Source organism: Enhydra lutris, unplaced genomic scaffold, assembly GCF_002288905.1.
Source record: "Enhydra lutris kenyoni isolate GAN:26980312 unplaced genomic scaffold, ASM228890v2 scaffoldscaffold40, whole genome shotgun sequence".
Classification (NCBI taxonomy): Eukaryota; Metazoa; Chordata; class Mammalia; order Carnivora; family Mustelidae; genus Enhydra; species Enhydra lutris.
Window position 1 is genome coordinate 17,695,876 of NW_019154124.1, and position 72,089 is coordinate 17,767,964.

The following is a 72,089-nucleotide window of genomic DNA, read 5'->3' on the forward strand; positions in this document are numbered from 1 at the left end:
TTTGTGCTTATGTACTTGACAGAACATAAATAAAATCTAAAAAAAAAAAAAAAAAAAAAAAGATAAACCAGGGCATATTAAAAATTTTGAGAGCTCATTTGAACAAAAATGGATTAGAATGAGGTACCATCCAGTGAATGAAGGACCTAGAAAGGAGCTCTGAGACGCTGTATAAAATGAAAGATTTCTTTACAGGTATACAGGAGCAGGAACGAGAAAGTTATAGTAGGTGAAAAAGCAGGTGAGTTGGTTACTGTTAAGGTTATTTTCTTTTAGGGGGGGATGGCAGAGGTCTGTTGGGCAGATGACCTAACTAATGCTAATCAGGTGATTCCTGCTTGGTTGGTTGAAGATTCTGTTTCTGGGATAGCTCATACTAAAAATTAAATCTTAGTTTAATGATAATGGGGCATGAGCAGAAGGAACTCCATTTTGGGCCTGTGTGTTTTTTTGGTTTTTGTTTTAAAAACACAGGAGAATAGGAGTCAGTGGAGATACGGAGATAGAGCAGTAGTGCTTCTTAAACGTTGGCCCGCTTCATGATCACCTCGATGTCTTGCTCTTCCTTCTGTTTCCTTCCTTTGCAGGCAGCATGTGGCTGGGGGAGGAGCACGAAGGCTGAGGAGGACAGAGGCAAGATCCAGGGGCTGAGGAGGTGAGTGGCATACACAATAAGCTAAGTAAATAATACGTTAAGTTGAATGAGAACCAGGTTTCCTCATTGTTGCAGAAGGAATTTGGAAGTACTGAAGGGAGAGGCTGTGAAGAACTCTAAGGTGTTAAATTAGATTTGGGAATACTGTGGTGGACTCAAAAGTTTTTAACCTCTGTATATATGTGAGTCTACGGATACACATGGATACAGTGAGCTATGTATTTCTATGCACACACATACACATAGCTCAGTCAACAAAGATTAGAAGGCGACCTAATTGTAATGAACACCCCACACACCAGATCTTCACGCCTGAATACTAAAAGGAACACCTCCCTAAAAGGAACTGGAGTCTCTGGAGGAATGGCTGATACAGGAACTGGACACAAAAGATAAGCTTCATATACCAGTGGATGGTAGAAAGTATTGAAAACATTACCAGGTGTAAGGCTTTAGAAGCAGAAACTTTCTAGGGATCAAGTCATGTTGTCCTATGAAACCACAAGAGAAACCCAAATTAGCACAGAATGGCAAAACTCTCATGGAAGAGTAGCTTTGGTGCTGTGGTCTTAACTTTTCTGGTTTCTGCTTTTTCCTTGGGTTTTGGGCAGGTAGTTCGTTACTGTTAGTGGTTTGGGATTTTTAAGCAGCTAAAACTGGGCATTTTCTACTTTGAGTGGTGATGGTGGTTGTGGGAGGGAGGTTGGTACAAATAACCTAATCTACCACTATTGAAATGAAGTCCTTATGATTCTGTTTTTGCAAATACTTGGCTTTTATAGCCAAGGTAGCAACCAGTGGAGGTTTCCAGAAACTTGAGAACTTAAATCTTTCAGTTAGTCACAAGATTACAGAGGAAGGATACAGAAATTTCTTTCAAGCACTGGACAACATGCCACACTTGAAAGAGTTGACTATTTCCAGGCATTTCACTGACCGTATCAGAACTCAGGCCACAACCATTAAATCTTTGAGTCAATGTGTGTGGTGACTGCCAAGCTGCATCCGCTTCGCATATTAGGTTGCCTCCTGGATACAGAAGGGATCACACTGTTTACCGCCATGAAAGAAAGACCGTAATCTCAGCCCTTAAATATCTACTGAAATGGATGCTGCCATTCTCGCCAGTCACTCAGAAATATAACATTTAGCTACAGAAGAATTAGCTGAAAACCGTTAAATTTTTGTCAATTCTAAAAACCTGACCCAAAACACTTTATTAAACATTCCATTAAACACTAAAAGGGTACTAATAATAGGCATGTTAAAAAAACACACAAATGAACACTGCTTGTCCATCAGTGAGCTTAAGAAACAGATTAGTAGTACCTTTGCAGTTACCTGAATGATCTTCCCCAACTAAAAGATCAGTCCTTCAACCCGTTTTTTTTTTTTTTAATTTTTTTTAAGATTTTGTTTATTTATTTGACAGACAGAGATCACAAGTAGGCAGAGAGGCAGGCGGGGGGCGGGGGATGCAGGCTCCCCGCTGAGCAGAGAGCCCAATGCAGGGCTCCATCCCAGGACCCTGGGATCATGACCTGAGCCGAAGGCAGAGGCTTTAACCCACTGAGCCACCCAGGCGCTCCTTCAATCCGTTTTATACACCTAATCCTCCATTATCCAGATCAGCATCTGATTTTCAGGTTAAGTGTGGTAAGGCAGATCAAAAACAGCCATGGGAGTGCAGTGAGGTACACTGATCTGTCCTTTAAGCCACAGTAAGGAAGAAGTATTCAAGTTACAGGTAAAATGATGAATTTCAAGACTGAATCTATTTTCTAACTCAATGAAACAAGACTTTTAATTTAACACAGGATCCAGATGTATCTTTTGTGGGCCAAGAGATACTCCTGAATACTTGCAGCAACTGTTTGGTAGTAGAAGTAGGCTTTAAGGAAAAAAGCTCTTGGAGACTTTTGATTCAACACTTACTGTATCAGCACCAAGTACAAAACTGAATTTCTAAGATTCAGCACTCAGTGGAGAGGGCACAGCCCTGGACGTGGGTTGAAGCTGTGGAAATGTAGCCCAAGGTGTGAGCTTGCTGAGAACGTACCTTGGGGGTACCAGAGGGCGCCGTTCTTGTGGTGGTGCTGTGTGCTGCCAGTAGGCGGCGCTAGAAAAATCACCTGGGCAGGGAGCTGTTAGAAAGGGCACAGTGGAAGCTGGACTGGAAGTGCCTTGAGGGGAAAAGAAGTGTTCCACCACTACCCTCTAGTGACTGAGCTTTATACTCTTATCTGCTGAGAGCCCAGGTCTTTGTACAGAGTCTGGATCCATTACTGCAGAGAAGGCAGTGAAGGCTGGATTTGGACATGAGAAGCAACAACATGGTAACTGATACAACTATTACTTATTAAATTTAATAATTTAGACATAAAGCAAAAGAACCTAGTTAGGTTTTTTTTTTTTTTTCGAGTCACTGACAGGATACATGCACATGCATGGTTACAAAAACGTCTTACATGATATACAAGAAACAGGGTAGTAGTTGATTTTAAGGAGGGGACCAGGACAGCTAGGGGATGGGCGGGGTTTGCTTCTTTTCTCTTGCGTATCTTTTGTACTATGTGAACTCTCTACCATGTGCCTGTACTATTAAAAATGGTATTTCAGGGGCACCTGGGTGGCTCAGTTGGTTAAGTGTCTGCCTTCAGCTTGGGTCATGATCCTGGCATCCTGGGATCGAGCCCCACGTTGGGCTCCCGGCTCAGTGGGGAGCCCACTTCTCCTTCTCCAGCTTGCCCTGCTTGTGTTCCCTCACTCGCTGACAAATGATTTTTTTTTTAACAGATTTTTATTTATTTATTTGACAGAGGTCACAAGTAGGTAGAGAGAGAGAGAGAGGAGGAAGCAGGCTCCCCAATGAGCAGACAGCCCGATTTGGGGCTCGATCCCAGGACCCCGGGATCACGACCAGGGCCGAAGGCAGAGGCTTTAACCCACTGAGACAAATGATTTTTTTAAAAAAATTAAGATTTTGGGGGCACCTGGGTGGCTCAGTCAGTTAAGCATCTGCCTTCGGCTCAGGTCATGATCCCAGGGTCCTGGGATCGAGCCCCATATGGGCTTCCTGCTCAGCAGGGAGCCTTGCTTCTCCCTCTCCAGCTCCCCTGTGCTTGTGTTCCCTCTCTCGTTATCTCTGTGTCATAAATAAATAAAAATCTTTAAAAAAAAAAAAAAAGTAAGATTTTGGGGCACCTGGGTAGCTCAGTGGGTTAAAGCCTCTGCCTTCGGCTCAGGTCATGATCCCAGGGTCCTGGGATCGAGCCCCACATCGGGCTCTCTGCTAGGTGGGGAGCCTGCTTCCCTTCCTCTCTCTCTGCCTGCCTCTCTGCCTACTTGTGATCTCTGTCAAATAAATAAAATCTTAAAAAAATATATTCTTTAAAAAAAATTTAAGATTTTATTAAATTTTGGGGCACTGGGGTTGCTCAGTGGGTTAAGCCTCTGCCTTTGGCTCAGGTCGTCATCTCAGGGTCCTAGGATCGGGCCCTGCGTTGGGCTCTCTGCTCAGCTCTGCTTTTCCTTTTCCTACTTGTGATCTCTCTCTCTATGTCAAATAAATAAATAATTTTAAAAAAGATTTTATTAAATTTCAAAAATCTTTAATTTAAAAAATTTGAATTTTGAAAATTTTTGAAGATTTTGTCAGCGAAAGAGCACAAGTAGGGGGAGAGGCAAACATGGGGGGATGACCTGAGTCAAAGGCAGATGCTTAACCAGTGGAGCCACCCAGGTGTCCCTAAAAATGTTTTTGTTTTTGTTTTAAATCAAAGATTTAAAAAATTTCTTTGACAGAGAGAGACACAACAAGAGAGGGAAGACACTAGCGGGGAGAGTAGGCGAGGGAGAAGCAGGCTTCCTGACAAGCAGGGAGCCCAATGTGGGGCTCAAATACAGGACCCTGGGATCACGACCTGAGCTGAAGGCACACGCTCAACGACTGAGCCACCCAGGTACCCCTAAAAATGGTATTTTAAAAATGAAGAGAACTCCACGTAAATGATCTCTTCAAAGCCAGCAAGGCTGTCTAGTGTAAAGCAGGGGCCAGCAAAGTGTGGCCTGAAACTACATAGGCTTGGAACTAAGACTCTTTTTTACATTTTTAAAGGTTTAAAAAATATGTGACTAGCCTTCAAAGCTAAAATAATTCTCGCCCTTCACGAACAATGGAATACTTCCATGACAAAGTATTTTTAGAGTGTAAGATTACAGTCCTGTTTTATTCTAGTATACGTTGTCGCCACAGGCCGCCTAGGCCAACCCTCACCACCCTTTTGTTTCTAAACTCCTCCCTTTCTGATCACCTATTTAACCCTCTGCAACTCCCAAAATCCTTCCACTCTACCCACATGAGGAATATCCCCTACTATCCTCAACCTCTTATCCAACAATACCTACATCATCTTGTTCTAACTTCGCATTTTTCAGATTTTTACCAGGACTCACAGTAAGAAATTTCATGTAAACAACTGACACATTCAAAAACATGTACACAAATGAACTAAGATTTACCAAAAAACCCCTCAAAGTTATATACGATTTTACTGATATACAAATATAACAAATTCAGAAATGCAAAATTCCTTGGAAGAGTTGTTTATACGGTGCAATATTCAGTTCTTACATTCTCTCCCACAAGGCTTTTCTCTTCTCCATTCCACCAAAACAGCTTTTATGAAGGTCACCAGTGATCTCAACATTGCTCAATTCAATGAGCAATGTCTCAAACCTCATTCTACTTTACTTGTTAACATCATCTAACCCAGCAGTAACTCTGATGTGGCCCATCACTCCCTCCTCAAATGCTTCATTTGCCTTCCAGGGCACCCCTTCTGGGTTTATTCCTAACTCACTGAGTTCCCTCAGTCTCCTTTACTGCTTCTCATATCTGACGTCTAAACACTGGGGGTACTCTGGAGTTCTCGGACATCTCCATGTAAATGCACTTGCTTGGAGATCTGGTCCTGTCGAACAGCTTGAAATTCCAAGTCTATGTGAACTTCTACATTTTCATCTCTAGCCCAGATCTCTCCTCTGAACTCCTGACTCCTATCTAACTCCTCTTAATAAAAGCTATGAGTTTCATCTCAGATTTCACTTGTCTAAACCCAACTCCTATCCTTCCTTTCCCTCAAGTACTCTTCATGCCAACTTCTCCATGTCAGTAAGTTCCACCTTTGTTCTACTTGCTGAGGCCCAAGTCATCTTTGATTTCTCTTTCACACTCCACATGCAATCAATCTATAGGCAAAGGCTGAGCTCTACTTTAAAATTACACTCAGGTCCAACCACTACTAACCACTGGTCTTAACCAGTCAGCAGCCTACTGCCTCCCTTGAATCTTATTGTCTATTTTCAACACAAACACAACAGTCATAAGACAGTTTCAATAAATCAGATAATGCTGTATCTTTGGTTCAAAACCTTTCAATGGATCCCAAATGAAAATAATTGCAAAAGACCTTACAGTGGCCTACATGTGACCTGACCCCTGGCTACCTCTCTTACCTCCATCTCTTTAATCTCTCCTCCTCGTTCACTTCCATTCCAGCCACACTGGTTTCTTTGCCATTCCCTGAACCTGCCAAATTCACTCTTAGGGCCTTTGCATTTGTCATTTCCTTTGCCAGGGAGGTTCTCTCTCTACTTACATGAATGGCTCTCATTTCCTTCGCGTCTGTGCTCAGATGTCACCTCAGCTTCCCTGACCATTCTTTTTACTTTTATTTTTTTTAATTTTTATTTATTTTTTAAAGGTTTTATTTATTTGACAGGCGAGGGGTGGGGAGAGCAGGCTCCCTGCTGAGCGGATAGCCTGACGTGGGGCTCGATCATGACCTGAGCTGAAGGCAGAGGCTTAACCCACTGAGCCACTCAGGTGCACTTTTTAATAATCTCTACAACCAACGTGGGGCTTGAACTTACAACCCCAAGAGCAAGAGTCGCATGGTCTCCCAACCGAGCTAGCCAGGTGCCCCCTTGACCATTCTTTTTAAAAAAGCATCCACGCTCCAATCGCAACCCCTGCCCAATCCCTTCCTCTGCTTCATTTCTGTCTACAGCATTTATCACCATCTGGTGCCTGTACACACTCCACAAACATGTACTGGGCTGCTACAAATACGTTACATACCTTTAGTTTGTGCAGGCGAAACTTCTGAAAGAAATAGCTTTTTTTAAAATTTATTTGACAGAGATCACTAGTAGGCAGAGAGGCAGGCAGAGAGAGAGAGGAGGAAGCAGGCTCCCTGCCGAGCAGAGAGCCCGATGCGGGGCTCGATCCCAGAACCCTGGGATCATGACCTGAGCCGAAGGCAGAGGCTTTAACCCACTGAGCCACCCAGGTGCCCCCAAGAAATAGTTTTTTTTTGTTTAAGAAATAGCTTTTTATATTAACTCTTCTTCCACAGCTAAAAAGGTAGGGAGCATCCCAGGTGCATGGATACCAATCCTTAGACTCAAATGAAACAGAAGGATTCTCTACCTCTCCTGAGAATTTGAATGGACAGAGATACAGTCAGATGGATAGTAGGTGGTAATGCAAGGCAGTGATGAAAGCACAAAAGCACGGACAGCCACGTTAGGCAGTGTGCATGAGGAAAATCTGAAGGAGGCCAGAAGACAGGCAGGCAGATAAAGTATGGAGAGGAGAATGACAGTATGACTTCCAAGAAGTGGAACAGAGCCGTGGTCCCTGACTGGCTAGGTGCAGTGCCGTGACACTCAGATTCACATAAGCTTTGTTTCCTAAACTTGAATTATCAACAACATGGCTTTACAACTGCTGTGCGTTCACCCTGCTGCTTTCGAAGTCTGAGAAGTTCTCTTCCTACATTTTTATACAGATTTACCTCACCATATATATTTTAAAGAAAATTACTCCTATAGTCAAGGTTAAAAAAATTTAACATTTATTTTTAAAGGCATTAATAAAACCTTAACATACTTTATACTAAGAAAGATATAATATACAAATGGGCTGAGTTGAAATTTTCACAGATTGACTTTTCTTTACTACATGTAACTGAGTTTCTTTTAATTACATTTCCACTGCTGAGTTATTCAAACTGATTATTCCCTTGAAACACATGGCTGGTTGCTTAAGCATGAGTCACGTGCAACAAGGGGAAATGCAGGCGATTATGCCACCCAACCGTTCATGAAGATGAAATTTTGTTCATGTTGACCATGGCGCATCAAAATACCATTCTCCTCGGGAGATAGCTGTACCTGTTTTTTGGGGAAAAAAGATCAAGATATAAGTATGCAATTAAAAAGCCTATTTTCTTATAAAATCAAAAGAAATGGGGCGCCTGGGTAGCTCAGTTGGTTAAGTGTCTGCTTTTGGCTCGGGTCATGATCACAGAGTCCTGGGATGGAGCCCTGTGTCAGGCTCCCTGCTTAGCATGGAGTCTGCTTCTCCCTCTGCCTGCCACTCCCCTGCTTGTACTCTCTCTGTCAAATAAAATCCTAAAAACAACAACAACAACAACAAAAAACAAACACCAAAAAAAAAAAAAAAAAAAAAAAAGAAAATGGAAAGCAATACACTTATCAAGGGAAATAAAACTAGAATATGCTAATATACTTAATGCCATAATAAATTCAATCTTTATAAGATAAATTACACAAATTGTGAAATTCACGTGAGTAAATGTGCAAGACTATTTTAAAAATAGTATTTTTTTATAAAGATTTTTATTTATTTGACAGAGAGATCTCAAGTAGGCAGAGAGAGAGGGAAAGCATGATCCCTGCTGAGCATAGAGCCTGATGCGGGGTTCTATCCCAGGACCCTGAGATCATGACCTGAGCTGAAGGTAGAGCCTTAACCCACTGAGCCACCCAGATGCCCCTAAAAAAATTTTAATGAACACTGGTATTTGATCTGTTCTAACAGAATTAAAAACATTACAAAACAGTGATAAAATCATGTATTTTAAAAAAGCCCCCAAAACAAAAAACCGGAGTGCCTGGGCAGCTCAGTTGGTTAAGCAGGTGTCTTTGGTTCAAGTCAAGATCCTGGGGTCCTGGGATTAAGCCGTGTGTCAGGATACCTGTTCAGCAAGGAGAGTCTGCCTGTCCCTCTCCCTCTGCCCCTCAACCCCCACCCATCAGCTTGTACTCTTACTTTCCAGTAAAAATCTTAAAGAAAAAAAACCCCAACAGTGATTACAATACAAACAACATCACCCACCTGCAACAGGTAATTAAACCTAATTACCTAGAAATGAAAACATTATACATCTCTAGAGTTGAAAACAAAGTCTTAGAGTATCTAGAAAATGGTAAGAATTCTACATAATAGAATCTACAAAATACAACTAAAGCACTGTCCAGAGAAAAAGTCATTGTCCTAAGATATCCATTTTGATAAACAGTGGATTAGAAGGAGTTTGTGAAACTTGTAAGGAGAGCAAAAAGAGGAAATTAATTCCTACTGTATCATCTGGGTCCACTGGGTCCTATTCTATGTTTTGAGTTTCTTTTCTGAGCAGGTCTCATAGCTCTTTGTAAGGACTCATGACTCACTATTTCCTAGAGGTCTGCCAAAGAACAGAAAAAATTTACTTAGAATAATAAAGATAAAACTCCTGTCTTGCAATTATGCTCTAATGATATTGATTTTTTTTTATAGACGTAAAATACAGAATTTTAGTGATTTTATTATCCCTTAACTTTGAATATTTTGTTATTCTTCATCTCCGTATTCTACTGTAACTCATTGTGGTGACCAGCCTTCAGCACTGCCCCAGTGATAACTGCCTCCTGGTAGGCATGCCCTTGGTAGGCCCCTCCAGTTGACTGTTTATCCCACTCCTCTGATTTTAGTGGGTTGGACTTACTTCTAAAGAACAGAAAAGGGCAGGGCAGTGTTTCATTCAGAAACTAAGTTATTAAGGGACGCCTGGGTGGCTCAGTTGGTTAAGTGGCTGCCTTCGGCTCAGGTCATGATCCCAGCGTCCTGGGATCAAGTCCCACATCCAGCTCCTTGCTCGGCGGGGAGCCTGCTTCTCCCTCTGTCTCTGCCTGCCTCTCTGTCTGCCTGTGCTCCCTCACTCTCTCTCCCCCTGTCTCTGACAAATAAATAAAATCTTAAAAAAAAAAAAAAGTAAGTTATTAAAATGGGTATGGTCTTGCTCACTCTCTTTTGGATCACTCCCCCTGGGGAATCAAGCTGTCACATTGTGACTCTCAGGCTGTATACGGAGAGCCCCCAAAAGCAAGGTCCTCAGGTCTCCAACAAAAAGCAGTGAGCCTGGAAGCAGATCCTCCAGTCCCAGTGAAAACCCGAGAGGACTGTAATCTCAAGGGAACTACCCAGCTAATAAGCTGCTCCTGGATTCCTGACCAACAGAAACTATAGATAATAAATGTGCTGTTTTGAAGTGCTAAATTTTGGGGTGAACAATTGATAATACACTCACCGATTATCTGCAGCTATGCTTAAAAAAAAAAAAAAGACTGAAATAATAACATAGAATCACCTAAAATGATGATGAAATAAATCATCAACAATGAGATGATTACTATTACAGCATCCTTCAGTTTTCTTATTCTCTTGCCCAAAGTACTGGATTTTCTTTCAAAAAGTTACTATTTTTTAAGATTCTAGATTTTATTTATTTGACAGAGCACAAGCACGGAGAGTGGCAGGCAAAAGGAGAGGAAGGAGGAGAAGCAGGCCTCCCCGCTGAGCAGGGAGTCCAATGTGGGGCTCGATCCCAGAACCCTGGTATCATGACCTGAGCCAAAGGCAGTTGCCCAACCGAGCCATCCAGGTACCCCAGAAAAAAATTTTGTATTACTTCTTAGTCTTTTCATTTTCTTAGTTTTTAAGTAATGTCTACACCCATTGTAGGGCTCTAATTCACGACCCTGAGATTGAGTCACGTGCTCTTCCAATTGAGTCAGCTGTCCTTGAGAAAATATTTGTGATCCCTACTGTAGGCTAACAATGGTGGTGAACTTGTTCCTATAAGCCAAGTCTCAGATGATGAGTCTTCAAATGGCATATGCTACTTACGTGCATTTTCTCCAACTGAAGAACTGATATATTTCTGAGGACAAAAAGGAAATACAGCAGTGTCTTTCAAGTACTTCAGTAGGAAGGATTTCATCATAATATCTTGGGGCAAAAACGTGAACCATCCCACTTTGCTAAAAAACGATCTTTTTTTGGGACGCCTGGGTGGCTCACTGGGTTAAGCCACTGCCTTCGGCTCAGGTCATGATCCCAGCATCCTGGGATTGAGCCCTACATCGGGCTCCCTGCTCAGCAGGGAGCCTGCCTCTCTCTCCGCCTCTGCCCGCCTCTCTGCCTGTGTGCTTTCTCTCTCTCTCTTTCTGACAAATAAATAAATAAAATCTTAAAAAAAAAAAGCCAAAAAACAAAACAAAAAAATCTTTTTTCCCTGCCACCAGACAGTATTCAGCTTTTATGGCTTGTGCACCGAAATTCACTTGATAAAGTTTTCAGCAAAGACAAGACCTATAGCTCTTAAACACATGAAAGGATGCTGGACTTCACAATAATAAAATAAAAAATTATAATGAGATAACCATTTCCAACTATTAGACTGACAAGAATCCAAAGGTTTCATAAATTACTGAACAGACTGGGGGAAACAGGAACTCTCAATGTTGGTGAGAATATTAAGACAGTCTCTACAGAGAACATGGCAAGAAATTATTAAAATTATAGATGCATATTCTCTTCAACCTAGCAGCTCTAATTCTAGAATCCAAATCTAGATTAGAATTCTAGACTCTATTAAGGTAATCCTAAAAATGTATTCATAAATCTACAAAAAGAATTATGTAAAAGAGTACTGACTGTAGCATTAAATAGCAAACAATTAGGAAAGCCTAAAATTCCATCCATAAGAGCTTAATTAAGTATGAGACACATCTCTACATAAAAATATCATGCAACTTTCAAAAACAAGGCAGTTTTATTTTTTTAAAATATTTATTTATTTGATAGAGATTACAAGTTGTCAGAGAAGCAGGCTCCTCGCTGAGCAGAGAGCCTGATGCGGGGCTCGATCCCAGGACCCTGAGATCATGACCTGAGCTGAAGGCAGAGGCTTTAACCCACTGAGCCACCCAGGCGCCCCAAACAAGGCAGTTTTATATACTGGTATGGAGTATTCTCCAAAAAATGTTGAGGAAAAAGCACTTACCTATTAAGAGAACACTGTATGGATTACCTACAAAAATGAAAAAATTTTAAAGTTGAAAGGAATAATATGATAGAAACATCTTACCAGATTTATTTCAATTATATATTATCTTTACTATCAGTGAACATACCCAGCACACATATACACGAACACAGAACATCAAAAGGTGTGCTGTGAAGTCTCCCTCAAATGCCTACCTTCTAGTCTCTCTCCAGAGATGGCCTGAGTATCACCCTGAGGTGACCATCAACTTACAGACATGTCTGTAAGTGTGTATTTACATCAACGGCAGGTAGCACAATACATTTTTGCATCTTTTTTAATTAAATATATCTTCCTACCAGATTGTTCTACGTAACAAGTAACAATGCAGTTTTTTATTTTAGAGAGAGAGAGAGTGAGTGCCGGAACGGGAGGAAGAGCAGGAAGAGAGGGACAAGCAGATTCCATGCTTAGCACGGAGCTCGTCCCCACGACCTCGAGATCATGACCCAAGCCAAGATCAAGAGTTGGAGACCTAACTGACTGAGATACCCAGGCGCTCCAATGATGTAGTTGTTTAAATAAATAAAGAATTTATGGCTTTTTCCCATGATTCCTTAGTCTTTCAACGTTAAATTCTTTTATTTTTATTTTTCTATTTTTTAAAATTTTCCCTCTTGGGGCACCTCAGTGGGTTAAAGCCTCTGCCTTCGGCTCAGGTCATGATCCCAGGATCCTGGGATTGAGCCCCACATCGGGCTCTCTGCTCCACGGGGAGCCTGCTTCCTCCTGTCTGCCTGCCTCCCTGCCTACTTGTGATCTCTGTCTATCAAATAAATAAAATCTTAAAAAAATAAAGAATTAAAAGAATAAACTGAATACAAATATCCTCATGCTTTTCAGAAGTTTGTGTTAGGTCATTCTGCTTTGTACCAAAAACCTACACTAGCAGCACCTGTTTTTAATAACCAAAAGAACTCTGAAGAGGATTTACAGTTTTATGAAAATAAGGCAAAACCCAGAAATAACGTTCAGTGTGTGTTTTGCAAAGGCTGTTACAGAGGCACGGCTAGGCTCCTTCCTTGGCGTCTCAACATCCTGCTGCCATATTTCTGAACTGTGAGCATCTGTGTTTTATCTCGATTTATTTTGTGTATCTGCTAGCAAGTTGTGTACTAAGGTACCAGAAAATCCCAAGTGGTTACTTTTGTCATCTGGGATGTTCAGAAATTTTCCATATAAATTAAAGGTAAATGGTACTTCTTGGCTTTATGCTGTTTCAGATAATGAAAGGTTTCCTAGAAATGCTCTACTTCCAGGTATTGGGGGAAACCTATAATGTTAAAAAACAGATTCAAACTATTTTAAAACTTTTATAAATAACAATGGAAAAAAATAAATCTTGAACTGTAACACAGAGCTACTCAGCAATTAGATATGGGGGAAGAATAAAGGAATTAACTAGTTTATTCTTTGGGGGAAGCAGTATGACAACATACCATGATCTTTACAGAACTACTTAGAATCTAAAGCTCAATACCTAAAATTAATCATCAATACACAGAAATAATTCTATGGAACTATGTTAAACAAGAAAACCCAAAACAGATGTCTTATTACCATGTGGAAACATTTATCACTGGCCCCATGTGTGCCATATTACTTTTAGGTACTTGAGAGAAACAGATTATAATATCATTGTTTCATATATTTTTGTTTTAACCATCACAATAGTTATCTTTTAAAAACATGGAATAGGGGGTGCCTGGGTGGCTCAGTCGGTTAAAAACACGGAATAACTGAAAATTAATTGTTATAGAATGGGAAAGGTGCTGCAAAGAATTGTGTCACTGAGTCAAGTCTCCAAGAAAAATATGATCAAATGTTTGTTTAAAAATAGGAGGAACTGGGGCGCCTGGGTGGCTCAGTGGGTTTTAAAGCCTCTGCCTTCGGCTCAGGTCATGATCCCAGGGTCCTGGGATCGAGCCCCGCATCGGGCTCTCTGCTCAGTAGGGAGCCTGTTTCCCCCTCTCTTTCTGCCTGCCTCTCTGTCAAATAAATAAATAAAATCTTTTTTTTTTTTTAAAGATTTTATTTATTTATTTGACAGAGAGAGAGATCACAAGTAGATGGAGAGGCAGGCAGAGAGAGAGAGAGAGAGGGAAGCAGGCTCCCTGCCGAGCAGAGAGCCCGACGCGGGACTCGATCCCAGGACCCTGAGATCATGACCCGAGCCGAAGGCAGCGGCTTAACCCACTGAGCCACCCAGGCGCCCCTAAATAAAATCTTTTAAAAGAAAAAAAAATAGGGCGCCTGGGTGGCTCAGTGGGTTGAGCCTCTGCCTTCGGCTCAGGTCATGGTCTCAGGGTCCTGGGATCGAGCCCCACGTCGGGCTCTCTGCTCGGCATGGAGCCTGCTTCCTCCTCTCTCTCTGCCTGCCTCTCTGCCTACCTGTGATCTCTGTCTGTCAAATGAATAAAATCTTTAAAAAAAAAAAAAAAATAGGAGGAACTGGCGTGCCTGGCTGGCTTAGTCTGAAGACTGTGTGACTCTCGACCTCAGGGTCACTGAGTTTCAGCCCCACATTGGGTGTAGAGATAACTTAAAAAATAAAACTTAAAAATAACATGAGGTACGGTACTAGTATACCTGTCTTCCTTCCATAGATTATGAAAGTGGGCATTGGGCAACAAATAGCACAGGGCAGAGATCCATGAACAAAGCAAACACTTAAGGTGAGTTTTCCACTCACCCCATTTCGGGAGGACACAATTTCCAAGGCAGAGCTTGAACAGGTATTGTTCTTCGTATGTGGAAAAAGAGAGTTTGGGCCTTGGAATAAGGGACCTAGAATCTAAAGAGGTAGAGTCTAGAAAGCAGGAATTTGAAAATGAGGAGCTCCAGAAATCTATGTAAAAATTCTACTTAGGTACTTGCCCAAATCCTAAATTATGCAGATACCATGGAGCTTGGAAGCAGTGCAGGGGGGCTGAGAGCTGGAGGGAGAGTTCTGAGGTCATACGGAGTGCCATCACTTACTCTGTACCCAAGGAAAAGCCATTTCACCTCTATGAGTCTTTTTCTTGTCAGTAAAATGGGAATAGTAGTATCTAACTTGACGGTGCTATAAAGATCAAATGAAGTAAACTAAGCCTAGTACACCCAGTAGTCTTTCATGTGCAGTTTCTAGTTTCCTTTACAACAAAAACCCAAACTAATAAACCTAAGGAGTCTACCAAAAACAAATTCCATAAAGTAAGATTTTACTTACTCTTAGCAAGAAGTCTTTATCTAAACACAAAGACTACAATGCTTCACATCTGTCTTCTGCCTGGAAACCAAGATCTGGTTTTATTTAGTGAAATACGGCTCTCCCCCATCCTTCCGGGCTGCCACAGCGGTGCCTGTGAATGGCCTGGCTGATGCTCTCAAGAGCATTAACAGTGCTGAGTTCTTATTAGGCCATGCTCCAGAGTCCTCATTCAGTTTCTAACTGTGATGACGAAGCAGGGTTACATGGGTGATAGAAATGACTGATGATCACAGAGCTGGGAAAATTGCTGTAAACCTCATGGGAAGGTTAAACACGTATGATCAGCCCCAGATCTGATGTATAACTGAAAGATCTAGAAACATGGCAGAATAATGTTCCTGTCCCATCAGTTTGGTTTCATTGTCCTCACAAACTCAGCTGGCATCATGGACTATCAAGAAGCAAGATGAAAACACACAGGAGGGAAAATCCTGGGATTCTTTTTCTAGGGATATAATGTATACATCCAAATAAAATCCCTCAATGGACATGAATGAATGAATGAAGTGAAATGTAAATTCCAAATTATGTGCCATTTTAAAATATAAAAAAGACGAATTTATGTGTCATAATAACTAGTAATGAAATGATTAGAACTTGAAAGCTCATAAATTACTTTCCTTAACCATATTACTTGTTATCTCCAAAATATGTTACATACAGTATCTTAAAACAACGGCTGAACTCATGCATAATCATAACTAAAAACAGTCCTGTGTGAAAGAGTACATATTATAGGATTCCCTCATATAAAGTTCTAAAATAGGTAATCTTTGATCACAGAATTCAAAATGGTGACTTTTTATACTGAAGAAAATGTTCTATATCTTGATTAAGGTGTAGTTAACAATGATCTGCCTTCTCAAAACATCAAACTCTCATTTTAAAGATTTATTTCAGAGAGAATGAGGGAGAGAGCAAGACAGAGAGCAAGAGAGAGCAGGGGTAATGGCAGAGAGAGAGGGGGATAAGCAGACTCCTGCTGAATGGGGAATCTTACAAGGGGGGCTTGATCCAAGGACACCGAGATCACGACCTGAGCCAAAATCCAGAATCAGATGCTCAACTGAGCCACCTAGCCACCCCCAAACTCTCCATTTTAAATCTGTGCATTTTACTGTATATAAATTATACCTCAAACAAAGGTACTGTGAAAAAAAATGTGGGCTATGTACAAATGTTGTTGAGCCCTTCTGAAAGGCTATGATTCATACATAAAAATGACCAAAGCCAAGTACTTAGTGAGAGAACTATATAATGAATGTCTTCTACAAACTGCCGTATACAAAATACAGACTCTGTCTGCAGTGGCAGGAATTGCTCTTATTCAAGGTTCAGAATTTGATTTCTGAGTTGAATTGTTTTTACACTCATCAAGAGCTTCAAACAACAGGTGCCTTAGAAGTTTTTAACTGTTAAAAACCATTAACCCTGTAGTTTATTTACATTAATGGCAACCATGCAGAAAAGCTATGTTTACTAAACGTGACTGAGGTATAGTGATCTCTGGCCAATCCTTTTTTTTAAGATTTTATTTATTTATTTGACAGACAGAGATCACAAGTAGAGAGAGAGGCAGGCAGAGAGAGAGGAGGAAGCAGGCTCCCTGCTGAGCAGAGAGCCCAATGCGGGGCTCGATCCCAGGACCTTGAGATCATGACCCCAGCCGAAGGCAGAGGCTTTAACCCACTGAGCCACCCAGGCGCCCTATGGCCAGTCCTTTAATGAAGGCACTCTTCCAGTATGTCACCTCACCTGTCTCTCTTCCGCCACCCAGGCGCCCCTTAATAGTTTTCTATTAACTTTTTTATTTTTTAACATTTCATTAAAAAAAGTTTTTTTTTGAAAAAAGGTTTTATATATTAGAGAGAGAGAGAGAGAGAGCGTGCATGCATGCAAGCACAAGCAGGGGGAGCAGCTGAGGGAAAAGGAGAAGCAGGTTCCCCACTGAGCAGGGAGCCCAACATGGGCCTCGATCCCAGGACCGCAGGATCATGACCTGGAGCCCAAGGCAGATGGTTAACCAATTGAGCCACGGAGGCACCCCACCGTTTCAATTTTTTAAAACACATGTTGTGAAATTTATACAAAAGGTTCACTTTTATAATAATGGTACACTTACTCTTTAATTGAAATGTGAGCACCTTCCTTCTTTTTGGTTTTGTTTGAAACCCTGTAAGGAAACATAAAGGAATTTAAAAGAATAGCATACACATTTCCACTTTGTTCATATAACACATTTTACTAGTTCCACTTAAGAAAGTATCATCAGAAAATAAGTTCACAGCCTTTAAATATGCTTTAAAATTGATCCCAGAGTAAGCAACTATTAGGCTGTAATTAAGAAATTTTCTTTCACGAAGTCCAGTGATGTTCCTGAGCCAACTTATACCTTAATTCTGTTAAGTAAAATATACAATGTGTCACTCTCATTTATTAAAACAAAACCATTAGAGACTATGTACTAAAGAACATTTTAGAAGTTAAAAAAAAAGCAGGACCAGTACTCAAATATTTATGTTTTTCCTGGTCAGACCTAACCCAAGTGCCCTATTCCTCTCTTCTGGCTTCCACGTGACCTTCTTTCCCTACACATGTATCAACTTTCCACTTTACTACTAATCTAGACTTTAGAGAACACAAGATATATTAAAAGTGATTTACTCTTGGGTGCCTGGGTGGCTTGGTGGGTTAAGCCACTGCCTTCAGCTCAGGTCATGATCTCAGGGTCCTGGGATCGAGTCCCGCATCGGGTTCTCTGCTCGGCAGAGATCCTGCTTCCCTCTCTCTCTCTGCCTGCCTCTCCATCTACTTGTGATCTCTCTCTGTCAAATAAATAAATAAAATCTTAAAAAAAAAAAAAAAAAGTGATTTACTCTTAATAAGTACCAAAGAATAGCCTATTTCATGTTATTTCAAAAACACTACTCTTAAATCATCTGCATTATGCTTGGCTTTCTAGATTTCCAGAGGCTAAGAGACGGACCCAAATCCTGTCTGGCTGTCCTAATGCGAACAGGATGCTAATGGAAAAGTTGTCAGGCATGTTTCTGTGAAGCAATGGTTAAGAAATGCTAGCTGAAGGGTGCCTGGGTGGCTCATGTGGCTGAGTGTCTGACTCTTAATTTCAGCTCTGGTCATGTTCTCAGGGTTGCAAGAATGAGCTCTGCATAGGGCTCTGGGCTCAGAAGCCTGCTTAAGATTCTCCCCCTCCCTCTGCCCCTCCCCCCACTAATAAATAAATCTTAAAAAAAAAAAAAGGCTAGCTGAGAGTTGTGCCTCACAATCCCAGGGAAGCAGCTTTTTCTCCCCATGCCTTAATAGAACACCTTTTGTACCAAAGCAAAACAAAAAACAAAAAACAAAACCAAGTGAGCTGTAGGCGGTGGTGGTTAAAACATATTTAAGCTGTTAGAAAACTTAATAATGAGTAGTAGCTTCTTTTTAATGATAACAATTTCAAAGAGAAATAATGCAATATCTAGGAAACTGCGATTTCTTTACACTTCTGAATGTAAATGTTTTACATTTTAATGTATGCAGGTATACGAGTAACACCCCTTAAAGATCTTTTCTTAGGAACAAGTTAGTCATAGGTTGGTCATGAATTTGTGGCAAATATTCTGGACCAGGCTGCATTTCCAAGAACCGCTGCTTCAACTCAGGAAAGAAAAGCAAACATCTGCAATTTAATGGTCATTATCATAGTTGTAAGTCCAGTGAAAATCTGCTAGGTTTTAATAACAGTATGATCAAGTACTTCAAATAGGAGTACTTATAAATATAATTTTACCAAGTCTAAGTTTCATCCATGCCATCCTTCAAATTAAATATATTCAAAATGTTGGGGTGCCTGGGTAACTCAGTTGGTTAAGCATCTGATTCTTGATTTTGGCACAGGTCACAATCTCAGGGTGGTGACACTGAACCCTTCATCAGTTTTATTCCAATCATAAAAGTTAAAAAAAGGGCAAAACTAATCTATGATGTTAGAAGTCAAGAAAATGGTTACCCTTGGGAAATGGAATGGTAGTGATCAGAAGGAAACACAAGGATGCTTCAGGATTATGATAATGTTTTTTTTTTTTAAATACAGCTCCTTGTTTTCTTTTAAAAAGATTTTTATTTATTTGTCAGAGAGAGAGAGTGCGCGCGCAAGCCCGTGAGCGTGAGCACATGCACATAAGCAGGGGGAGCTGCAGGCAGAGAGAGAAGCAGGCTCCCTGCTGAGCAAGGAGCCCAGAGTGGGACTTGATCTGTGGGGTCATGACTTGAGCTGAAGGCAGATGCTTAATGGACTGAGCCACCCAGGCATCCCAATAATGTTTTTTTTAATCAAGCTGTTCACTTCTAATACATGCATTTTTCTGCACATGTATTTCAATAAAAAGTTTACAACAATGACCAAAAAAAACCATGAACCTATGCATAATATAAAGCTGAAAATAAAATATGGTGCATCTGGGTCAAAGAGCTCTCTCTTGTTCTAAAAAATTAAAAAATAATCACAAGTTACATCAATAGTTTATTTATATATTATACATATATTTTTTAGATTTATTTATTTCAGAGAGAAAGAGCATGCAAGTGTGTATGTAAAAGGGGAGGCGTGGAGAGAGAGGGGGAGAGAACCCCAAGCAGACTCTGTGGTGAGCCTGAGGCAGGGTTTGAGACCACGAACCTGAGACCATACCCGGAGCTGAAACCAAGAGTCTGACACCCAACCAACTGTGCCACCCAGTCGCCCTTACATTTTTCAAAATATTTCACAATAAAAAATATATGGAGAGCAATGTGAAGTGCAGAAAATGGAAGCTTAGCAAGTTAAATGATTGGTCTCAAAGTATAACCTGTTAATTTGTTACTTTCCATTATCTTGTTGGTTATTAAAAGGGGAATTTCATCATACAATATAAATACACCAAGGTTACAACAGCTCAACATTAGCTTTTAAATAATAGTATTAATGGGAGCATGTACAGGTAATACATTTAAAAAATTACACCTTCAAGTCAGTTGTTTTTCTTCTTCTATACATTAATTAACCAGAAATTCAAGTACCTACGATATCACATCGTAAACTCAGCATGGTGTAACATCTTCCTTTTAAAAAACTTAAAAAAAATTACAGTGACTTGAGACAGAGGTTATGCTTCCATCACAGCAAGGTTATTGCTGCTGTGGAGACAATGACGCCGGTAATATGTTCTGCCAGGCTCATGGAGCAGAGTGGAAGTTACAAGACTTTTCAATATTAGAGAAAATCAAGGAATAAAAATTTTTAGATCATTTGCCAAAATAGCAATCAGTGTATTTCCTACAGTTTGATTTCTAGGGTATAGCTCAGGGGTACAGCATTTGACTGCAGTTCGATTTCTAAGGTCCTAAGGTCAAGAAGTTGGATCCAAAAGGTTGCAGGTAGAGAATTTGTGAAGTATGTCCACATTTAAGGGAAGATCAAAGAAGCTCAACTGAAAGAACTGTGGACTGACACTGACAAGTGTGGGCTGAACAAAAGTTCTTTCTAAAAGTGCTATTTTGGGGTGCCTGGGTGGCTCAGTTGTTGGGCATCTGCCTTCGGCTCAGGTCATGATCCCAGGGTCCTGGGATCGAGCCCCGAATTGGGCTCCCTGCTTGATGGGAAGCCTTCTCCCTCTCCCACTCCCCCTGCTTCTGTTCCCTCTCTCACTGTCTCTCTCTGTGTCAAATAAATAAGAAAAAAAAAAAAGTAAAAAAAAAAAAAAAAAAAAAAAAGTTCTATTTTGAAGATGGTGATTCTGACTTTGGAGGAACTACAGTGATTGGCAGTGAAAGGAAATCACATGTAAAATTCCGTAAATAAAAATTTATTGATTTTTAAATTTAAAAAAATTAAAAATTTTTGGGACACCTGGGTGGCTCAGTGGGTTAAAGCCTCTGCCTTTGGCTCAGGTCATGATCTCAGGGTCCTGGGATTGAGCCCCACATCAGTCTCTCTGCTCAGCAGGGAGCCTGCTTCCTCCTCTCTCTCTGCCTGCCTCTCTGCCTACTTGTGATCTCTGTCAAAGAAATAAATAAAATCTTTTAAAAAAAATTTAAAAATTTCTTGATAAATCCCAATACTACATGCCTGCGACAGACTGATATATCACATGATAAGTATGGAGCTTCTGTCCCTAACGTCCAGCCTGGATTATCACCTCAAACCTTCCTCTATGCACAAAAAGAACTTAACACTTTTTGTCTTTCTTTTTTCAAGATATTATTCATTCTTTGTCCATCTCCTACAATGCATTTTTTAAAAAAGATTATTTATTTATTTGACAGAGATCACAAGTAGGCAGAGAGGCAGGCAGAAAGAGTAGAGGAAGCAGGCTCCCTGCTGAGCAGAGAGACTGATGCGGGGCTCAATCCCAGGACCCTGAGATCATGACCTGAGCCAAAGGCAAAGGCTTATTAACCCACTGAGCCACCCAGATGCCCCTCCTACAATGCATTTTTATTTCAGATTGAAAGAGAAAGATTAGGGGCACCTGGGTGGCTCAGTGTTAAGACTCTGCCTTCAGCTCAGGTCATGGTCTCAGGGTCCTGGGATTGAGCCCCACGTCAGGATCTCTGCTCGGTAGGGAGCCTGCCTCCCCCTCTCCCTCTGTCTGCCTCTCTGCCTACTTGTGATCTCTCTCCCTCTGTGAAATAAATAAATACAAAATCTTAAAAAAAAAAAAAAAGAGAAAGGCTAATAAGACTGGAAAATAATTTGGAAAGGGCATCATTAAATTAGAAAACATATTATCAACATTATCTAGTAACATGAAACAGTTACACTTAGCAGGGACAATACAAGAATACAAGAATACAAGAATAATGTAAGCTTTAAACAAATAATTGTGTGTTTTTTAACTTTAAGGTGATTTTCAATCCTTAGGATCTACCAAACATAACAAAACACTTTTTTAGTCACAAAACAAAGTCACATAACCACAAAATGGTTGTCAGGAAAGATGCTAAGTGATCACTTACCATATAGTAACCAGTATGATAGCCACTCATGTACCAAGAGATTAACATACTTCCCAAAGCATCAGCATCATCAAAAGAATCTGGACATATGGGAGGTGGTGGGGGAATTATCTGGAAATGGAGAAAGACGTACTTTAAAGTCATTAAACAAAAACTGAAGTCTGGACATCCATTTTACATAAAGAATGCTGGATATTTGTTCTATCTTCCTCTATATTTTATGCCATTTCCTATTTAAAACTTAAAAAAAAAATGACATCTTGAGAAAGCCAACGAGTAACAACAAAAGACCAACAAAATCAAAATAAGTAAGAATCAAAAGACGGGGCGCCTGGGTGGCTCAGTGGGTTAAGCCTCTGCCTTCGGCTCAGGTCATGATCTCAGGGTCCTGGGATCGAGCCCCGCATCGGGCTCTCTGCTTGGCAGGGAGACTGCTTCCTCCTCTCTCCTTGCCTGCCCTCTCTGCCTACTTGTGATCTCTCTCTGTCAAATAAATAAATAAAATCTTAAAAAAAAAAAAAAAAAGAATCAAAGGATGATACATCATGTAAAATGTCAGGTATTGTTTTGACTTTTGAACTATTATTACATTCCATTAATTATCTATGGGTAAAAGACCAAGTATATTATTCTTTTTTTTTTAAAGATTTTATTTCTTCAGAGAGAGAAAGCGCAAGCACGTGTGCTGGTGGGTAGGGGCAGAGGGAGAAAAACAATCTCAAGCAGATTCTATGCTGAACATGGAGCCTGATGTGGGGTTCAGTCCCATGACCCTGAGATCATAGACCTGAGCCAAAATCAAGAGTCAGATGCCCAACTGACTGAGCCACCCAGACATCGCATGTATACATACTTCTATGGTTTTACTCAAAAACCACCCAGACAGCATGTTAAGTAAAGGTCGTGGGTAGAACAACTGCGCTGCCCCCACTGGAACACATGCAATTTGCTAAAAAGCGTCTTGTATCTAGCCTACTGCTGCTATCCAGAAGTCTACCATTAGATACCCACACAGTCTATGCGAAGTTAACATCCAGGCATATCTGGAAGAGCAAAAGATTAATCCTTACTTACAGTGCAATTAAATCCTTTTAAGTAAGAGACACCTCCCATAGAATGACATATAATTTCTGACAGGAAGGAATATAAGGCTCAGAGTTGGGGCCAATAAGAGAACTGAGTCTGGGTAGCAGAAGGGCATTAAAAACAAAAACCTGGGGTTTGGTTCCAATTGTTACCCACTAGAATCTGACCATAGGACATTTTGCAATCACCCATGTGCTGCTAAATCCCTAAGTATGTATGAAAGCAACGTTTAATCTGAATTCTTTTGCACTTACTGGTGGTCCAGAAGGAAATGGAGGCAGCCAGCATGATAAGAAGTGTGGTGGTGGTGGAGGTGGTGGTGGGCCACTGAATTTTAGACCAGGCTGTAAAGAACATTCCAAAGGAAGATTAATGTACCCATTTACACATGAAAGGAGGAAAATGATTCAGTGCCGTAAGAGTCAAAATAATCACCAAGAATAATATATTATACATATCAAAAAAGATGAAATAGAATTTCATATACCAAATAGTGAAGACTCATAAATCTAGATATCCCTCATTTCCTTTCTATATAAACATTCAGAAAATCAAATCAAACTAAGAAAGACGCCTAATTACCTAATAAATCAGAGATAATATATTTACCAAGGTATGTAAATCACAAAAGACTATCTCCCCCACAGTTTTATTGTGTAATCTTTTTACGGATGTCCTTTGAGTTACATATTACTGTAGAGCATATATTGTACAAATTAGTAAACCTCACATGTAATAAGGAAAACCATGCTATGGCTGCAAACAGTAGCCTCATTGGTACTGTATGCAACCTGTTGATTGTATGGGTTGCCCTAAGGGACCTAAGTTTTATTGTGTAATCTTTTTACGGATGTCCTTTGAGTTACATATTACTGTAGAGCATATATTGTACAAATTAGTAAACCTCACATGTAATAAGGAAAACCATGCTATGGCTGCAAACAGTAGCCTCATTGGTACTGTATGCAACCTGTTGATTGTATGGGTTGCCCTAAGCTGCCGAGCAGAGAGCCCGACGCGGGACTCGATCCCAGGACCCTGAGATCATGACCCGAGCCGAAGGCAGCGGCTTAACCCACTGAGCCACCCAGGCGCCCCTAAATAAAATCTTTTAAAAGAAAAAAAAATAGGGCGCCTGGGTGGCTCAGTGGGTTGAGCCTCTGCCTTCGGCTCAGGTCATGGTCTCAGGGTCCTGGGATCGAGCCCCACGTCGGGCTCTCTGCTCGGCATGGAGCCTGCTTCCTCCTCTCTCTCTGCCTGCCTCTCTGCCTACCTGTGATCTCTGTCTGTCAAATGAATAAAATCTTTAAAAAAAAAAAAAAATAGGAGGAACTGGCGTGCCTGGCTGGCTTAGTCTGAAGACTGTGTGACTCTCGACCTCAGGGTCACTGAGTTTCAGCCCCACATTGGGTGTAGAGATAACTTAAAAAATAAAACTTAAAAATAACATGAGGTACGGTACTAGTATACCTGTCTTCCTTCCATAGATTATGAAAGTGGGCATTGGGCAACAAATAGCACAGGGCAGAGATCCATGAACAAAGCAAACACTTAAGGTGAGTTTTCCACTCACCCCATTTCGGGAGGACACAATTTCCAAGGCAGAGCTTGAACAGGTATTGTTCTTCGTATGTGGAAAAAGAGAGTTTGGGCCTTGGAATAAGGGACCTAGAATCTAAAGAGGTAGAGTCTAGAAAGCAGGAATTTGAAAATGAGGAGCTCCAGAAATCTATGTAAAAATTCTACTTAGGTACTTGCCCAAATCCTAAATTATGCAGATACCATGGAGCTTGGAAGCAGTGCAGGGGGGCTGAGAGCTGGAGGGAGAATTCTGAGGTCATACGGAGTGCCATCACTTACTCTGTACCCAAGGAAAAGCCATTTCACCTCTATGAGTCTTTTTCTTGTCAGTAAAATGGGAATAGTAGTATCTAACTTGACGGTGCTATAAAGATCAAATGAAGTAAACTAAGCCTAGTACACCCAGTAGTCTTTCATGTGCAGTTTCTAGTTTCCTTTACAACAAAAACCCAAACTAATAAACCTAAGGAGTCTACCAAAAACAAATTCCATAAAGTAAGATTTTACTTACTCTTAGCAAGAAGTCTTTATCTAAACACAAAGACTACAATGCTTCACATCTGTCTTCTGCCTGGAAACCAAGATCTGGTTTTATTTAGTGAAATACGGCTCTCCCCCATCCTTCCGGGCTGCCACAGCGGTGCCTGTGAATGGCCTGGCTGATGCTCTCAAGAGCATTAACAGTGCTGAGTTCTTATTAGGCCATGCTCCAGAGTCCTCATTCAGTTTCTAACTGTGATGACGAAGCAGGGTTACATGGGTGATAGAAATGACTGATGATCACAGAGCTGGGAAAATTGCTGTAAACCTCATGGGAAGGTTAAACACGTATGATCAGCCCCAGATCTGATGTATAACTGAAAGATCTAGAAACATGGCAGAATAATGTTCCTGTCCCATCAGTTTGGTTTCATTGTCCTCACAAACTCAGCTGGCATCATGGACTATCAAGAAGCAAGATGAAAACACACAGGAGGGAAAATCCTGGGATTCTTTTTCTAGGGATATAATGTATACATCCAAATAAAATCCCTCAATGGACATGAATGAATGAATGAAGTGAAATGTAAATTCCAAATTATGTGCCATTTTAAAATATAAAAAAGACGAATTTATGTGTCATAATAACTAGTAATGAAATGATTAGAACTTGAAAGCTCATAAATTACTTTCCTTAACCATATTACTTGTTATCTCCAAAATATGTTACATACAGTATCTTAAAACAACGGCTGAACTCATGCATAATCATAACTAAAAACAGTCCTGTGTGAAAGAGTACATATTATAGGATTCCCTCATATAAAGTTCTAAAATAGGTAATCTTTGATCACAGAATTCAAAATGGTGACTTTTTATACTGAAGAAAATGTTCTATATCTTGATTAAGGTGTAGTTAACAATGATCTGCCTTCTCAAAACATCAAACTCTCATTTTAAAGATTTATTTCAGAGAGAATGAGGGAGAGAGCAAGACAGAGAGCAAGAGAGAGCAGGGGTAATGGCAGAGAGAGAGGGGGATAAGCAGACTCCTGCTGAATGGGGAATCTTACAAGGGGGGCTTGATCCAAGGACACCGAGATCACGACCTGAGCCAAAATCCAGAATCAGATGCTCAACTGAGCCACCTAGCCACCCCCAAACTCTCCATTTTAAATCTGTGCATTTTACTGTATATAAATTATACCTCAAACAAAGGTACTGTGAAAAAAAATGTGGGCTATGTACAAATGTTGTTGAGCCCTTCTGAAAGGCTATGATTCATACATAAAAATGACCAAAGCCAAGTACTTAGTGAGAGAACTATATAATGAATGTCTTCTACAAACTGCCGTATACAAAATACAGACTCTGTCTGCAGTGGCAGGAATTGCTCTTATTCAAGGTTCAGAATTTGATTTCTGAGTTGAATTGTTTTTACACTCATCAAGAGCTTCAAACAACAGGTGCCTTAGAAGTTTTTAACTGTTAAAAACCATTAACCCTGTAGTTTATTTACATTAATGGCAACCATGCAGAAAAGCTATGTTTACTAAACGTGACTGAGGTATAGTGATCTCTGGCCAATCCTTTTTTTTAAGATTTTATTTATTTATTTGACAGACAGAGATCACAAGTAGAGAGAGAGGCAGGCAGAGAGAGAGGAGGAAGCAGGCTCCCTGCTGAGCAGAGAGCCCAATGCGGGGCTCGATCCCAGGACCTTGAGATCATGACCCCAGCCGAAGGCAGAGGCTTTAACCCACTGAGCCACCCAGGCGCCCTATGGCCAGTCCTTTAATGAAGGCACTCTTCCAGTATGTCACCTCACCTGTCTCTCTTCCGCCACCCAGGCGCCCCTTAATAGTTTTCTATTAACTTTTTTATTTTTTAACATTTCATTAAAAAAAGTTTTTTTTTGAAAAAAGGTTTTATATATTAGAGAGAGAGAGAGAGAGAGCGTGCATGCATGCAAGCACAAGCAGGGGGAGCAGCTGAGGGAAAAGGAGAAGCAGGTTCCCCACTGAGCAGGGAGCCCAACATGGGCCTCGATCCCAGGACCGCAGGATCATGACCTGGAGCCCAAGGCAGATGGTTAACCAATTGAGCCACGGAGGCACCCCACCGTTTCAATTTTTTAAAACACATGTTGTGAAATTTATACAAAAGGTTCACTTTTATAATAATGGTACACTTACTCTTTAATTGAAATGTGAGCACCTTCCTTCTTTTTGGTTTTGTTTGAAACCCTGTAAGGAAACATAAAGGAATTTAAAAGAATAGCATACACATTTCCACTTTGTTCATATAACACATTTTACTAGTTCCACTTAAGAAAGTATCATCAGAAAATAAGTTCACAGCCTTTAAATATGCTTTAAAATTGATCCCAGAGTAAGCAACTATTAGGCTGTAATTAAGAAATTTTCTTTCACGAAGTCCAGTGATGTTCCTGAGCCAACTTATACCTTAATTCTGTTAAGTAAAATATACAATGTGTCACTCTCATTTATTAAAACAAAACCATTAGAGACTATGTACTAAAGAACATTTTAGAAGTTAAAAAAAAAGCAGGACCAGTACTCAAATATTTATGTTTTTCCTGGTCAGACCTAACCCAAGTGCCCTATTCCTCTCTTCTGGCTTCCACGTGACCTTCTTTCCCTACACATGTATCAACTTTCCACTTTACTACTAATCTAGACTTTAGAGAACACAAGATATATTAAAAGTGATTTACTCTTGGGTGCCTGGGTGGCTTGGTGGGTTAAGCCACTGCCTTCAGCTCAGGTCATGATCTCAGGGTCCTGGGATCGAGTCCCGCATCGGGTTCTCTGCTCGGCAGAGATCCTGCTTCCCTCTCTCTCTCTGCCTGCCTCTCCATCTACTTGTGATCTCTCTCTGTCAAATAAATAAATAAAATCTTAAAAAAAAAAAAAAAAGTGATTTACTCTTAATAAGTACCAAAGAATAGCCTATTTCATGTTATTTCAAAAACACTACTCTTAAATCATCTGCATTATGCTTGGCTTTCTAGATTTCCAGAGGCTAAGAGACGGACCCAAATCCTGTCTGGCTGTCCTAATGCGAACAGGATGCTAATGGAAAAGTTGTCAGGCATGTTTCTGTGAAGCAATGGTTAAGAAATGCTAGCTGAAGGGTGCCTGGGTGGCTCATGTGGCTGAGTGTCTGACTCTTAATTTCAGCTCTGGTCATGTTCTCAGGGTTGCAAGAATGAGCTCTGCATAGGGCTCTGGGCTCAGAAGCCTGCTTAAGATTCTCCCCCTCCCTCTGCCCCTCCCCCCACTAATAAATAAATCTTAAAAAAAAAAAAAGGCTAGCTGAGAGTTGTGCCTCACAATCCCAGGGAAGCAGCTTTTTCTCCCCATGCCTTAATAGAACACCTTTTGTACCAAAGCAAAACAAAAAACAAAAAACAAAACCAAGTGAGCTGTAGGCGGTGGTGGTTAAAACATATTTAAGCTGTTAGAAAACTTAATAATGAGTAGTAGCTTCTTTTTAATGATAACAATTTCAAAGAGAAATAATGCAATATCTAGGAAACTGCGATTTCTTTACACTTCTGAATGTAAATGTTTTACATTTTAATGTATGCAGGTATACGAGTAACACCCCTTAAAGATCTTTTCTTAGGAACAAGTTAGTCATAGGTTGGTCATGAATTTGTGGCAAATATTCTGGACCAGGCTGCATTTCCAAGAACCGCTGCTTCAACTCAGGAAAGAAAAGCAAACATCTGCAATTTAATGGTCATTATCATAGTTGTAAGTCCAGTGAAAATCTGCTAGGTTTTAATAACAGTATGATCAAGTACTTCAAATAGGAGTACTTATAAATATAATTTTACCAAGTCTAAGTTTCATCCATGCCATCCTTCAAATTAAATATATTCAAAATGTTGGGGTGCCTGGGTAACTCAGTTGGTTAAGCATCTGATTCTTGATTTTGGCACAGGTCACAATCTCAGGGTGGTGACACTGAACCCTTCATCAGTTTTATTCCAATCATAAAAGTTAAAAAAAGGGCAAAACTAATCTATGATGTTAGAAGTCAAGAAAATGGTTACCCTTGGGAAATGGAATGGTAGTGATCAGAAGGAAACACAAGGATGCTTCAGGATTATGATAATGTTTTTTTTTTTTAAATACAGCTCCTTGTTTTCTTTTAAAAAGATTTTTATTTATTTGTCAGAGAGAGAGAGTGCGCGCGCAAGCCCGTGAGCGTGAGCACATGCACATAAGCAGGGGGAGCTGCAGGCAGAGAGAGAAGCAGGCTCCCTGCTGAGCAAGGAGCCCAGAGTGGGACTTGATCTGTGGGGTCATGACTTGAGCTGAAGGCAGATGCTTAATGGACTGAGCCACCCAGGCATCCCAATAATGTTTTTTTTAATCAAGCTGTTCACTTCTAATACATGCATTTTTCTGCACATGTATTTCAATAAAAAGTTTACAACAATGACCAAAAAAAACCATGAACCTATGCATAATATAAAGCTGAAAATAAAATATGGTGCATCTGGGTCAAAGAGCTCTCTCTTGTTCTAAAAAATTAAAAAATAATCACAAGTTACATCAATAGTTTATTTATATATTATACATATATTTTTTAGATTTATTTATTTCAGAGAGAAAGAGCATGCAAGTGTGTATGTAAAAGGGGAGGCGTGGAGAGAGAGGGGGAGAGAACCCCAAGCAGACTCTGTGGTGAGCCTGAGGCAGGGTTTGAGACCACGAACCTGAGACCATACCCGGAGCTGAAACCAAGAGTCTGACACCCAACCAACTGTGCCACCCAGTCGCCCTTACATTTTTCAAAATATTTCACAATAAAAAATATATGGAGAGCAATGTGAAGTGCAGAAAATGGAAGCTTAGCAAGTTAAATGATTGGTCTCAAAGTATAACCTGTTAATTTGTTACTTTCCATTATCTTGTTGGTTATTAAAAGGGGAATTTCATCATACAATATAAATACACCAAGGTTACAACAGCTCAACATTAGCTTTTAAATAATAGTATTAATGGGAGCATGTACAGGTAATACATTTAAAAAATTACACCTTCAAGTCAGTTGTTTTTCTTCTTCTATACATTAATTAACCAGAAATTCAAGTACCTACGATATCACATCGTAAACTCAGCATGGTGTAACATCTTCCTTTTAAAAAACTTAAAAAAAATTACAGTGACTTGAGACAGAGGTTATGCTTCCATCACAGCAAGGTTATTGCTGCTGTGGAGACAATGACGCCGGTAATATGTTCTGCCAGGCTCATGGAGCAGAGTGGAAGTTACAAGACTTTTCAATATTAGAGAAAATCAAGGAATAAAAATTTTTAGATCATTTGCCAAAATAGCAATCAGTGTATTTCCTACAGTTTGATTTCTAGGGTATAGCTCAGGGGTACAGCATTTGACTGCAGTTCGATTTCTAAGGTCCTAAGGTCAAGAAGTTGGATCCAAAAGGTTGCAGGTAGAGAATTTGTGAAGTATGTCCACATTTAAGGGAAGATCAAAGAAGCTCAACTGAAAGAACTGTGGACTGACACTGACAAGTGTGGGCTGAACAAAAGTTCTTTCTAAAAGTGCTATTTTGGGGTGCCTGGGTGGCTCAGTTGTTGGGCATCTGCCTTCGGCTCAGGTCATGATCCCAGGGTCCTGGGATCGAGCCCCGAATTGGGCTCCCTGCTTGATGGGAAGCCTTCTCCCTCTCCCACTCCCCCTGCTTCTGTTCCCTCTCTCACTGTCTCTCTCTGTGTCAAATAAATAAGAAAAAAAAAAAAGTAAAAAAAAAAAAAAAAAAAAAAAAAAGTTCTATTTTGAAGATGGTGATTCTGACTTTGGAGGAACTACAGTGATTGGCAGTGAAAGGAAATCACATGTAAAATTCCGTAAATAAAAATTTATTGATTTTTAAATTTAAAAAAATTAAAAATTTTTGGGACACCTGGGTGGCTCAGTGGGTTAAAGCCTCTGCCTTTGGCTCAGGTCATGATCTCAGGGTCCTGGGATTGAGCCCCACATCAGTCTCTCTGCTCAGCAGGGAGCCTGCTTCCTCCTCTCTCTCTGCCTGCCTCTCTGCCTACTTGTGATCTCTGTCAAAGAAATAAATAAAATCTTTTAAAAAAAATTTAAAAATTTCTTGATAAATCCCAATACTACATGCCTGCGACAGACTGATATATCACATGATAAGTATGGAGCTTCTGTCCCTAACGTCCAGCCTGGATTATCACCTCAAACCTTCCTCTATGCACAAAAAGAACTTAACACTTTTTGTCTTTCTTTTTTCAAGATATTATTCATTCTTTGTCCATCTCCTACAATGCATTTTTTAAAAAAGATTATTTATTTATTTGACAGAGATCACAAGTAGGCAGAGAGGCAGGCAGAAAGAGTAGAGGAAGCAGGCTCCCTGCTGAGCAGAGAGACTGATGCGGGGCTCAATCCCAGGACCCTGAGATCATGACCTGAGCCAAAGGCAAAGGCTTATTAACCCACTGAGCCACCCAGATGCCCCTCCTACAATGCATTTTTATTTCAGATTGAAAGAGAAAGATTAGGGGCACCTGGGTGGCTCAGTGTTAAGACTCTGCCTTCAGCTCAGGTCATGGTCTCAGGGTCCTGGGATTGAGCCCCACGTCAGGATCTCTGCTCGGTAGGGAGCCTGCCTCCCCCTCTCCCTCTGTCTGCCTCTCTGCCTACTTGTGATCTCTCTCCCTCTGTGAAATAAATAAATACAAAATCTTAAAAAAAAAAAAAAAGAGAAAGGCTAATAAGACTGGAAAATAATTTGGAAAGGGCATCATTAAATTAGAAAACATATTATCAACATTATCTAGTAACATGAAACAGTTACACTTAGCAGGGACAATACAAGAATACAAGAATACAAGAATAATGTAAGCTTTAAACAAATAATTGTGTGTTTTTTAACTTTAAGGTGATTTTCAATCCTTAGGATCTACCAAACATAACAAAACACTTTTTTAGTCACAAAACAAAGTCACATAACCACAAAATGGTTGTCAGGAAAGATGCTAAGTGATCACTTACCATATAGTAACCAGTATGATAGCCACTCATGTACCAAGAGATTAACATACTTCCCAAAGCATCAGCATCATCAAAAGAATCTGGACATATGGGAGGTGGTGGGGGAATTATCTGGAAATGGAGAAAGACGTACTTTAAAGTCATTAAACAAAAACTGAAGTCTGGACATCCATTTTACATAAAGAATGCTGGATATTTGTTCTATCTTCCTCTATATTTTATGCCATTTCCTATTTAAAACTTAAAAAAAAAATGACATCTTGAGAAAGCCAACGAGTAACAACAAAAGACCAACAAAATCAAAATAAGTAAGAATCAAAAGACGGGGCGCCTGGGTGGCTCAGTGGGTTAAGCCTCTGCCTTCGGCTCAGGTCATGATCTCAGGGTCCTGGGATCGAGCCCCGCATCGGGCTCTCTGCTTGGCAGGGAGACTGCTTCCTCCTCTCTCCTTGCCTGCCCTCTCTGCCTACTTGTGATCTCTCTCTGTCAAATAAATAAATAAAATCTTAAAAAAAAAAAAAAAAAGAATCAAAGGATGATACATCATGTAAAATGTCAGGTATTGTTTTGACTTTTGAACTATTATTACATTCCATTAATTATCTATGGGTAAAAGACCAAGTATATTATTCTTTTTTTTTTAAAGATTTTATTTCTTCAGAGAGAGAAAGCGCAAGCACGTGTGCTGGTGGGTAGGGGCAGAGGGAGAAAAACAATCTCAAGCAGATTCTATGCTGAACATGGAGCCTGATGTGGGGTTCAGTCCCATGACCCTGAGATCATAGACCTGAGCCAAAATCAAGAGTCAGATGCCCAACTGACTGAGCCACCCAGACATCGCATGTATACATACTTCTATGGTTTTACTCAAAAACCACCCAGACAGCATGTTAAGTAAAGGTCGTGGGTAGAACAACTGCGCTGCCCCCACTGGAACACATGCAATTTGCTAAAAAGCGTCTTGTATCTAGCCTACTGCTGCTATCCAGAAGTCTACCATTAGATACCCACACAGTCTATGCGAAGTTAACATCCAGGCATATCTGGAAGAGCAAAAGATTAATCCTTACTTACAGTGCAATTAAATCCTTTTAAGTAAGAGACACCTCCCATAGAATGACATATAATTTCTGACAGGAAGGAATATAAGGCTCAGAGTTGGGGCCAATAAGAGAACTGAGTCTGGGTAGCAGAAGGGCATTAAAAACAAAAACCTGGGGTTTGGTTCCAATTGTTACCCACTAGAATCTGACCATAGGACATTTTGCAATCACCCATGTGCTGCTAAATCCCTAAGTATGTATGAAAGCAACGTTTAATCTGAATTCTTTTGCACTTACTGGTGGTCCAGAAGGAAATGGAGGCAGCCAGCATGATAAGAAGTGTGGTGGTGGTGGAGGTGGTGGTGGGCCACTGAATTTTAGACCAGGCTGTAAAGAACATTCCAAAGGAAGATTAATGTACCCATTTACACATGAAAGGAGGAAAATGATTCAGTGCCGTAAGAGTCAAAATAATCACCAAGAATAATATATTATACATATCAAAAAAGATGAAATAGAATTTCATATACCAAATAGTGAAGACTCATAAATCTAGATATCCCTCATTTCCTTTCTATATAAACATTCAGAAAATCAAATCAAACTAAGAAAGACGCCTAATTACCTAATAAATCAGAGATAATATATTTACCAAGGTATGTAAATCACAAAAGACTATCTCCCCCACAGTTTTATTGTGTAATCTTTTTACGGATGTCCTTTGAGTTACATATTACTGTAGAGCATATATTGTACAAATTAGTAAACCTCACATGTAATAAGGAAAACCATGCTATGGCTGCAAACAGTAGCCTCATTGGTACTGTATGCAACCTGTTGATTGTATGGGTTGCCCTAAGGGACCTAAGTTTTATTGTGTAATCTTTTTACGGATGTCCTTTGAGTTACATATTACTGTAGAGCATATATTGTACAAATTAGTAAACCTCACATGTAATAAGGAAAACCATGCTATGGCTGCAAACAGTAGCCTCATTGGTACTGTATGCAACCTGTTGATTGTATGGGTTGCCCTAAGAAGATAGCCCTTTCCAGTAGATGTTGAGGTCTGACCTCATGGCTATCTCCAATTTAGGCTGCAGACAGGTATGTGGGGTGCCTTTGCAAAGCCCCAGGTCACAGCAGTCAGGGTCCACATTGGCCAAGTCATCATGTCCATCCCTACCAAGATGCAGAAAAAGGAGCATGTGATCGGGGCTCTACGCAGGGCCAAGTTCAAGTTCGCTGGACGCCAGAAGATCCACATCTCCAAGAAGTGGGGCTTTACTAAGTTCAATGCAGATGAATTTGAAGACATGGCAGCTGAAAAGTGGCTTATCTTAGAAGGCTGTAGGGTCAAATACATCTCTAACCATAGCCCTTCAGACAAATGGAGGGCTCTGCACTCACGAGAACCTTGGCACTACCCCCTCCTGTTGTATTCATGCCCACTAATGCCCACCAATAAATCCAACTTCCTGTCCAAAAGAAAAAAAAAAAAAGAAAAACCAGCCCTGAGACCAATAAAGTATGATATATAAATTAAGAGGTCTGATCATTCTAGAAATTATAATATAAACCTAGTAAGAAATCTCTCACAGAAAATCTTCAGAAAAAGCTTTAGTAAGTCATGATTTTTAATTTATTATTATTGCTGCCTGAATACTAGAACCTCCAGTGAAGAAATCACTGCTTTATACAAAACAACTGGGTAGGGACACACGCACATGACACAACTTAAAATAAAAATCTTTTTTTTTCTCCAAAGATTGAACTAATTAATTTATATGAGAGACAGAATGAGCGGGAGATGGGGGAAGTGGGACAGAGGGAGAGGCAGACTCCCCCCTGGGCAGGGAACCTGACACGGGGCTCGATCCCAGGACCCTGAGATCATGACCTGGGCTGAAAGCAGACACTTAATCGACTGAGCCACCCAGGTGCCCCAGTAAAAATCTTTTCTAAGTTCATTACTTACAGCCGAAAGAACCATATAGGAAAATATTATTTGCATTTTATTCTACAGAACAATCTGGGAGCACCCTAGGATTTAATCTGTATTAGATGTAAATGCTGTGTTTTCCTCCAGTTTTAACACACTTACCCAAGTGATGTGGGGAACTAGAGCTAACACCCGGCTGACTGTAAAACACTGTAATACCTTCTAACTTAAGTTCACTAAATCATCAGACTAACATGCAATCCTCCATAAATAGTTGGGAAAGTCTTTCAGTATAAAATACTCTGCATTACATTACTACCTTATTTCCTTTACAAAAAATTTTCAAGGGGTGCCTGGGTGGCTCAGTGGGTTAAAGCCTCTGCCTTTGGCTCAGGTCATGATCTCAGGGTCCTGGGATCGAGTCCCGCATTGGGCTCGCTGCTCAGCAGGGAGTCTGCTTCCTCTTCTCTCTCTCTGCCTGCCTCTCTGCCTACTTGTGATCTCTGTCTGTTAAATAAATAAATAAATAATATTAAAAATTTTTTTTTTCAAGTGTAGATACGTAATATCTACAGAAAATTACAGTCTCACAGAAAAGCTAAAACTCACTTAATGGAGGAGTGGAAAGTTCTTAACTATTTCCTCGGAAAACTTTTCTGAGTAGAAATGTACCTTTCCTGGTCCCAGTCCCGATCCTGGCATGGGGGGTGGTGGAGGGAGAAAAGAGTTCCATGGAGCAGCTTTTGACTTGATGTTATTGGGTTTATTTCCAGGAGACCTGGAGGAGGAGTTCTCACTTTCATCTGTTGAAATTTGACTCTCGTTTTCATTCTTTAGAAAGAAAAAACAGATGTGTTTTTGTTATAAAGGTATCTTTTTTTTTTTTTTAAAGATTTTATTTGTCAGAGAGAAAGTGTGACAGAGAGCACAAGCAGGGGGTGCAGCAGACAGAGGGAGAAGCAGGCTCTTGCTGAGCAGGGAGCCCGATGCGAGGCTCAATCCCTGGACCCTGGGATCACGAGCTGAGCTGAAGGCAAACGCTTAACCCACTGAGCCACCCAGGCGTCCCTAAAGGTATCATTAAAAAAGAATTAGTGCTTCAGGGTGCCTGGGTGGCTCAGTGGGTTAAGCCTCTGTCTTTGGCTCAGGTCGTGATCCCTGAGTCCTGGGATCAAGTCCCGCATCGGGCTCTCTGCTCAGCGGGGAGCCTGCTTCCCCACTTCTCCCTGCCTGCCTCTCTGCCTACTTGTGATTTTTCTCTCTGTCAAATAAATAAAATCTTAAAAAAACAAACAAACAAAAAAAAGAATTCGTGCTTCAGTAGATCAAACTAACAACTAGTTATAGTATTTAGTTTCTCATCCCCTCTTGGCTTCCAAGAATTCTTTTTTCTCCCCCTCTGTATCCTTACCTCCTGAGCATTCTGTTCTATATTATTAGCTACTTCAGAGGCTGGGGAAAGTAGATCAGACATATTTTGCTCCTCCCTATTTCCATATCCGGTATAAACCACAACGCAGGTTTCTCTCTTAAAATCAATTGAAGCAATGGTAGCTGGGTAAACGCAGCCGTCTTCTGACCAAATGGCAGAACATTTGTCACCAACTTTCCACTATAAAAGAAACCAAAGATACATAGACTCACATACTTCTTTTAAAGAGGATGAACTGCAATCTTGTTTAGGTAGGATATGGTAGGTTGTGAAGGGGACAGTCTCCAGTTAACTCATCCGGAATGCAGAATCATATAAAAAGGTTTGGGGCCAAAAACACGTAAATATGAATTTCCAATATAATTCTGTTTATATCATCAAGCCACAGATGTGCCATATAAATTCTGCCATTTATATAATCACGGACAAGTTTCTTAATCTCTTTAAGTCTCATTTTCCTCATCTGTTAAGTAATTACAACAAAATCTACCTCATGTATTTGCTGTAAAGAACAGAAAGGGGGAGATCGTGTAAAGTGTCCTGTGCTATGACCCAGGACACAGGGAGAGCTTATCAAATGTTAGCTCTCTTCCCCCTTGGTAATGATAAAACTAAAGGAACTGATGAGACACTAAAATATTTAGCTTTCGGGTCTACTATTTTAAATAGGAGATCTGATTCCACGCAGAATATTTGGTTCCTGGGTATTAGTTCAAGGGACCATAGAATGTGTGGTCCAAAGTGGGGGGATAAGAAAGCAGAGCCATCTCTCAGCTTAAGTAGAACACTGCCAATTCAGATTAGGGTTCTGTAGTACTCCTCTCAAATAGCACTGGGTTCCTCTATCACACCCCTCACATAAAGTAAACACAATCTTCAATGGATCATTCCCAACCAATTCAGTATACTTTTATTAACACTCATGTTCCTAAACTATAGAAAGTTTAATAGCTATTTTAGAATTTTGTGATTACCTGTCAACGGAAAACACTATACTAATCATTTAAGTTAAAAATATTTTACACTATTCTTAAAAACAGCAACAAATTCTTTGAAGTTAAATCTCAATGTTTAAAAATAACCTGCTTCAGGGGTGTTGTAGCATTCTTTTTTTGGCTTTTATTCTTCTTAGCAGGTTTTCTTTTAGGTGTGCCTTTTGGTTTATCTGAAGCTTCAGAAATGTCACCATTCTTTAGAGCGTGCTATGAAAACAAGAATACAAATGTTCGTGTTACAGGGTAAAACATCAAAGAAGTGTAACAAAAGAACTCAGTCACCATAAGCTGGTCTGAAGGTCCCATCAACTCAGATAGCTTCTATTTCCTCTTTCCGTCATCCCACACAATACAAAAACTATTCTGGAAGGCATCATAGAGCTATCAGCTCTAAGGACCCTTTTATTTATTTTATTTATTTTTTAAAGATTCATTTATCTCTCAGAGAGAGAGAGAGACAGGGAGTGAGCGCACAAGCAGGGGGAGTGGCAGGCAGAGGGAGAAGCAGGCTCCCTGCTGAGCAAGGAGTCCAATGTGGGACTCGATCCCTGGACCCAAGGATCATGATCTGAGCTGAAGGCAGGCCCTTAACCGACTAAGCCACCCAAGCATCCCTCTAAGGACCCCTTTAATTAAGTCCTCACTCTCATCCTTTCAGTAACATTATATTCTGCTAATCATTTGTCTTGAAATTCATGACATTTTGGATATAGCAATGCAGAGGATCCAATGCTTTATTACCTCTCTGATCAAGTCTTAAACTTGGGCATTCCCGAAAAGAACTGTCCACCCTTCTTTACCTGCTTAGGATCATCTATTCCTATTAATTCCATTATAACCTCTATGCCAGCAGACTTTTAAAGCTATTATTCAGGTGACATTTCTCCTTCATTTAATCCAACATTTCCAATTACAAATTTCTTCTCTTCACATTTACTTCACACTCAACACAATTAAAAGCAAACTATTGGGGCGCCTGCGTGGCTCAGTCGGTTAAGTATCTGACTCTTGGTTTATTTATTTATTTTTTAAAGATTTTATTTATTTATTTGACAGACAGAGATCACAAGTAGGCAGAGAGGCAGGTGGAGAGAGAAGAGGAAGCAGGCTTCCTGCTGAGCAGAGAGCCCGATGCGGGGCTCGATCGCAGGACCCTGGGATCATGACCTGAGCCGAAGGCAGAGGCTTTAACCCACTGAGCCACCCAGTCGCCCCTGACTCTTGGTTTCAAATCAGGTTATGATCTCAGGGTTGTGAGACTGAATCCCACTCTGGGCTCTGCTTGGGATTCTCTCTCTCCCTCTCCCTCTGCCCCACCTCCTCCTCATACTCTCTAAAATAAAAATCTTTAAAAATAAATAAACGTACACTATTTTTTCCTCTACTCAGACTACTTCCCCCTGCAATATTGTTAATTCCATCCAATACTGAGCCCTACTTTAACCTGCATTTTACAGAACCCCACATTAGTATGCTTCTACTCTAAGGGTATACTGTAAAGCATTACTGACAAATCTGAATTCAGCTTCAAGGATGATATACAGGTTTGATCTTTACCTCATGCTACAGGAGTGACTGAGGGAAAGAAGCGGACTTTGTATCTGGTGGTCTGAGGATATGCTCTTTGCCTGGACTACTGAAGGCCCATGCATGGTGCTCAAAAAAACCAAATACCTCACTCGGTAGGGAAAGTGATAATGGCAGACAACTGTGTAAATGTCTTGTTTGGGCCACAAAAAGAGACTACAGCCACTAAAAGAATAGTATATTCCTACCAGCAGGAACACTTGACTTGATAATCAACTCACAGGATTTGGGGAAGATTAATTTAAAGTAAGCACAGCACGTAGAATGGTGCCTAAAATGCTATACACATTCTCCAAGTACTAATTATAGCACTACTGATATTTATCATTGTTATTTCAGTGAAGGCTTGTTAAATGGACATTGTAATTCAGGCTGCCCTTCCGCTAATCTGAATTAGAGGACTTCTATTGTTTGATACAATGCAAACACATTAAAAGTAATTAGTGTTTAAAATTCTACTCCAGTTGCCTTTGCTAAAGGGATGACATACAGAGAACCTGCCTACTTTTAAAGGAAGATTATCCGATTATCAGGTAAGTTAATTAAGCAATGGTATCTACTGGTCTTCAAAATTAGAACTGAGTGATACGTACATTAACACTTTAAGTATGTTATCAGCTAATTTTTTTTTAACCAAATGATTAACATGAGGAAATAAGGAAATGAGTTAGTAAACATTTCATACCTTAAACGAAGCCACAGCTTTATCATAAGCTTTTATCAATGCTGTATCATCCCAAATGTCAGAATCATCACTCTGGGAAGGGTAAAGAACAAAAACGTTTATATGGATTTCATCAAAATGTATGTTAGATAGTATCAAGAGCCATCTTACTCCAGACATAATGAAATTACACTAAAAATAGGTCTTTAAAATCCTAAATAAAACTGAAGAAAACCTACCTACTTAGAGAGTATGTGACATTACCCCCAAAGCTAGACCTATGTAAATGCTCTAAGAGGTATGCTGAAAAGTGAATGCTCCACAATTTAATGAATAAGTATGTCTAAGGGTAACTTGTGTTTCAGTCCTTTCTATGAGCCGATAAATGGTTTAGCTTGGCAGTGTGGGAAAGTACTTGGCCATTACCTTGACTTTATACAGACTACAGTAATGCTAGCCTGACCATAGAATCTGAGGTCTAAAAAATATTCTTTCCCCCTTGGCTTATAGTATGTCTAGATTATTAAAAAAATTATTAAAAAAATAGTATGTCTAGATTATTAAAAAAATTCTCGGGGCGCCTGGGTGGCTGAGTTGGTTAAGCGACTGACTTCAGCTCAGGTCATGATCCTGAAGTCCCGGGATGGCGTCCCACATTGGGCTCCCTGCTTGGTGGGGAGTCTGCTTCTCCCTCTGACCCTCCGCCTTCCCATGCTCTCCCTTTCTTTCTCATTCTCTCTCACAAAAAAATAAATAAAATCTTTATTTAAAAAATTCTCAAAATGTTTAAGGTTATAAATTATTTTTTTTTATTTTTATTTTTTTAAGATTTTATTTATTTATTTGACAGAGAGAAATCACAAGTAAGCAGAGAGGCAGGCAGAGAGAGAGGAGGAAGCAGGCTCCCTGCTGAGCAGAAAGCCCGATGTGGGGCTCGAACCCAGGACCTGGGATCATGACCTGAGCCGAAGGCAGCGGCTTAACCCACTGAGCCACCCAGGCGCCCCTAAGGTTATAAATTATTAATAGTGACTAATCAATTTTCATTTTGTTTTATTTATTTTTAAATATTTTTATTTATTTATTTGACAGAACAGGACAGGGAAAGAGAGAACCCAAGCAGAGGGGAGGTAGAGGTAGGCAGAGGGAGAGGGAGAAGCAGGCTCCCCACTGAGCAGGGGCTTGATCCGATGTGGGGCTTGACCTCAGGACTGGGATCATGACCTGAGCTGAAGGCAGACACTTAATGACTGAGTCACCCATATGCCCCAGAGAGGGCGTTCTTTTTCTTTTCTTTTCTTTTTTTAAAAGATTTTATTTATTTACTTGACAGAGAGGGAGAGAGAGAGATCACAAGTAGGCAGAGAGGCAGGCAGAGGGGGAGGGGGAAGCAGGCTCCCTGCTGAGCAGAGAGCCCAACGTGGGGCTTGATCCCAGGACCCTGAGATCATGACCTGAGCCGAGGGCAGAGGCTTAACCCACTGAGCCACCCAGGTGCCCCCAGAGAGGGTGTTCTTAAAAGTAAAACACATAGGGGCGCCTGGGTGGCTCAGCGGTTGTCTGCTTTTGGCTCAGGTCATGATCCCAGGGTTGTGGGATTGAGCTCCCTGCTCAGCGGGAAGTCTGCTTCTCCCTCTCCCACTTCCTTTGCTTGTGTTGTGTCTCTGGCTGTGTCTCCCTCTATCCAATAAATAAATAAAATCTTAAAAAAAAAAAGTAAAAACACAAAGCAACTCAAAATCCTCACATGGCAATGGTTATTGTCAGATCAGGGAAACAGGACATTTCAAAATGAAAATTAAAGACACCTCAGATTTTATACAAAGCTATTACAATAAAAAATATTTTAGCTGAGGGTGCCTGGGTGGCTCAGTGGGTTGGGCCACTGTCTTCGGCTCAGGTCATGATCTCAGGGTCCTGGGATCGAGTCCCGCATCGGGCTCTCTGCTCAGCGGGGAGCCTGCTTCCCTCTCTCTCTCTCTCTCTCTCTCTCTCTCTCTGCCTGACTCTCCGTCTACTTGTGATCTCTCTCTGTCAAATAAATAAATAAAATCTTAAAAAAAAAAATATTTTAGCTGATAAAACTTCCCAAATAACAATCACAAAAAGAAGAAAACACAACACCCAACTGAAATTAAATATTCTTAAACTAGCATCCACAAACTGATTTGAAACAAGTATTTAAAAAACTTAGATGGGAGGCGCCTGGGTGGCTCAGTGGGTTAAAGCCTCTGCCTTCAGCTCGGGTCATGATCCCAGGGTGCTGGGATCGAGCCCTCCATCGGGCTCTCTGCTCAGCGAGAAGCCTGCTTCCTCCTCTCTCTCTTCCTGCCTCTCTGCCTGCTTGTGATCTCTGTCAAATAAATAAATAAAATCTTAAAAAAAACAAAACAAAGAAACAAAAAAAACTTAGATGGGGGTGTCTGGGTGGCTCAGTGGGTTGAGCCTCTGCCTTCGGCTCAGGTCATGATCTCGAGGTCCTGGGATCGAGCCCCATATCGGGCTCTCTGCTCGGTGGGGAGTCTGCTCCCCCCCCACTCCCCGCCTCTGCCTGCTGCTCTGCCTACTTGTGATCTCTGTCAAATAAATAAAATATTAAAAAAAATAAAAATAAAAAACTTAGATGACAAAATGGCGAGATTTGAATCAAGAGTTAAAATCAAGAAAGAAATGGAAGAAACAGTAATGTTGGCTACAAAGTAACCAAAGAAGAACACATTTGACTGAAGACTTAAGTGGTCCCAAGGAAAAGCTGAGAGAAAGAAAGAAAAACAATAAGTGAAATGATAAATATGAGTGACTAGCAAAGAGTATTTAAATTATGTATAAATGGGGTCCCTGAAGAATAAAGCCTAAAAACACAAAAACAAACAAAAAACTCTAAAAAAACCTTACAGACTATAAACAAAAAGATCAAATCATTTACAAGATAAAGAAAATCAGTATTAGACTGTCCCATAGAAATCTATGAGAAAAATGGGGTGCCTGGGTGGCTCAGTGGGTTAAGCCTCTGCCTTCGGCTCAGGTCATGATCTCAGGGTCCTGGGATCAAGCCCCACATTCAGGATGCCACTCAGCAGGGAGCCTGCTTCCCCCTCGCTTTCTCCTACCTCTCTGCCCACTTGTAATCTCTGTCAAATAAATAAATAAATAAATAAATAAATAACTCCCCCCAAAAGAAATTTATGAGAGAAAGTATAAGCCAAGGATCTTGTGATACACCCTACCTATCGTTCAAGTACCAAGACTAACTTACAATGTGCAAGAACACAACTAGTCTTTGCAGAGGAATCTACTGAAAATAAGCTTCATCCAACTAAGATATGAACAGGGAAATCTTGGGTTTAAAAAAAAATAAACCCAATGCTGTTAGCATCAAATATATATAATTGCAGTTTTAAGAGAAAAGTAAAGTACATGTGACCCTTGAACAACAGGTGGGGAGGATTAGGGGTACCAACTCCTCTCTACCCCCCTCTACTACCCCCCAGGCAAAAATCTGTGTATAACTTTTTTTTTTTTTTTTAAAGCAGACTCCATACCTAACATGGGCTTGAAGTCACGACCCAAAATCAGGAGTCACATGCTCTACTGACTGAGCCAACCAAGCACCCCTGTGTATAACTTGACCTGCCAAAACCTTAACCACTAATAGCCTACTGCTGACCCGAAAGAAGCCTTACAGGTAACATGAACAGCCCATTAACACACATTTGATAAAAGTATTATATACTGTATTCTTTTTAAAAATTTTAAAAAGATTTTATTTATGTATTTGACAGGCAGAGATCACAAGTAGGCAGAGAGGCAGGCAGAGAGAGAGGGGGAAGCAGGCTCCCCACCGAGCAGAGAGCCTGATATGGGGCTTGATCCCAGGACCCTGAGATCATGACCTGAGCTGAAGGCAGAGGCTTTAACCCACTGAGCCACCCAGGCGCCCCTATATGCTGTATTCTTACACTGAAGTAAACTAAATATTAAAATCCTAAGGAAAATACATTTATATTACTGTACTGTATTTATGGCAAAAAAATTCACATACAGGTGGACCTGCGCAGCTCAAACCAATGCTGTTCAAGGGTCAACATCTATTAAATTGACAAGCTGATTCTAAAACTCAAATGGAAATACAAAGGACCTAGAATAGCCAAAGCAACTTTTTTTTCTTTTTAAAAGATTTTATTTATTTATTAGAGAGAGAGAGAGAAGCAGTCTCCCTACTGAACAGGGAGCCCATGGGACTCGATCTCAAGACCCTGAGATCATGACTTGAGTGGAAGGCAGACGCTCAACCCACTAAGGGCACCCAGGTGCCCCTAGCCGAAACAATTTTGTAAAAGCAAAGCAAAGCTGGAGGATTTAATGTATCTGACTTCAAGATGTACTGTGAAGTTATAGTTATCAAAAACTGGATATGCAGGTGGTTTGCTTTCAGTGTTCTAAAATTGTCATTCCATTGTCCATTGAAGGAGCGCCTGGGTGGCTCAGTGGGTTAAAGCCTCTGCCTTCGGCTCAGGTCATGATCCCAGGGTCCTGGGATCGAGCCCCACATTGGGCTCTCTGCTCAGCTCTCTGCTCTCTCTACCTGCTTGTGATCTCTCTCTCTCTCTCTCTGTCAAATAAATAAATATTTTTTAAAAAAGTCTGTTATTAGCACAAGATAGATAAATAGACTAATGTTTAATAAAGCTGAGTCATAAATAGTCCCACACACATATGACTGATTTGAAACAAAGGTACAGATGCAATTTAGTAGAGAAAGCATAGTAGTGTCAACAAATGGTGCTGAAACAATTGGAAACTCTTACCCAGAGAAAAGAATTTGCATCCCTATCTTGAGCCATACTCAAAAATTAATTCATAATGGATCACAGAAATGTAAAACAAAACTGTAAGACTTAAGAGAAAAAACCCCGGGCGCCTGGGTGGCTCAGTGGGTTAAGCCGCTGCCTTCGGCTCAGGTCATGATCTCGGGGTCCTGGGATCGAGTCCCGCATCGGGCTCTCTGCTCAGCGGGAAGCCTGCTTCCTCCTCTCTCTCTCTCTGCCTGCCTCTCTGTCTACTTGTGATCTCTCTCTGTCAAATAAATAAATAAAATCTTAAAAAAAAAAAAAAAAAAAAAAAAGAGAAAAAACCCCGTGACCTTAGTTTGCCTACACAAAAAGAACACTGGGAAAAAAACACCCTGAAAAATTAGATTTTAGCAAAATGAAGAATTCCTATTCCTAAAAAAGACAATGTTAAGAGACTGAAAAAGCAAGCCACAAACTGGGAGAAAATATCTGTGAATTATCGACCTAGTAAAGATTTTGTATCTAGCATATTTGGAGAACTTGCAAATAACGACAAAATCCGATTTAAAAATTGGGTTGTTTAGGTGGTTAAAGATCTGACTCTGGCTCAAGTCATGATCTCAGGATTCCGAGATGGAGCACCATGCTGGGCTCCATGACCAATGGGGAGTGCTCTTCTCCCTCACCCTCTTCTCCCCCTTCCTCTGCTTGTGTTCTCCCATATAAATAAATAAGTAAATAGATAACAAAAGACAAACGGTCTCAGCACTTTGTCAAAGAAGATAGTAAATACGTAGCAAATAAGCACATGAAATGACAATCAATATCATCAGTCATTAAGGAAATCCTAACTAAAATCATAAGCTAGGGGTGCCTGGCTGGTAGAGTTGTGAGTTTTTGAGTCCCATGCTGGGTGCAGAGATTACTTAAAAAAAAACAAACACAAACTTTAGAACAATAAATAAAATCTTGAGATGGCACTACATTAGAATGTCTTAAGTTAACAAGAACTACCAATCCAAATATTAAAAAGGATGTGGAAAATACGGAAACGTCACACATTACTAGTCAATATGTGACATGGTACAATCACTCTGAAAGAAGAGCTTCACACCCTCCCTTTTTTAAAGGCCATACTGAATTTATCCAATGGGTAGCACCCCATTTAACAAATAGTAGGGTGCTCCCAAGGCAGCTTCCCCCCCACTTTTTTTTAAAGTGGGCAACACATCATCATGGGGGTTTGAACTCATGACCCAGAGTCACATGTTCTAATGACTGGACCAGCCAGGTACCCCCACCCCAAGGCAGCTTATTAAAAAGTTAAAATACAACTACTCCATGAGTACATTTCCAAGAGAAATGAAAGCTTAGGTACATACAAAGTCTTCTCCACTAATACAGCAGCTCTATTAGTAATAGTCCCCAAATGAAAACAATCCAAATGTCCATGAACAAGTGAATGGATAAACAAATCACAGTATATTAATGCAGTGAGGCACTATAGCAGTAAAAAAAAAATGAACAACTAGTATGTACAACAAAATGTGTGAAACTCAAAATAACTATTATGAATAAAGGAAGCTGACCTAGATTTCATGTTTATAAAATTCTAGAAAATGCATACTAATCTGTGGTAACAGAAAATGTGATCCAGCAGTTATTGGGGGAATGGGAGAAGAGGAGGAGTGAGAGGGAAGGACTATAAAGGGGTATAAGGAAATCCAAAGCAGCCCATACACTGAGATCACAAAGAAAAGAAATGGCTGTTAGGGCACCTGGGTGGCTCAGTCAGAGCCTGACTTTTTTTTTTTTTTTTAAAGATTTTATTTTAAAGATTTTATTTATTTATTTGATAGAGAGGGACACAGAGAAAGAGAGGAAACACAGGCAGGAGTGGGAGAGGGAGAAGCAGGCTTCCCACTGAGCAGGGAGCCCAATGCAGGGCTCCTCCCAGGACCCTGGGATCATGACCTGAGCCGAAGGCAGACACTTAATGACTCTGCCACCCAGGCATCCCTCCCTCCTTTTTAAAAAGATTTATCCAGGGGCGCCTGGGTGGCTCAGTGGGTTAAGCCACTGCCTTCGGCTCAGGTCATGATCTCAGGGTCCTGGGATCGAGTCCCGCGTCGGGCTCTCTGCTCAGCAGGGAGCCTGCTTCCCTCTCTCTCTCTCTCTCTGCCTGCCTCTCTGCCTACTTGTGATCTCTCTCTGTCAAATAAATAAATAAAATCTTTAAAAAAAATAAAAAGATTTATCCATTTATTTTAGTGAGAGAGACTAAAAGAGAGTGTGTGTGCACATAAGAGTGGGGAGAGGAGCAGCCGGAGAGAGAGAGAGTAGCAGACTCGGTGCTGAGCAAGCAGCCTGATCCCGAAATCAAGCCCCAAGCCAAAATCAACAGCTGGATGCCCGACCGACTGAGCCACCTAAGCATCTGACTCTCAGTTACAGCTCTGTTCATCATCTTGGGGCTGTGGGATAGAGCCACATGTCGGGCTCTGCACTAAGCAACTAAACCAACTGAACCACCCTAGCACCCCACCATTATTACTGTTTCAAGCTACTATGTTTTGGGTGATTTGTTACACAATAGCCACCAGAACAGGACATGAGCACTGTCTTTATGTATCTGTTTCTCGGTTACCAGTAGTAGTAGCCTAGGTTTCCCAAGGTACCCCTCAATTCTGCCATCTTCTATAATTCTCAATTGCTGACACTTCTGTTGTGATCTCTTGAGTAATCAGCAAATCCTGCTCCCAGTATCTTTAACCTCTTCTCTGAATATTCCCTTTATCTTCTTGTTTTAAAATCTAGCTTTGGGGTGCCTAGGTGGCTCAGTTGTTAAGCATCTGCCTTCGGCTCAGGTCATGATCCCAGGGTCCTAGGATCAAGCTCTACATCGGGCTCCCTGCTCAGTGGGAAGCCTGCTTCTCCTTCTCCCACTCCCCCACTTGTGTTCCCTCTCTCGCTGTGCCTCTCTCTGTCAAATAAATAAAATCTTAAAAAAAAAAAAAAATCTAGCTTTCCCCAAAGATGCTTCTTTCCTTACAGATATTCAAATGAAGTATTTTCCCCCTCCATATCCCTCAAATTATTGTACCACAGATGAGAAAGCAATCTTCCTTCTCCTCACACCCACTTCCAGATTTTCCTTCCTTCTTCCTTCCTGAAAACTGTTTTAAAAATCCCGTTACCGGACTCCACTCTCTACTATTCCTCTTTATGCGACCATCTACAGCCATCTGAGTCACCTTTCCTCATTTTGAGATTTATATCTCAGTACTCTTCGCAATCTACCCCTTTCATTCCTGATCATTGAAAAACCCATGTAGATGATCCTTCCAATATCCTATCATTGCAGGTCATTAAATAAACTACTTCCTACCAACGGTCTTGTACACCACCCAACAGCAGCCACTAACTGATATGGTTCTTACTTATAATAATCAATAACTACAAGCTTTCCATAAATTTGGTTTAAAGAATCCTACTCTTCCTGGGTAGCAGAGATGAATAGATATTTCTTGGAAGAAGACACAGAGGGCCAAAACACACATGAAAAGATGCTTAACATCTCTCATCATCAGGCAAATCCAAACCAAAACCCCAAGGAGATATCAACTCACATCTGTTATAATGGCTAAAATCAAGAACACAAGAAACAAGTGTGGGTAAGGATGGGCAGAAAAAGGAATCCTCCTGTACTGTTGGTGACAATCCAAACTGGACCAGCCACCATGGAAAACAGTATGAAGATTACACAAAAAATTAATAATAGAACTACTCACCCCCGTGATCCAGTAACCACACTGAATATATACCCACAGAATACAAAAACACTAAACACTAACCTGAAAGGATATATGCACCCTTATGTTTATTTTAACAATCATTTCATTTCATCATAGGTATATTCTTTAATCCCCATACCCCCACCTACCTCTCCTAACCATTAGTTTGTTCTCTCTAGTTAAGAGCCTTTCTTGGTTTGTGTTTTTCCTTTGTTTTCTCTTTCTTTCTTCCCTTTTTTTTTTTTTTTTAACGTAGGCTCCAGGCCTAGCATGGAGCCCAAAGTGGGGCTTGAACTCACCTGAGATAGAGACCTGAGCTGAGATCAAGAGTCAGACGATTTACCAACCAAGCCACCCAGGCACCCGTTTGTTTGGTTTCTTAAATTCCACGTAAGAGTCAAATCAGAGGCATCTGCCTTTGGCTCGGGTCATGATCCCAGGGTCCAGGGATCAAGGCCTGCATCAGGCTCCCTGCTCAGTGGGAAGCCGGCTTCTCCCTCTCCTCCTGTTTATGTTCCCTCTCTCGCTGTCTCTGTCAAATAAATAAATAAAATCTAAAAAAAAAAAAAAAAAAATCAAATCATATGCTATTTGTTTTCCTATTTCACTTTCCTATTTCACTTAGCATTATACTCTCTAGCTCTATGCATGTTGTTGTAAATGGAAAGACTTCATTTCTTTTTAGGACTATGTAATATTCCATTGTATATATATACTGCATCTTCTTTATCCATTCACAGATCAATGGACACTTGGACTGCTTCCAATTTGGCTAGTATAAATAATGCTACTATAAACATAGGGGTGCATATATCCCTTTGACTTAGTTTTTATCTTTTTTGGGGTAAATACCCTGTAGTGCAATTCCTACCTCTTAAGGTAGTTGTATTTTTAATTTTTTGAGGAACCTTTATACTGTGTTCCACAGATGGACCAATTTGCATTCCCACTGACAGTGCAAGAGGGTTCCCTTTTCTGCACAGCCTCACACACACTTTTTAAAAATTTTAGCCATTATGACAGATGAGATGGTATCTTTTTTTTTTTTTTTTTTAAAGTAAACTCTGTGCCCAACATGGGGGTCAACTCATGACTCCAAGATCCAGAGTCACTTACTCTACCCACTGAGCCAGCCAGGCACCCCTCATTATGGTTTTGATTTGCATTTCCTTTGTGATGAGTGATGCTGTGCTTATTTTCATATGGCATCTGTCTTCTTCTTTGGAAATGTCTGTTCATGTCTTCTGCCCATTCTTTTCTTAATTTTTAGTTAATTTTTTAAAGTAAGCTCTACATCCACCAATAGATGGGCTCGCAATAGTGAGTTAAAGAGTCATATGTTCTACTGACTCACACAGCCAGGCGCCCCTCTTCTGCCCATTTTTAAATTGGATTGTTTGCTGGGTATTGAGTTCTATCAGTTCTTCACATATTTTGGATACTAATCCTTTATTGGATATGTCATTTGCAAATACCCTCTCCCATTCATTGGTTGCCTTTTAGTTTTGATGATTGTTTCCTTTGCTGTACAGGAACTTTTTTTCTGATGTAGTTCCAATAACTTTTGCTTTTATTTTGCTTGTCTCAGGAGACCTATCTAAAAAAATGGTGCTATGACCAATGTCAGAGAGATTACTGCCTGTGCTCTCTTCAAGGATTTGTATGATTTCAGATCTTACATTAGGTGTCTAATCCATTTTGAGTTTATTTTTGTGTATGGAGAAAGAAAGTGGTCCAGTTTTTCTACAACATTTGTAGAAGAGTTGTTTTTTTTTTTCCATTGTACATTCATTCCTCCTTGATTAATTGACCACACAAAGATTAATTGACCACACAACTGTGCACTTATTTTGGGGTTTTCTGTTCTATTCCATTGAGCTATGTATTTTTATGCCAATACCATACTATTTTAATTACTACCAATCTGTTATATATCTTGAAATCTGGAATTCTGATACCTTCAGTTTCACTTTTCTATTTCAAGATTACTTTGGCTATTCAAGGTCTTCTGTATTACCACACAAATTTTAGGATTATTTGTTCTAGTTCTGTGAGAAATACTGTTAGTATTTTGACAGGGATGGTATTAAATCTGTAGATTGCCTTCAGTAGTATAGACATTTTAACAATATTTGTTCTTCTAACCCATGAGCATTGAATAAATGCCTTTCTGCCTCTTTACGTTGTCCTGAATTTTTTTCCATTGGCATTTCACCTCTATTTTTACTGCAGCATTATTTAGCCAAATAATGGAGGCAGCCCAAGTATCCACCGATAGATGAATGGATAAAGATAATGTGGTTATATAAACAATGGAGTATTATTAGCTATAAAAATGAATTCTTGCCATTTGCAACAACACAGACAGACCTAGAGAGTATAATGCTAAGTGAAATACATCAGTCAGAAAAAGACAAATACTGTATGATCTCACTCTTAAATATGTGGAATTTAAGAAACAAAACAAAGGACGAGGAGGCACCCGGCTGGCTCAATTGGTGGAGGATGCAATTCTTGATCTCAGGGTAGTCAGTTCAAGCCCCATGTTGGGTGTGGAGCCTACTTAAAAAACAAAGCAACAACAAGAACAAAAAAACACAAACGAAGGGGGGAAAAAGAGACAAACTAAGAAACAGACTCTTAACTATTGAGAACAAACTGATGGTTACCAGAGGAGAGGTGGCTGGGGAGATGGTTGAAATAGGTGAAGGGGATTAAGAGTAAACTTACCATGATAAGCCCTGAGTAATATAGAGAAGTACTGAACCACTATAGTGTACACATGAAATATTACACTGTACGTTACTAATATTATGCTGTACGTTGAGTATACTGGAATTGAAAAAAAAAAAAAAAAGAATCCTACTTTCCACAACTATCACTTTCTAGCCTCTGCAGCTTACTCTTTCTAGTAGGTGGATGATGGCAATCATTCCATCTCATGGGGACAAAACACTGATCCTCCAACTTTTTAAACTCCTACTCTAAGAACCCTCACTCCATTTCTTAGCCAGCTTAAATTCCATGGCCAATTATCAAGACATTTCCATTGTACCTCCCCATCTCCCTTCCTTACATTCTCTTGGTAAAGATACAGCCCCCTGGCTGTAGCTTTATTTAGAATATAGAAAGAGAGTGAGAGTACAAGTGAGGGAAGGGGCAGAAGGAGGCGGCTCTCCACTGATGGGGAGCTCGATGTGGGCCTCCTAACAGGATCCTGGGATCATGACCTGAGCCGAAGGCAGAGGCTTTAACCCACTGAGCCACCCAGGCGCCCCCAAACTACAGCCCTTTTAATTTCAACTCTTAATTCACTCTGTGCCTGCCCTCACGCACCTGAATTGAACTTAGCTGGAGAAAAATACAATTATGCTGCCTAGTCCCCTTTATACTCATGACCACAAATCTCAAGTAGACCATCAATGTGGCCTAGCAACACTTCCACTACATTTCCCTAGTCCAACACTCATTCTCTATCCCTAGTTTCTGCTCTCTCTGCTCAAATCTCCAACATTTTGTCCCCTCTCACTTCTAGCTGATGACTTTACTTCTTTTACTGAACACAGCCACAATCAAAAGAGAACTTTGACAAATCTGTCCAATCACAAAGGTCTCTATGCACATAATTACCACAATATTAACTGTCAATGTTTCTAACAAAGGCCAAATCCATCCTCTCTTAGCTATTCTAGAACAGTGCTTCGACATTTCTGTCTCTTGTGTCACCAAGTTTTCAGTCCTTACTGGATCTTTCCCACCAGCCCACAAAATGTTGAAACAGGTTTCTCTCACCTTACAAACAAAAAACAAAATTGAGAATCCTGTTTATTTCAGTGCCCCCTCCATCTACTGGCCAATTTCTCTACCTTCTATTTACAACTTGAAATATTTATTTTATTTTTTTTTTAAGATTTTATTTATTTATTTGACAGACAGAGATCACAAGTAGGCAGAGAGGCAGGCAGAGAGAGAGAGGAGGAAGCAGGCTCCCTGCGGAGCAGAGAGCCCGATGCGGGGCTCGATCCCAGGACCCTGGGATCATGACCTGAGCCGAAGGCAGAGGCTTTAACCCACTGAGCCACCCAGGCACCCCTGAAATATTTATTTATAAATTTTCCCTTTATTTTCTTCTCTCCCTCTCCAAACTCACTCCAATCAGATTTTACCCAAGGCTGATCTTCCCCCTTAAAAACCTTCTCTACCTACAGTCTTCCTAAGCACACCTGAGTAAAAAGCAGTTTCAGTTCGGGACAATCTTGAAATTATCTTTGACTTACCTTTCTCAAATCTCCATTATCGATTCCATGTGCAAAACCCACAGTACCTCTTGATTTCAAACTACACCTGGAATCGAAGTACTTTATTTTCCATTGCTAACACCTGGGTCTAAAACGGGATCATTTCAACGGACTCCTAACTGGTTCGCCTGCTTCACCCAAGTCTGCCTCCCGCCCACTTCCCAATCAGAAAGAATGAATAAATGAAGGTACGATCAAGGTGAGGTAGGGAATCGTCTCTCAGCTATCAGGGAGTCCAAGCCGCAAGAGGAAGGAGCTCGTGGCTAAAAGATCCCAAACGTGTGAAGACGTAGAAACCTGGAATACGGCCCCGTAATCAGCGAACCCGCCAGGCCCCGTCCAGTCCCGGGGGCCGGGAGGAGGGCGCTGGGAGCCCGCTCGGGTCACTCGTCGGGAGGCGGTGCCCTCCAAGACCTCACCTGGCCTGTGCCGCGCCGGAATAACACGGAGTCCTCCTGCTCCGGGACGCCACCACCTCCTCCCATCGCCATGGCGAGCTTACTGCCGGGTGCACGGCGTGGGCAGCGTCTCTCTGGAAGTGACAACTTCCGCCGCCGGGGACCTCTGGGAGCGGAAGAGTACGGTGTCCTGGAGAGCGGCCACGAGGCCTGGAGAACTCCGCGTGGTCGGTAGGAGGGTCGCAGTCTCCGTGATTGGTCGTATTGCTCCGTCTTTTCCGCCTGCTTTCAATTCTTTTATTTCACTTTTTGGTACGTTCGTGGAGTGATTCTACCAGGGTGTTTTTGTTTTAAGCAAATTTCCATAGAAAATATTGTCCATTGCAAATAATTTAGGAAATGTGGTTAAGAAATATAAAAGTCTAGAGGTAACCATTAATACGGCTACCATTTAAAAAATGCTTTACAAAGTTTTATGTTAATTTTCACCACCCCGTAAGTGCGGAATTATTATGTCCATTTTAAAGAAATTTACTTTGGAATATGTGTACCATAGACTACTACTCAGCAATAAAAAGGAACAAGGGGCACATGGCTGGCTCAATAGGTACAGCTTGAGACTTACTCTGGGGGCGGGGGATGTGAGTTACATTCCCACACGAGGTGGTAGATATTACTTTTTAAAAATTTAAAAAGTAATGAACTGTTGATATCCCCCCCCACAACCCCCCGCCAAGGAAACCAGCACAGAGCATTTACACAGCTGCCTGGATTCCTTTAGCCACTTACCAATATTAACATTTAGGTGCATATCCATTCTCCCAAACCTTCTCTAGCAAATTTTGAAACTTCAAAAACGAATCAAAATGAACAAATGGGACTGCATCAAACTTTCATTCTTTGCCTAGTGAAAGAAACCAACAAAAGGAAAAGACAACCTACTGAATGGGCAAAGACATTCTCACATATGTTTTAACTGATAAGGCATTAACATCCAAAATCTATAAAGAACCCATAAAACTCAAAGTTAGAAAACAACAAAAGGGGAGCCTGGGTGGCTCAGTGGGTTAAGTGCTTGCCTTCAGCTCAGGTCATGATCTGAGGGTCCATTAGGCTCTCTGCACGGCAGAGAGCCTTCTTCTCCCTCTCCCTCTGCCTACTTGTACTTTCTCAATCTATCAAATAAATAAATTTAAAAGACAACAAGAAAACCCTCCCAACCCCAAAAACCAATTCCCTTAAAAAATGTGCAGAGGCCTTGCACAGATACTTTTCCAAAGAACACATACAGATGTCAACAGGTACATGGAAAGATGCTAAATATCACTAATCAGGAAAATGCAAACCAAAACTACAAAGAGCTATTACAGGTGTTGGAATAGCTATTATCAGAAAGACAAGAAGTAACAAGGAGAGTAACGATGTAAAAAGGGAACCCTCATGCACTATTGGTGGGAATATAAATTGATGGAAACCCCAGATGAGTGGATAAAGATGTGTTTATACACATATGCACAATGAAATCTTCCATTTACAACATAGACCTAGAGAGTACCATGCTATGTGAAATGAGTCAGAGAAATACCATATGACTTTACTTACATGTGAAAACCAAAAACAATTGAATGAAACAAACAGATTCCTAGAGAATAAACTGACAATTGCCAGGAAGTCGGAGGAGTATAGTGATGGATAAAGTGAGAGAGATAGGCAAGAAAAATGGGATCAAATATTGTCCAATGTTTATGAAGGTGCATTTTTTTGTCTTTACATGGATCAAGCAGGATTTTCGATCTTAATAGGAGTTTATCATTTATTTTTCCAGATTCTTTATTGTTTAGGATTTAGTATTTATTTAGTATATTATTAAGTATTTAGTATTTATTAAGTGTTTAGGATTGCCAGATGGATTTAAAAAAAAAAAAACACACTGAGATTTCTCTCAATCATAAAAATTCTCACAATAGCATTTTTTTTTTTTTTAAGTAATCTCTTCACATAATCTGGGGCTCAAACTGACCACCTGGAAATCAAGAGTTGCACGATCCTATGGGGCCAGCCAGGAACCCCTTCACAATGGCATTTGATGCAGAAATTTGAAGAATTTGGAATGAGGGTTTTATTTTTTTAAGTATAATTTATGTACCATAAATTTCACCATTTTATTTATTTTTAAAGATTTTATTTATTTATTTGACAGACAGAGATCACAAATAGGCAGAGAGGCAGGCAGAGAGAGAGGAGGAAGCAGGCCCCCCGTAGAACAGAGAGCTGATCCCAGGACTCTAGGATCACTACCTGAGCTGAAGGCAGAGGCTTTAACCCACTGAGCCACCCAGGTGCCCCTAAATTTCACCATTTTAAAGCAAACAACTTAGTTTTTAGTGTATTTGAAAGGTTATGCAGCCACCACCGCTAATTCTAGAGCACTTCATCACCCCAAAAAGAAACTTGTACCCATTAGCCATCACTCCCTATTCTTTCCTCCTTCCAGCTCCTCACAACTACTCATCACTTTCTATATATGGATTTACTTATTTTTATATTTTATATAAATGGAATATGTGGACTTTAGTGTCTGGAATTTCTCCCTTAGCGTAAAGTTTTCAAGAAGGAATAAGTATCTTAAATTCAGAATGGCAAATTCTTTGTGGAAAAAGTATTTCTCCTTATGAGGACCAGGTTCACCAACAAAAATGAACCTGTGGAATTTTTGTCCTCAAAGAAAATATTAAGTTCTTTTATCCCTGATGGTGACCTCTGTTTGAATTTATGTATTTTATAAAGTTATTTCATAGGACACACAAAGCACTCAAAAACACTCAAAAACACACAAAGTACAATGTAATGCACTTCCAAAGAAAAGCCATTTCACCTGATTTGAAGGCATTTACGAAAACATCAAATTTAACTTCATGAACTGGAATACATCTTCGTGCATATGTAATTTCCAAATAAAAAACCTACCTTCAGTGACTCTTGGAACTTGCCCAGGAGCAAATAAAGGATTCAAATAATTAGTGATGAGGTTTCCGATTTGAATTTCAAGTGGAAGAGTGAATAAACAAATGACAAAGGCAAACCAGTTAGTTCCTTACCCTTATTATCAGGGTCTAGGGGCAGATCAGAGATGTTATCAGTGATTTTAGTACAAGAATGCTCACAGACCTGTTATAGCTGCATAAAGTTAAAACTTAAAATTGATGTTTTGGCTTTTTCCACCATCTTGGGGCTTGTGGAGGCCTGCTGGGAACAGGACTCCTCTAAAACGCTGAAAAATGTCTGGGAGGCTGTGGTCCAAGGCCATTTTTGCTGGCTATAAGCGGGGTCTCTGCAACCAGAGGGAGCACACAGCTCTTCTTAAAATCGAAGGTGTATATGCTCGAGATGAAACGGAATTCTGTCTAGGCAAGAGATGTGCTTACATGTACAAAGAAAGAACAACACAGTGACTCCTGGTGGCAAACCAAACAAAACCAGAGTAATCTGGGGAAAAGTAACTCGTGCTCATGGAAACAGCGGCATGGTTCACGCCAAATTCCGAAGCAACCTTCCTGCTAAAGCCATTGGCCACAGAATCCATGTGATGCTGTACACCTCAAGGATTTAAATTTAATGAAAAGTAAATAAAGGTGTAGATTTGTTCTCTTGTAAAAAAAAAATTGATGTTTTGGAAGAGTATTTGAACCATGTAATGGACAAATGGTATTTTAATTCATAAACAACATAGCTATAATTAACCATCTGAGGTTTGGACTCCTCACCCTCACATCACATACCAAAGTACATTCTAGGTGATTTTTATAAACCTGGGATGGGGAAGATCTTAAGGTAGAAACAAGAAACCATGCTAGCACTGAAAACCCAAATACCTTTTGGGAGTAAGTAAGTTAAGGTGGAGTAAGCAGTAAGGGGTGGTGGGTACTGTAATCAGTTAAGTGGAGACTATCCTTCCACCCCATCCCACTCACTATGCCTGGTCCCTGCCCGAACAAAGGTATTTAAGTTCACATTAAAAGGACAACTCTGCTGTCAGTCTGCATCCTTACTTATAAAGAAACTGGACAAATGATTATGTAATTAAAAATTCTTGGGGCACCTGGGTGGCTCAGTGGGCTAAGACTCTGCCTTCGGCTAAGATCATGATCTCAGGGTCCTGGGATCGAGCCCTGCATCGGGCTCTCTGCTCAGTGGGGAGCCTGCTTCTCCCCACCCCCACTGCCGCCTGCCTCCCTACCTACTTGTGATCTCTATCAAATAAAAATAAAAATCTTTATAAAAAAATTCTGGCAGGGCACCTGGGTGGCTCAGTGGGTTAAGCCTCTGCCTTCAGCTCGGGTCATGATCTCAGGATCCTGGGATCGAGTCCCACATCGGGCTCTCTGCTCTGCAGGGAGCCTGCTTCCTCCTCTCTCTCTCTCTCTCTCTGCTTGCCTCTCTGCCCACTTGTGATCTCTCTCTGTCAAATAAATAAAATCTTTAAAAAAAAAAAAATTCTGGCAAAAGCAGAATAAATACAATGAAATGACATACAATAGTTTGGAAAATATTTTTCACATGTAAGGAGGTTACTATCTCTTACATATTTAGTATAATTTATATAAATACATTATATACATACATTTATATATTTTAAAAAAGCCTTGTCCAAAGTAAAAACTGCAAAAAAAATAATAAAGCCAAGAATAAAATATTCCAAAGGGGGGGGAAGAAAAACATAGCCAATAAATATGAAAATAAGCCTAACTCCTGCACTCAGTCTGCCTGGTTTAATATCCCTAACCTGCCACTTACTAGCTGGGTAAGCTTGGGGGAAATTCCTTAATTAAAACCTCAATTTCTGGGGCGCCTGGGTGGCTCAGTGGGTTAAAGCCTCTGCTTTCGGCTCGGGTCATGATCCCAGGGTCCTGGGATCGAGCCCCGCATTGGGCTCTCTGCTCAGCAGGGAGCCTGCTTCCTCCTCTCTCTGCCTGCTTCTCTGCCTACTTGTGATCTGTCTGTCAAATAAATAAATAAAATCTTTAAAAAAAAAAACCTCAATTTCTTTAACTATACAGATAGATAGAATAGTAGTGCCTACACGTGAAGACTAAATGAAATAAAAAGCGTTAAGCAGAGAGAAAACATGAGTAGATCAGAAGAAAAAATCTCACTGTCCAATAAACATGGAAAAATGCTCAACCTCTACACGCAGGGAATTACTTATTAAAACTAAGATACTATTTTTCACTCACATTGGCAAAATTAGTAGAGATTAATATTTTATGTTATCAAGGGCATGGATATGGAAAGCTATTTTCTTCCTGGAAATACTTGTTTAAAATAGTAAATACATGTACTCTACCATAGTCCTAAGAATTCTATCTTTAGGAATGCATTCTTACAGAAATAAAAGAACATTATAGGTATGACTGTATTACAGAATTGTTTGTAGTAGCAAATGCTTGAAAACATCTTCAATGTCCATGAACAAGGAAGTCACTGGATAATTTACTATGTATCTACACTATGGTTAGATCTATATGGACTGACCTGTAGGATGGCTTTAAAAAAAGTAAGTTATAGCTAAGTTTCCCCATTTTTGTTTCCCATTGTGTAGTGGGTGAATGGTGGTCCCCAAAACATGTCCACCATATTTTGTGAATGTGACCCTATTTGGGAAAAAGGTTGTGCTGATGTAATTAAAGATCTTAAGATGAGATCATCCTAAATTAGAGTGGGCCCTAAACCCAATGACAAACATCCTTTTAAAAAACAGGAAGAAGCCTGAGAAAAGAAGGCTATGTGAACACAAAGACAGGAGTTAGGCTGCCACAAGCAAAGTAATGCATGAAGCCAATGGAAGAGGCGAGCAAAGATTTTCATTTAGAATCTTCAGAGGCCATGTGGTCCCACTGACAACTTGCCTGTATACTTCTGGGCTATAGAACTGTGAAAGAATAAATTTCGGTTCTTGTAAGCCCCCAAGTTTGTGGTTATTTTTTACAGCAACCCAAGGAAATTCCCCACATTCCTTAGTTATGTATTTATAAGTGCGTAAATGAGGATTAAGGAAAACTAGACAATTTTATGTATTCTATGACCCAGCAGTTCTACTGTTAATATTAAATAGAAATATATATTTATGACCCCTAAAAGATATATATATATATATAGATATATCTATATTATATATATATACACAGAATATTTATGGCAGAATTATTTTTAAAAGCTCCAAACTAAGAGCACACCAAATGTCATGAAAAGTAAAGTGGATAACTAAATCATTGTATATTTTTATAACAGGATACTACACAGCCATGAAGAAGATAGAGCTACTGACACGCAAAACATAAAGCATTCTTACAGACATCTATTACTCATGGGATACACTCTTGGTTCTATCATCTTAGGTGCCTGCCCTCCCCTTGCTGAAGGGTAGGCATGCAACCCAAATAAGTTCATTTGGAGGAACTCTGAATGACAAAGACTGAAAATAGTTGTCAAAACTTCACCCTGAGAGGAGCATTGTGGAATAAAAAATTCTCATAGGACCTGAAGCTGTTCCAACTCTTGACCTTTCCAAAGAGCTTTTCCTCGGACTCTGGAGTCTCTCATCCACTCAAATAACTGTTGTGGTTATTCATAATTAATGAGTCTGTTTGCAACTAGAAATTTTAATATACCATCAAATCACAGGTTTAATGTGCTTGTATTTCTTCAAGCATGCATTAAAATACATAACTCTCTATTAAATGTCTGTTCATAAGCCACCTTAGCAGTCATCTTGAGTGTACAAGGCTAATAGAGCCTTTGACCAATAACTCCTCCCTCCCAAAATCCAAAGCCTTCACAAAAGCTTTTGTCATGCAATATATGTTTATAAAAGGGAAGTACTCAATAGGATTTTGTCTTGATTACAGCCAGGTTGGTAGGCAATTTCTTACAAACTAAAAACTTGTGTAAAAGAAGCTCCATTCAGTAATACTCAAGGTAATATTCCTGTATGGACACACCAGTAAGCAAAGTTAGATCCAATTGATAGAGTAGCATGAAAAGCAGTAGGTGGCATGAAAAATATTTCTATAAAAGTTAGGTTATAATCAAAGTATAAATTTTAAATCTCAATTTTGCTGGACAAATCATCTAATAGCAGGCTGCTTATAAACTTTTCACATGTATTAGCAAATTTAGTGGTATGTGAAAGGGTTTTAAGAAGCAAAGTTGTACGGAAAAGTCTATGTGACGCTTAAAATTTTGGTGCAAGGGCACCTGGGTGGCTCAGTGGGTTAAAGCCTCTGCCTTCAGCTCAGGTCATGATCCCAGGGTCTTGGGATCGAGCCCTGCATCGGGCTCTCTGCTCCGCAAGGGAGCCTGCTTCCTCCTCTCTCTCTCTGCCTGCCTCTCTGCCTACTTGTGATCTCTGTCTGTCAAATAAATAAAAATCTTAAAAAAAAAAAAAAAAGCAAAGTTGTACAGAAAAGCCTATGTGACGTTTAAAATTTTGGTGCAGGGGCGCCTGGGTGGCTCAGTGGGTTAAAGCCTCTGCCTTCGTCGGCTCGGGTCATGATCCCAGAGTCCTGGGATCGAGCCCCGCATCTGCTTAGCGGGGAGCCTGCTTCTTCCTCTCTCTCTCTCTCTGCCTGCCTCTCTGCCTACTGGTGATCTCTGTCAAATAAATAAATAAAATCTTTAAAAAATAAAATTTTGGTGCAATTTATGGGAAAGTGCATTTCAGCAACCTAGAGTCATTCCTCTTTTCCCATTGACATTTTCATGACCTGGCCATCTGTAAGCAATATATCCCAACATGTGATTACCAAAAAGCAAGTACTTCAGCAGATAAAGTCTTAGGAGGTAGTTTAATAAACTTTCTTACTCTCTTTTGTTCTAATGGAAAATTATGGTTGACAATTTCATAAAGTTAATTCAGTCTCTCAATTCAATTTTTACTTTAGGTCTTCATCACCAAAGGCAATTGGGAACTTAACTAAAGTTCACATGCTCCATGCTTAGTTTCAATCACTGCTGACACAGATGATAAAATGTACAAATCTCAAATTCTGACTGCCAAAATGAATTTTATATTGGGTTTTCACTTTAGGGGTATTTTCCTTCTCACGGCTTCAGTGAGGTATGATTTACTATTAAAATTGTTTATATTTATGGTGTACAATATAATTTGTTAGATGTATACACTGTGAGGGGATAGCCTTTTTCGAGTTCAATAGTTTTCAAACAGCTTTTAGACAGTATTAGTACTAACAGTATTAGTACGACCCTTGCCTTGAACAGAAAAACTCTTTACAAGGCACAACTTTAAAATACATAGGTGCTCACTCTCCTCGAGTGAGTAACCTCATTCCATCTATAAAAATACAGAAAAAGAAAAACTATTTTTAAAAAGTTAGAAAAATGATGTCAGTAATCAGTATTTCCTGTGAGTCCTATTTTTCAACACTTTCCTGTGTTGAGTGGGTAACAATTTCTTACACACGCAACTAATAGAAAGGGTACTCAAAAGGAATCAAGGAACTGATGAATCTGACCTCTCTGTTCTCACCTTGGGCAGTAGCACTGCTCCCTCATATATCTCAGCAGGACTTATGACGATTGCTAATGACAATCCGCTACCGTGTTAAGGATAATGCAAGGTAGCAATTTTAATGCCTATGAGGGTGTTCCATAGAGTTCAGTATTTTCTAAATTACATCTTAGAGTTGGCACTACTTCATTTAAGTAATTTTATATTGCCTTAGCAACATACCAAAACAATAATCTGAAGTTAGTGCATAAATTAACCTTACTGATTGGATGTAATTATTCACACGTATTTTCCCTTAATATCTTGTGATTGAGAAATTAAAAAGTATCTTGACCCGTTACCATCTTTAGAAGTTTAGCTGTTTTAGTTATGTTGCTTAAATATAGTACAAGAAAAGAAACTGAAGTGTCAATAGATTACAGCAATTAGTTAATTTTCTTCCTCTTGGGTAACTTTTCTGTCTGCCTTGAGGAAACATGTGGTCATGTTTTAGTTAAAAACCAAACCCTTTATCTTAACAATGAACTCATTCAAGTGCCATAATTTTTTTTTTCAGATGCAGTTCTGGATTTAAGTCTTAATGATTAATTATAACACAGAGATCTTCCTTATCCTAATACCCATGTTCTTTTGGAAAACGCGGTTTTCCCCAGACTGATTAAGGATTAACTTTTGAAAAGCTAAAGTTATTCCACTACATTATTCATTACTTAAAACAAAAAACAAAAAAACACAACAAAGTATACAGCTGAAAGCATAACAAGTTCTTTGTATTCATGACTTATCACTATGTAAAATTCTGGAGATAGGATTATAGAAATCAAACCCATAAAGAAGCTTTGAAGTACAATCAGACTTCATCATCCTTTTTATTAGAAAGTAACTTAAGCTGTTGTAATCTTTTTGCTCTTATAACTCCCCATATAAAGTTTGAAGACTTAAGTTAACCTAAGACAAAGTTTTACTTTAACTGAAAAGCTGTAGTAATATGAAGATAAGAACTTCCCATTTGCCTCTTCCAGTATTAGAGACACTGAGGATTCCACCCCATTAACAAGTGGTACCACGGCCAAGTGACTTATCTCAAGATTATCAGAACCTTTGTTAAAATAGGAGGCCAAGTCTTAAAGAACTGTCCACTGACTGTCCATTTCCTCAGTGGTAGACTCTCTTTGCAGTAATTATGCCTATTTGCTTCAGAGTAGTATAGTCATAAATCCTTCTCTAGGTTAATGTATTTCCATTATTTATCACTGTCAAGTCACAAGTTTTTCAGTCTCAGAATAGACTTAAAAAATGACACTCTTACAACACCAAGACTGAATCCTTTGAACTTTGGACTAGTAACCTTGTACTTTGGGTGATTATGATATGTTACTATAGATTCATCAATTATAACAGACTTACCACTCTGGTGGGGCATATTCATAATGGAGGAGGCTATGTATAAATAGAAGCAGGGTATACATGAGAAATCAATTTTATTGTGAACCTAATTCTGTTCTAAAGAACATAGTCTATTAGAAGAAAGGCACTCACTAAAAATTTTAAAGCTGTAAGCAAAACTCAGAATTTTCTCAGTAAGTTACTCTTCATTTAATTTATATTCATTTAGTTGCCATTCCAGGTGGGTCTGTGCTATGGTAAATTCTTCAAGCAAACCAGTTAATCACAAAACAACATAGATTGTTTAAGATAAATGTATCTTAAATTCTATTATACAATCAAGTTGACTGTAAATAAGATCGACTTTAACAAAGTTTATGACAAATATTCTAGATTTACAGATTTTATTATCTCATCACATTTCGTCTCTAGCAAATTATATAAATGCTCACTGCTGATAAAAAAAATAACATCCACCAATATATCACATGAATGGTTAGTGTTTTATTCTTTGAAGAATGGTTCTGAAACATTACACTAAGTCAGGCTGAAAGGTAAAGTTTAAAATAGTTTTATAAGGATATAACATATGACTGTTAGCTCCACAAAATTTTGACCCTTCGAGCTTATGATACACCTAGTCGGCAGTAGCACCCAGGTTTTTCCAAATAGTCATCATTTTTCTCTTGTCTGCATAGACTTCTTCTCATTAGCTGCCTTCTGCTTTTGTTGCATTATCTCAGAGTCCCTATAATGGGGGAAAAGGCTGTAAGTTGTTACAGAAAAACTGATTACATGTTCTTACTTGTTTTGTATACATAACCCATTAAACATATTAGAAAACAAACTAAAAGATATAAAGATTCAAGTGTTTCTGTTTTCATGGCAACAGAATGGGAAAATAAAGTATGGAAGGGCTTTGAAGTCACATCTTATTTTGAAAACCATCTCTATTGTTATCATGATCTTGGGCAAATAACGACCTTTCAAAATCAGAAAAGTAGTCACTAGGGTTGTTTTGTGGAATAGCTATGAATAGATCTGACATCAGGCAGCTATATACAGAAATAATGGCAATTACTTCTGTTTTCAACAAAGTTAATATACTCTATTTTTCTCTCAAAGAAGGGGCATTTAAGAAGTCTCCTAAAGCATAAGGAATAACACGGAGGTCATGGGGAGATGGAGAGGAGAAGGGAGTTGGGGGAAATTGGAGGAGGAGACAAACCATGAGAGACTGTGGACTCTGAGGAACTGAGGGTTTTGGAGGGGAGAGGAGTGGGGGGTTAGGTAAGCCTGGTGGTGGGTATTGTGGAGGGCACGTATTGCATGGAGCACTGGGTGTGGTGCATACACAATGAACTCTGGAACACTGAAAAGAAATTTATTAAAAAAAAAAAAAAAAAAAAAAAAAAGAAGTCTTCTAGATACCCAAAAAAAGTCTTCTAAATACCAAAATGGTACCTAGCATTAGGACATGGATGTTATGAAGCAATTCAGTTTCTTACAAGCCTGAAAGCCCAATAGCTAGTGATTAAAAATGGATTACCCTAAAAAACAACAGGATATTTAGGCATTTCCTTAACACTTTGTGTCTCTGGCTGAACCTCCATATATCATTTTTTTTTTTATAAAGATTTTTATTTATTTATTTGACAGAGAGAGATCACAAGCAGGCAGAGAGGCAAGCAGAGAGAGGAAGGGAAGCAGGCTCCGCTGAGCAGAGAGCCCGATTCGGGGCTCGATCCCAGGACCCCGGGATCATGACCTGAGCCGAAGGCAGAGGCCTAACCCACTGAGCCACCCAGGCGCCCTCCATATATCATATTAATGGTGAACTACAATCAGACTACCTGGGCTAGATGGTCCAGGAAGTCCTTATTTTAAAAAATACATTAAATGGCTTTGTAATCGACACCTGGCTATGTGCCAATTTGCTGGTTCTGGGTTAAGTCTAATAGCAACTGTTATTATCCCCATGATTCAAATTAAAAAAGAAAATAGAAGTTTAGAGCTAAATAATTTACCTTAAATCATTTAAAACCCAAGTTTGTCTAATTTCAAAGTTCAGGCTCTTTCCTGTTATCACATAGATTTAGTGTGAGATTTTAATACAGGTGAGTAGCTCAGTCCATGACAATAGACATTTATTTCTGTAAAGCCAATAGCAAAGATGAGGAATGGGGATGAAGGAAAACCAAGATGGCTATAAAGAAATGAAGTATTGGACGCCTGGGTGGCTCAGTCGTTGAGTGTCTGCCTTTGACTCAGGTCATGATCCTGGAGTCCCAGGATTGAGTCCCACATCAAGCTCCCTGCTCCATAGGAAGCCTGCTTTTCTCTCTCCCACTCTGTTTCTTTTCCCTCTCTAACTGTGTCTCTCTCTGTCAAATAAATAAATAAAATCTTTAAAAGAAAAAAAAGAAATGAAGTATCATGCAAAATAATATGATAGTAACTTTTCTGTTTGAAACTGAACTCTATTGCACTTGCTTTACCCTTAGTAATGTTACTGAAATTCAGAACCTCAGTTTCCTATCCTACACATTGAGGCTAATATCACTTTTCAGGGTAACGAATAGAGATAATAAGTATAGAGTACCCAGCGCAGAGCTTTCTAACAAATGGATATTCATTTAACAAGGACTATTACTGAGCTAGACTAGGGTTCCCCACTAAAAATTTCAAGGTCACTGATTTGTACCATGTTCACTTTTATTGCAACGTGGGTAAATAGAAATTTAAGGCAAACCTTATCACTTTAATATCACAGAAAAAAATCGTGAGGTGATAATTAACCCAATGTGGGACTTGAAGTCATGACTCACGAGTCACATTCTCCACTGATTGAGCTAGCCAGGCAGCCCCAAACAATTATTTTTTTTTTAAAGATTTTATTTATTTATTTGACAAACAGAGATCACAAGTGGGCAGAAGGGTGGGCAGAGAGAGAGGAGGAAGCAAGCTCGCTGCCGAGCAGAGAGCCCGATGCGGGGCTCGATCCCAGGACCCTGAGACCGTGACCTGAGCCGAAGGCAGAGGCTTTAACCCACTGAGCCACCCAGGTGCCCCTCAAACGATTATTCTTAATTCTAGTTGCACATCGGAATCACCTGGGGACATTTTTAAAAGCAGGTTTAACTTAGTTACAATAAAATTTACCTAGAGCACCTACTATGCCCAGCCCCAGACCAATTAAATCAGGACTGAATTTAAGGTACAGGCTTGAGTAGCCTTTAGGGTTTCCCAGGTGTTTCTAATGTGCAGGCTAGAGGACCACAGAGAAACCCCACTGAAGCATGTGTCGGCAGTTCTCCACCTGACCTCCAAGTTGTACCTACACAAAATTTGTTTTTAGAATAACATCGAGCTTGTTTATAAATATGAATACTTTTTAAAAAATTTAAGCTGCAATCCAAATATTTCTGTAGCAATTTTGTATTATTTCTCACATATATAATCATACATCAAGGCTGTGCACCTGCAATTTTTCCAACGCAAAGAATCTTAAAAAGTCCATATAGCTACATATACTTTTTTGCGTCTCCTTCAGAACCTTAATCCCTGTAATTGAGTCACCTGTCATCTCAATTAGTTTGGGTAGGATGCCTCCTTTGAAAATGCTGTATCCCTAGCACAGAACAGTGCCTACCACGTGGAAGGCATTCAGATATTTTGCTAGATGAAATTTCTATGGTTGTGGTGACTGAAGCCTAAGATTCTCTTCAAGACTATTGCTTGAGAGCTGGAAATTTCTCATTCACGTATTGGGATAATTGCTACCTTATAGTTTCAGTGTGCATGCAACAAATGTTCAGCTGTTACCCCGTATGCAGCCTAAGTCTAGTTCTACCAAGAACTTAAAAAGTTCTCCCCGTTCTCCAAAACAAAAACTTCAGTGACTTGAAAATTCTTTTAGTATTGCTTACCTCTGCTTTCTCTGAGAGGTGGTCAAGCTATCCTCTTTTCTTTTTCCCTTGCTAATTTCCTGGGATTTCTTCATGTTTTTCTGGCGGGCAAGTTCTCGCTGATTTCCTCCTACAAAGCCAAACAGTCATGCTCTTTCCCCCATCTCAAAAATAATCACGAATTCCGCAAAACCGCTCTTATTTAAATGCATCTGAAGCTGGCTTTTTAACAGACACTCCAGCAGAGTAATTACACTGAACGCTGTTCCCGTATCTGACGAGGAGGAAGCACAGAGGTAAACACCCAAGGTCCTAAGAATACTATCATACCAATGAACGTGTTCACTGGCTGTGAATACCAGGTCTCTTAAAACAGGCATTCCACTCCTCTGTCTATACCGGTTAGTATTCCAGATTAAAGTCTAGCTTTTGAAAACCGTGTATGAAAAGAATAGATACACAGGAAACACAGCTCCACAAGTTGGCCCATCACAACTCGACTGTTAGGTGAACAAATGCGGCTGTTCGAGAGCATTACCTGTAGGAGCCAAACAAAAGAACTACGGAGGAGACTCAGTCGGAGCTTCTAGTCCTCATCAGGCCTTAGGACCTTTTAAGTACCAGACAGAAACCCCTTTCAGACCCGGACCCCTCCCGGGGCCGCGATCCTCACACCTCACCTCTGGAAAGGTGTTTTTTACCGTGTAAACTCACACCTGACCGGCAGGTGCATGCCGGATTTCTCAAGGGGACCCGAAGCTAACCATCCCTCTCCCTCTGCGGACTGAGGACAAGGTCCCAGCGCCGCCGGACCGAAGGGGATACAACAGCCAGTCCCCGCCTCCCGTCCGGCCGCGCCTCGGAGCTAGGCTCTCTCAGCGGACGCTCCCCGCCGCGTTCCCGCACCCGTCCGCACACTCACGGGCCATGCCGACACCGGACCGAGCCTGGGAGAAAGCCCCCACGGAAAACAACGGCCTCTTAGCACGCTGAGCAGTCGTCCCCACCGGTGGCCCTTGAAGGCTGAGCCCGCGCGGGCCCTCTGCGGGGCAACGCCTCCGTTCCTCCCATGGCCCCGCCCACCGAGGCCGGATCGCGGCGGCCGGCGAGCCGGGCGAGCGACTGCGCGTGCGCTGCCGGGGGTAGGCGGGGAGCCCCGGCCAAGGGTCCCGGAACGAGAGCGTCTTGAGATTAATCCGCGCTCTGGGGTCTTTCTGCCACGCGAGTACTGTCGAGTCTACAAATCAGGTTTTGAGTCTGCGGATTTTACGCACTGTGTACCCAACACTGGGCCTTGGCCAGCCTCCATTTTTTGGTAACGACAAAAACAATAAATGCTACTATATCTCATTTTTCAACAAAGAACATGAACTTTTATTCATCCCTTGCAGAAGCGGGAAGAGAAGGAAGGGGACAAAACAGATTGAGGGTTAACTCTGCAAAAGTCAGTATGGCTCTTTACATATTTTCTTCCTTTATTCCTGCACCAATGCTGTAACGCAGGCTTCATTGTTCTCTTTATACAGAAGAGGAGATTGAGACTGAGACCAGGAGCGACTGACCTAACAGGTAGGGACTTGTAGAAGGGAGATGACAATTTAAGACAGACTCTTAAATCTCATCATTTCCCGTTTAATCCCAGTGCCTTTGTCATGGTCGACAGTACTTTAGGAGTTGTAGGTTAATGGCTTTGTGCTTGGGTTGTGTGATGGGAAGGGAATGGCAGGGAAAGCAGTTTTATCACACATTCATAATAGCCCAGGATAACCTTGGAGCCTGCGTAAAAGCCGTGGTGCGTTTGCCATTGCTAGAAACAGACGTGGAAAGATGCCTGTTGGTTAATGCAATAGTTATATTCTTCATCTATCCCGTTAATGATTACAAACTGATAAATGTGTGGAGTTCTGTACACCCTAAAATTGCCCTATTTTTTAAGAGAAGATTTATTTGAGAGAGAGACAGAGAGGAATAGACAGCACAAGAGGAGGGAGAAGGGGAAGGAGAGAGGCAGCTTCCCCTCTGAGCGGGAAGCCAGTTGTGGGGCTCCATCCCAGCACCCTGAGATCATGACCTGAGCCCAAAGCAAGGGTTGGCTGCTTAACCTACTGAGCCACCTATGTGCTCCCCTAAATTGCCCTGTTTCTTTCTTTCTTTTTTTTTTTTTTAAGATTTTATTTATTTATTTGACAGAGAGAGATCACAGGTAGGCAGAGAGGCAGGCAGAGAGAGAGAGAGGAGGAAGCAGTCTCCCCACCAAGGAGAGAGCCTGATGTGGGGCTCAATCCCAGGACCCTGGGATCATGACCTGAGCCTAAGGCAGAGGCTTTAACCCTACGAGCCACCCAGGTGCCCCAATCGCCCTGTTTCTAGAAGAATTTTATTTTGGAAAATTTCAAACATATACAAAAGTATAGAAAATACTACAATGCACTCTCAAGTATATATGACCAAGATTCAATAATATTTATTTTAACTCTGAAGAATCACCTATTTTAGAGAAGGTAGGAGAAAGTGGTGAAGCCTCAGAGCACCGGAATGTCTTGGTTGAAAGCCCAGCTCTACCATGGAGTAGATATGTGAACTTGGGCATGTTACTTCATTGCAGTAAAGCTTCCTTGCCAGTAAAATGGGAAGGCAGATGTTCCTCCTTAATTAACTGAATTAATGTACATGAAGTACTAAGTGCTCAATATATGGTAGCCCTCAATAAATTAGCTATTATTGTCATTCTTTTAAACTCAGAGGGCCTTGTGTACTTGTCACACTTCTTAAGCCCCACCTCTCTTCAACAGTGCTTATGGGCCAAGTGTCTGATTCCATTTAAGCAACTTCTTCTGGAGTAAGGAGTAGGGGGAAAAGATTGACTTTCTGGCCAGGCTCATAGAGAAGGAAACGAAGCAGTTTGGGATTGGAAGGTAAGTGGTAGAGTTGTTTCTGTATGTAGTCCTAATTTACGGTCTAATTGAGCTTTTTCTTTGTGGCTGCAAATATACTTTGTGAGTTGTAGGGATACATAATGATGTACACAAGAAATGCTGGGTGTATCTGCCAGAGAAAACTGAATACTTTTGAAATTACTGTGCTGCCATTATGAATTTACTCCACAAACTTGGTTCTGTAACAAATATCTTAGGACTTAATATTTACTTATTTATTTTTATTTTTTATTTTATTTTTTAAAAAAGATTTTATTTATCCATTCATGAGAGACAGAGAGGCAGAGACAGAGGGAGAAGCAGGCTCCCTGCCTAGCAGGGAGCCCGATATGGGATTCGATCCCAGGACCCTGGGATCATCACCTGAGCTGAAGGCAGTCACTTAACCAACTGAGCCACCCAGGCACCCACTTACTTATTTTTAAAGATTTTATTTATTTATTTATTTGAAAGAGAGAGGGGGTGGGTAGAGAGTGAGCTTGCTGAAGGAGGAACAGAGGGAGGGGGACAAGTAAGACTCCAAGCTGAGTGCAGAGCCCCCACTGGGGCTCAATTTCAGGCCCTGGGAATCATGACCAGAGCTGAAATCAAGAGTCAGAAGCTTAAACAATGGCGCCATCCAGGTGTGCTTGACTTTATATTTAATAACAAAATTAAAGCTGACTTTGTTCCCATCTTTATACTAGTGAGAAATTAAATCATTGTCATTATTGACTGCCTTACGTACAGAATTGTGGGAATGCCCTAGATTCTGAGGTGGAACAGAACATTTGGGGAAAGGCAATGCGCCCTTGTACCAGAATATATTGTGCAAAGCTCTGTGGTCCTGGTAGTGGCTCCAACATTCCTGAAACATCTTTAGTAGGGGTTTCTTTGTTAAGTTCTGGAGCTTCTCTAGGTGTATCTGATGCCTTGTTCCCTCCCCCGGATCCTGGAGGGAGCCCACAGAATCTACAGACCTCCAGTTTCTTTCCCGTCTGAAAGGAATCTCTTCTCTCTTCTGTGCTTTCCATCCTTGTTATCTTACTCTCAAAAACACTTGCCTTTCTTTCTCCTTCTTGATGACATAGCAAGGGTTAATTAATAAAGGATTTAATTCCTTTGACATTTTGTTATTAATGTAGCAGGATTTTTTTGTTAAATCTTGTCCTTCCATGAAGGACGTCTGGCCTCTCTCTTGCAACGAGTCAGAGAATTTATACTGCAAGTTCAAAAACTGGCTCATAGTGTGTAAGGCCAAGCTCATCTATGGCCATTTTTCCTGACATTCTAGAAGCCTAACCATGCTACCTAAAATAAGCCAGGCTTCCATTAATCTCTGTCATAGTACACTTTACTTATTTAAAGATTTTATTTATTTGTTTGACAGAGAGAGACAGCACAAGTAGGGGGATCAACAGGCTCCCTGCTGAGCAGGGAGCTGGATGCGGGGCTCTATCCCAGGATCCTGAGATCATGACCCACGAGGCAGGCAGGTGCTTAAGCGACTGAGCCACCCAGGTGTCCCTGTCATAGTACCCTTTAAATTTGTTTCATTGCATTTAATAAATTCTTAAATTATCTTGTTCTTTTGTTGTATTTTTTTCTCCCCAACACAGAGTGTCTTGTTTATTGCTCTATTTCTATCTCCTGAAGCAGATTAGGAATACTTAAGCTAATTTACTCTAACTATATAGTTTTAACTATAATAATTTTTGAACAGATATATTAAAAAATACACAAAAGTATACAGTGAATGGTCTTTCTCCCACAACATGGTCCAGAAATCTAGCTCCCCTTCTAGGAAGTAATTTACCAGTTTCTTCATACCTGAATTTGTAATTTATGTTCTACTCAATTTAGAATTTCTAAGTTCTGGGGATGTGCTGGTGAACAGGCACTACTATACAACACCTTTTTTTACAAGTTTTTTTTTTTTTTAAAGATTTTATTTATTTATTTGTCAGAGAGAGAGAGGGAGAGAGAGCAAGCACAGGCAGACAGAATGGCAGGCAGAGGCAGAGGGAGAAGCAGGCTCCCTGA

General features: G+C 40.3%; 2 protein-coding genes and 1 pseudogene across 2 annotated transcripts; 1 reads left to right on the top strand and 2 right to left on the bottom strand.

Moving 5' to 3' along the window:
• Positions 1–7,552: 7,552 nt before the first annotated feature.
• Positions 7,553–53,676, bottom strand: LOC111155310 (survival of motor neuron 1, telomeric). Its single transcript, XM_022515453.1, has 10 exons — positions 53,332–53,676; positions 40,049–40,120; positions 37,864–37,983; positions 36,761–36,961; positions 36,022–36,180; positions 33,705–33,794; positions 32,365–32,475; positions 27,487–27,537; positions 11,851–11,877; positions 7,553–7,894 (listed from the first exon to the last, which is right to left on the bottom strand). Exons 1-8 carry the CDS (start codon positions 53,401–53,403, stop codon positions 27,490–27,492), a joined length of 873 nt encoding a protein of 290 aa, XP_022371161.1. The 5' UTR covers positions 53,404–53,676; the 3' UTR covers positions 7,553–7,894; positions 11,851–11,877; positions 27,487–27,489.
• Positions 53,677–56,588: 2,912 nt separating this feature from the next.
• On the top strand, positions 56,589–56,920 carry LOC111155340 (annotated as a pseudogene).
• Positions 56,921–63,610: 6,690 nt separating this feature from the next.
• LOC111155315 (small EDRK-rich factor 1) lies at positions 63,611–68,196 on the bottom strand. Its single transcript, XM_022515459.1, has 3 exons — positions 68,054–68,196; positions 67,153–67,261; positions 63,611–63,971 (listed from the first exon to the last, which is right to left on the bottom strand). The coding sequence occupies exons 1-3, from the start codon at positions 68,058–68,060 to the stop codon at positions 63,899–63,901; spliced, it is 189 nt and encodes a 62-aa protein (XP_022371167.1). The 5' UTR covers positions 68,061–68,196; the 3' UTR covers positions 63,611–63,898.
• Positions 68,197–72,089: the final 3,893 nt, after the last annotated feature.

Coding starts and splice junctions, on each gene's coding strand:
- LOC111155310 (XM_022515453.1), bottom strand. CDS start 53,403: ATGGCGATGGGAGGAGGTGGTGGCGTCCCGGAGCAGGAGGACTCCGTG. Junction 37,984..40,048: donor AAGCTGTGGCTTCGTTTAAG/GTATGAAATGTT, acceptor TTGTTTTCATAG/CACGCTCTAAAGAATGGTGA. Junction 36,181..36,760: donor TAGAACAGAATGCTCAGGAG/GTAAGGATACAG, acceptor TTCTTTCTAAAG/AATGAAAACGAGAGTCAAAT.
- LOC111155315 (XM_022515459.1), bottom strand. Junction 63,972..67,152: donor ACCTCTCAGAGAAAGCAGAG/GTAAGCAATACT, acceptor CCCCCATTATAG/GGACTCTGAGATAATGCAAC.